Source organism: Neoarius graeffei, chromosome 1, assembly GCF_027579695.1.
Source record: "Neoarius graeffei isolate fNeoGra1 chromosome 1, fNeoGra1.pri, whole genome shotgun sequence".
NCBI lineage: Eukaryota > Metazoa > Chordata > Actinopteri > Siluriformes > Ariidae > Neoarius > Neoarius graeffei.
Genome location: NC_083569.1, coordinates 51,690,590 through 51,762,678, shown reverse-complemented (window position 1 = coordinate 51,762,678; position 72,089 = coordinate 51,690,590). Strand labels below are relative to the sequence as shown.

Sequence of the window (72,089 nt, the reverse complement as noted above, 5' to 3'; positions counted from 1 at the left end):
ACCTCTCACCCATAGTCAGCTGGGATAGGCTCCAGCTTGCCTGTGACCCTGTAGAACAGGATAAGCAGCTATAGATAATGGATGGATGGATGGATGGATAGATAAAGGGCTGAAATGAGGTTTGTTTATAAAGGAATAATGGTCAATATGAGGAAAGGAGGGGGACTGGCTGTGTTTCTCAGTGGTAGATGGTGTAACCCAGGACATCACTATTAAAGAGAAAATCTGAAGTAAGGATATTGAACAGTTAGCCGTTAGCATGAGGCCGTATTATTTACCAAGGGAATTCTCTCATGTTATCGTGATAACTGCTTACATTCCCCCCTCTGCTGACGCGAATGCGGCATGTGACGTCATCCACTCAGTCACAAGCGGACTGCAGACACAGCATCCACAGGCTCTCCTCCTGATCTCTGGGGATTTTAACCATGCTTCCCTGTCCTCCACGATCGCCAACTTCAAACAGTACGTAACATGCAGCACAAGAGACAATAAGACACTGGATCTGTTTTATGCCAACACCAAGGAAGCATATTGTACATCACCCCCCACCCCCGGGCAAATCTGATCACAACTTGGTGCATCTCCTGCCAGTCTATAGACCTATTGTTCACAGACATCCAGTCAATACACAGCAGGTGAAAAGCTGGACTGATGAGGCTTAGGAGGCTTTGAAGGACTGTTTAGGCACTACAGACTGGGATGTTCTTCGTGAGCCCCATAAGGACGTAGACAGCCTCACAAGCTACATAAACTTCTGTGTGGAGAACACTGTGCCCACTAAAACAGTACAGTGCTTCTCAAACAACAAACCCTGGGTCACTCCTGAGCTGAAGGCTCTCCTGAATGAGAAGAGGAGGGTATTCAGATCAGGAAACAGAGAGGAATTGAGGAGGGTACAGAAGGAGCTGAGAAGAAAGATCAGGGAAGGCAAAGACCGCTACAGGAGGAGGATGGAAGACCAGCTGCAGCAGAGCAACGTGAGTGGAGTCTGGAAGGGCCTTAAAACCATCTCAGGGCTTAAGGAGTCCAATAGGCAGCTTGGAGGTGAGTTGCAATGGGCAAACAACCTGAACAATTTCTTTAACAGATTTGATCAGGCACCGGCCCTCCCCCAGATCAGCCCACTGTTACTGCTACTGTCTCTTCCTGGTCATCATCACCCAGCCCACAGACCTCCTTCTCATCCTCTCAGCACCCCTCAACCATCATACTTCCAGCTCAGTGCTTCACACCTCCATGCGTAACACCGAGCACTCAGCTGTGCTCTTCTTTGTCCTTCGACAGAGGACAAGTCAAGAGGGTACTGAGTAAGATGAAGGTGAGAAAGGCTGCAGGTCCTGATGGCATCAACCCTGGGGTCTTGAGGCATTGTCCTGACCAGCTGTGTGGGACATTTTCAACTTGAGCCTGGAACAGGAAAGAGTGCCGGTCCTTTGGAAGACGTCATGTGTAGTTCCAATACCAAAAACTGCACACCCCACTGAGTTAAACGGATATAGATCAGTGGCACTGACCTCTCACCTGATGAAGGCTCTGGAAAGACTTGTTCTGGCACATCTCCACACACTGGTGGGGCCAGCTATGGATCCCCTGCAGTTTGCCTACCAGCCAGGCATCGGGGTGGAAGATGCAGTCATCTACCTGCTTCATAGATCTCTCGCTCTCATCTTGAAAAGGCAAGAAGCACTGTTAGAATCATGTTCTTTGATCTATCCAGTGCCTTCAATACCATCCAGCCGACTCTTCTGAGGAGTAAGATGGATAGCGCAGGGGTGGGCCATCATCTTACCTCGTGGACTATGGACTATCTCACAAACAGACCACAGTATGTGAGACTAAAGGACTGTGTGTCAGACACCATTCTTTGCAGCACAGGGGCTCCACAGGGGACAGTCCTGGCCCCATTTCTGTTCACACTTTACACTGTGGACTTTAGATACAATACAACTACCTGTCATCTACAGAAGTTCTCTGATGACTCTGCTATTGTGGGCTATATCCTAGATGGCGATGATGGCGAGTACAGAGAACTGACAAGGAACTTTGTGGACTGGTGCCAACGGAATTCCCTCCAGATCAATACAAGTAAAACCAAGGAACTTGTGGTGGATTTCCACAGGACGAGGTTCTCTTCACCTACCCCAGTGGACATTCAGGGAAAGGACATTGAGATCATTAGGAGCTACAAGTACCTGGGTGTTCATCTGAACAATAAACTGGACTGGACTGATCACACACGCCCTGTACAAGAAAGGCCAGAGCAGACTCCACCTGCTGAGGAGGCTCAGGGCCTTTGGAGTTCAGGGTCCACTTCTGAACTCTTTTTATGACTCTGTGGTGGCATCAGCCATATTCTATGGAGTTGTCTGTTGGGAAAGCAGTATCACAACAGCAGAGAGGAAAAAACTGAACAAACTGATTAGGAAGGCAGGATCTGTCCTGGGCTGTGCACTGGACTCAGTGGATGTAGTGGGGGAGAGGAGGATGTTGGCCAAGTTGTCATCCTTAATGGTGAACACCTCCCATCCACTGCAGGAGACAGTAGCAGCACTGGGCAGCTCCTTCAGTGACCGGCTCCTCCATCTGCAGTGTGTTAAGGAGAGATACAGCAGCTCCTTCCTCCCTACTGGTGTGAGACTGTACAACCGGCATCTCACCAAGCACAGCACCAGTCACTCCTCACAATAATGAGTAATACTGTCCAGATCACTTCTACATCCATAGAAACCCCTCTGAACGTATACTGTGTGCACTATCAGCATCAGTACTTTACAGCGAACTGCTAGCTACACATGGTTAAAATGGCTCTTGTGCAATATACCGACTTACTTGTGCAATACTATCTGGGTAATACTGGTAATTATACCTGTGCAATACTTACACATGCAATCCCACCTTTGTAATACACTTATGTTAACTATATATCTGCAAACCATTTAATTTATGCAAATTTGTTAATTTTTTTATCTCTAAATTTGTAGTTTATTTCTTTTATATATATCCTTTTTTATACTTAGTACTTTTGCACTACACCTTCACTGCCTTATCTTTTTCTCTTTATATATTTTGCTGCTGTAACAATGTTACAGCTGGAAATCTGCCTACAGCTGGAAATCACTACAGAGAGTAGTGGAGGGGGCACAGCACATCACTGGCATTGCCATTCAGGACATTTACAGCTAATGGTGCCTGCGGAAGGCACACGGTATCATTAAGGACCACAGTCACCCAACACAGCAGCTGTTTTCCCTGTTACTGTCTGGAAAGTGATACAGAAGCATGGTTGCATTGACTACCAGACTCAAGAACAGTTTTTATTATCAGGCCATCAGAATTCTTAACTAACACCTAATCATTCTACACGGCACTGTATATTCCACGGCACTTGATCGCCTACACTTTTCATTTTTACTGTTCACCATATCACATCACGTTTATCAACATATCACAAGACTCTGTTTACATCACCAACACACTTACATATTTACTGTTTTCACATTTACCAACATATTTTAATCACAAGACTGTTTACATATCACCAACATATCTCAAGACTCTGTTTACACATCACCAACACATTTACCAACACATCATAAAACTCTGTTTACATGATCAGTGCTTGTCTTCAACAATGTGCAATTATTAGTACTTGCACGCATCACTTTTCCTGTGTGCAATACTAGTGTTTGTGCTATACCCACTCCCCACAATACCCCCTGAGAGACAATGCATGCACATCTCTTAATTATTTCTATTTTCACTTTAATTTTACTTCCATGTTATATTTAGGACTTTGAATCTTTTTTTTTTTAAATTGCTATTCTGTTAAACTCCTGTAGGACTCCAAAGCTGAGAGACTTGTTTTTGGTTCTTATCTCGTCCAACGCATCCATCCATTATCTGTAGCTGCTTATCCTGTTCTACAGGGTCTCAGGCAAGCTGGAGCCTATCCCAGCTGACTATGGGCAAGAGGCGGGGTACACCCTGGACAAGTTGCCAGGTCATCGCAGGGCTGACACACTCACATTCACACCTACGGTCAATTTAGAGCCACCAATTAACCTAACCTGCATGTCTTTGGGAAACTGGAGCACCCGGAGGAACATGCAAACTCCACACAGAAAGGCCCTCGCCAGCCACTGGGCTCGAACCCAGGACCTTCTTGCTGTGAGGCGACAGTGCTAACCACTACACCACCATGCCGCCCTCGTCCAACACATTTCATTGTAATTTGACCCTGTGTTAACATACATATGACCAATAAAACTGAACTGAATTGAACTAACATGAGGCAGCAGTACATACAAGTTAGGAAGCATGTGTTGGAAGAAATTCTATTCAATTGTATTAGGCAGAGTTTTAGGGTTAATACATGAGAAGGAACATCATTGATCTTTGTTTGAAAATTGTGACGATCCAATAAACCTTCCTTCTCTAAAGTTGTGTGTGTGCTCGTCCCTCAATTTTCATCAGAACCTGGAATTGAAGGCAGAACAATCCAACACCATCTCATTTCATCTCATTATCTATAGCCGCTTTATCCTGTTCTACAGGGTCACAGGCAAGCTGGAGCCTATCCCAGCTGACTACGGGCGAAAGGCGGGGTACACCCTGGACAAGTCGCCAGGTCATCACAGGGCTGACACATAGACACAGACAACCATTCACACCTACGGTCAATTTAGAGTCACCAGTTAACCTAACCTGCATGTCTTTGGACTGTGGGGGAAACCGGAGCACCCGGAGGAAACCCACGCGGACACGGGGAGAACATGCAAACTCCGCACAGAAAGGCCCTCGCCAGCCGCTGGGCTTGAACCCAGGACCTTCTTGCTATGAGGCGACAGCGCTAACCACTACACCACCGTGCCACCCCAATCCAACACCAATGGAAGAAAATTCAAAGAATGTAATCCTTTCTGTATCAAGGATTATGCATTAAGTAACTTCAAAATGATTAATCAAATGTGCAACTTGACCATGAATTGTTGCAAACATCATGTAGTTATTACTCTAACTACAGACTAATGGATGTCTAGGGCAACAGGGAGCTACCTGACTTTGACAGCACACCACCCAATAAAACGAGAACCAAAAAGCATATGTAACACCAGAGAAAGTTTGGACAGAAACCCAAGAGACTGTGGTGGTATGGAAGGTAGATTGACCCAATGTGACTATATTTGTGTCCGCTGACGATGCCATAAACAGTGTGAATGCTGGAGAATGTGCTGGTTGGGAACCAGGAGGATGATGCTTTGTATATGTATATATAAAACTATTTTGTGTTGGAGACAAAACTGGAGAAGCTGCAACTCCCAGTTCACATCTCATATTTTCACACTTCACATTTCAGTTCATATTTAAAAATCCTACAGTTACATTTTTTCATACTAAGTATTTCTACAACACATTACACTAATTTCCATATGAAATTATATGAGATCATGGTGTAGGAATTTGTGTGATAGAGCGCTTCATATCGCCATCTGCAGGCATGAGCTCATCAGATCTGAACCTTTTTAAGGTGGAAACAAAAAAGGTGGAGTGAGAGGGGTACTTTTCAGCAGTATGGATGGGGAGATTTGTCAGAATTGAGGGAAGGATGATAGCAGTTAAATACAGGCTGGGCCTTGAAGAAAACCTACTCCAGAGTGCACACAAACTCAGGATGTGGCAAACTTTAACATTTCAGTACCACGATGACCCAAAGAAAGCAAGACAGTATTCGAGTGGTGTGTAAAGCTTGTAGAGACTTGCCCAAGAAGACTCAAAGTTGTAGTTGCTGCCAAAGATGCTTCGACAAAAGTATTGAATAAAGTGTCTGAATACTTATCTAAATGAGAGATGAGGGTTTTTTTTTTTTTTTACTTTTAATACATTTGCAAAAATGTCTCAAAACTTTTTCACTTTGTCATTGTGCATTATTGAGTATAAACACAATAAAAAAGGGTCTGAATACTTTCCAAACCCACTGTATTTTCATGTCCCCTGTCAATCATACTTAATCTAAATTTGAAATGAGTAATTTAAACCTCCTACATTTGTAAAATTGTATTCTGTGTCCACGATAATTTCTGTTATTTATTTCCGATATATTTTTACTTTTACGTGAAATTGCTAATCATGATTCACAGAAATGGCTATAATAATTCTAACAAATAAGGTTTTGAGGAATCACTAGCTACAAATAATACAGGGTGTTTAAAATTTTTTAATATAATTTCACAATTTAATAACTTTGCCAATTCTCGTTCAGTTGACCTCAGATTTTAACAGCATGTGTGGAAATAGGTAAAAATTTTAGGTTTAATGTTTTTATCTTTTTAGGTATAGAAAAAAAAAGTAATAGGTATAGAAAATCCAGCCACTGGGGTGCATAAGCGTACTCTTGGTGCCAGTCCCAAGCCCGGATAAATTGGAGAGGGTTGCGTCGGGAAGGGCATCCGGCGTAAAACTGTGCCAAATCTAACATGTGGATTGAAAAGAGAAATACCATACCGGATCGGTCAGGGCCTGAGTTAACAACGACCGCCTCCGGTACTGTTGGTCAACAGGGTGCCGGTGGAAAGTATGCTACTGTTGCGTCAAAACGGAGAAGGAGAAAGGGGGGGGGGAGGTGTGTTAGGAGAGAGCGTGAAAGATGGAAGGGAAGGAGCTTAGAATTGAGGGTAGGAACACTGAATGTGGGAACATTGGCAGAGTGAGAGAGTTAGCAGGTATGAAAGCAGGAAAGAAGGAAGTTGGACATTTTGTGTGTGCAGGAGACGAGGTGGAAAGGAAGCAAGGCCAAGAACATTGGAGGTGGATGGAAGTTGTTTTATTATGGAGTGGATGGAAAGAGAAATGGTGTTGGTATTGTTTTGAGGGGAGAGTTGGTCAACAGTGTGATTGATGTGAAGAGGGTGTAAGATAGAGTGATAGGCATGAAGTTGGAGATTCAAAGAGTGGTAATCAATGTTGTGTGTGCGTACACCCCACAGGTTGGATGTGAGAATGAAGAGAAAGTCTTTCTGGGAAAAGTTGGATGAAGTGGTAGAAAGTATACCGAGGGAGGAGCTTTGTGCTGATAGGAGCAGATTTCAACGGACATGTTGGCGAGGGAAACAAAGGAGATGAGGGCGTGATGGGCAGATATGGTGTAAGAGAGAGAAATGTGGAAGGGCAAATGGTGGTTGATTTTCCAAAGAGGATGAATTTGGCAATCATCAATACATACTTTGAGAAGAAAGAGCAGCATAGGGTGATGTTTAAGAGTGGAGGAAGATCTACACAAGTGGACTACATACTCTGCAAAAGGAGTAACCTGAAGGAGATTGGAGACTGTAAAGTGATGGCAGGGGAGAGTGTAGCTAGACAACATCAAGTGGTTGTTAGGGTGCATCAGTTGCCCCCTAAAAATGAAAAGTTCCTCCGATCATGATGCATTTTTGTTTTTATGTTCCTTTTGGTAAGAAAACACACTGGGTGAAATATTTTGACAAAATTCAAAAGTTTAATGGTGGCACCAGGAGCTCAAAGTTTTGGAAAAAGCTACTATTTTATGACTTTTATGACAAAATTTTGATCACTTTTCATGAAACATTATGGCACCTTATAGAGTATCCCAAATATCTTAGATACACATTTTTAGTACATATTCTAAATATATTATCAAGCACAGTTTGAGTTTTAGCTGTTCATTGAATCATTGTTCAACTACTTTTAAACAATACAAATGTATTATGAATCACATTAACGCTTCTCAATCCCTTGCAAAGGTTCTTAACATGATCTCTGGGTCACAAGAAATCAATAAATGGAGTCCAACATTGTGATTCAAACTTTACGCAAAAACATAAAATAAGCGTTTTTTTTGGCAAAAAATGAACCTCATGGTGCCACCATTAGACTTTTGAATATGGTCAAAAAATTTTACAGGATGTCTTTATTGGTGAAAAGGAACACCCAAACAAAAATGCATCAGATTTTATGAAAGTGAGGGCAACTGATGCACCCTAGTGGTCGTGTGCAGGATGAGCTTGAAAGTGAAAAAGAGGAAGCGTGAAATAGTGGAGCCAAAGATTAAGTGGTGGAAACTAAAAGAGGTTGAACATTAGAAGGAGTTTAGGGAAGAAATGAGACAAGTATTGAGTGGTAATAGAAGTCTGCCAGAAGATTGGGATACTACTGCTATATTAGTCGGAGAGGCAACAAGGAAAGTGCTAGGGTGATCATTGGGAAGGAGGAAGAAAGACAAGGAGACATGGTGGTGGAACAAAGAAGTGCAGGAAATTATAAAAGAGAAGAGGCTAGCAAAGAAGAATTGGGACGATCAGAGAGATGAGGAAAGTAGGCGGTTATACTGAGAGATGAGACAGAAGGCAAAAAGAGCGGTAGCGAAGGCGAAAGCAGATGCATACCAGGAGTTGTATGAAAGACTGGAGACCAAAGAAGGAGAGAAAGACCTGTACAGACTGGCTAGGCAGAGAAACAGGGAAGCGAGGGATGTACAGCAGGTAAGAGTGATGAAAGATGTAAATGGAAATGTGCTGACAAACAAAGAGTGTATTAAGAAGGTGGAAAGAGTACTTTGAGGATTTATTAAATGAGGAGAATCCAAGAGAGAAAAGGTCAGATTTGTTGGAGACAGCAAATCAGGAAGCAGAGTTGATTAGTAAGGATGAGGTGAGGGCAGCCACGAAAAGAATGAAGACTGGGAAAGCAGTCGGACCAGATGGTATCCCAATTGATGCTTGGAGATGTTTGGGTGAGACGGCTGTGGAGTTCCTAACAAGATTGTTTAATAAGATCCTAGAGAATGAGAAAATGCCGAATGAATGAAGAAAGAGTGTGCTAGTCCCAATATACAAAAATAAGGGAGATGTACAGAGCTGCAGTAATTACAGAGGGATAAAATTGATGAGCCACACCATGAAGCTATGGGAAAGGGTATTGGAGGCGAGATTGAAAAGAGAGGTAGCAATCTGTGAACAGCAGTACGGGTTTATGCCAAGGAAGAGCACGTCGGATGCAATTTTTGCTTTAAGAATGTTAATGGAGAAGTACAAGGAAGGCCAGAGAAAGCTACATTGCGTGTTTGTAGACCTGGAGAAGGCATACGATAGAGTGCCGAGAGATGACTTATGGTATTGTATGAGAAAGTGTGGAGTGAATGAGAAGTATATCAGAGTGGTGCAAGACATGTATAAAAACAGTGAAACAGCAGTGAGGTGTGCAGTTGGAACAACTGAATGGTTCAAGGTGAAGGTGGGACTTCATCAAGGATCTGCTTTGAGTCCTTTCTTGTTTGCCATAGTGATGGATAGCTTGATGGATGAAGTGAGGCAAGGGTCACCATGGAACATGATGTTTGCGGATGATATTGTGATATGTGGTGAAAGTAGAAAGGAGGTTGAGTTGGGTTTGGAGAGATGGAGGTATGCATTGGAACGAAGAGGAATGAAGGTGAGCAGTAGCAAAACAGAATACATGTGCATCAGTGAGAATGGGGATGAGAGTGTAGTGAAGATGCAAGGAGTAGATGTAAAGAAAGTTGGTGAATTCAAGTACCTGGGGTCAACTGTGCAGGAAAATGGGGGCTGCGATAGTGAGGTGAGAAAGAGAGTGCAGGCAGGGTGGAGCAGTTGGAAAAGGATTTCGGGAGTCATTTGTGATAGGAAAGTCCCAGCAAAAGTGAAAGGTAAGATGTATAAGACAGTAGTGAGACCAGCTGTGATGTACGGATTGGAGACCGTACCCTTAACGAAGAGACAGGAGGCAAAGTTGGAGGTGGCGGAGTTGAGGATGTTAAGGTTTGTGATGAGAGTGACAAGGTTGGACAGGATAAGGAGCGAGCACATCAGAGGGACAGCACATGTGGAGAGCTTGGGAATTAAGCTAAGAGAGATGAGACTGAGATGGTATGGGCACATCCTGAGAAGAGATGCAGAGCATGCTGGAAGGAGAATGTTGAGGATGGAGCTGCCAGGCACACGAAAACGCCAAAGAAGAGATACATGGATGTGGTAAGAGAGGACATGAAAGTGGCAAGTGTGGTAGAGAAGGATGCGGAAGACAGGGAGCAATGGAGACGAAAGATCCGCTGTGGCGACCCCTAATTGGGAGCAGCCAAAAGATGATGATGATCTTTTTAGGTATAGGAATGCCATTCACTGGAAAAGAAAAGGTGTTTTGTGTGTTAGAGTACGCTCGAACACAGTCAAACAAGACTGTGCAGCGTGCATTTATGAGAGAATTCTCTAAAAATGCACCAACTGCAATGCAGATTTGGACATGGCACAAAAAGTTCAAAGAGGAAGGCTGTCTGTGCAGAGCAAAAGGATCTGGATGACCACCAGCATCGGAAGAGAATATTGAAAATTTATGAAATCGTTCATGGAATCCACACACCTTTGAATTTCTCATTCAAATTTTGAGGAATAAAATCTTATATTGCTCAACATTAAGCCTGTTCAGTTTAATTTGCCTAGACTATGTAGTTTCTGGGATATTTACATCTCAAATAATATCAAATTTTTTGAAACACCCTGTATATTCAGACAGAATGTAATAACCTGTGCCCCTTTGCTAATGTAATGTCAGAAGGTGTCCTGTGTCAGCATCATTAGCTATTATTTTTTATTGTATTTTCATTTGCAAAAATGCCATTTGAATGCATTATGTCAGTCCAAAAAAACAAAACAAAAAAAGAAAGAAAAATGTTTGTTACACTTGCTCTGCAAAGTCACACTCCAAATATGAGTGGTCATTAAGGTCCAATGATTATAGAAAACCGATGAAGGTTATATATAATTAATGACTTTTATTTTAGTTTTAATAAAGACAATTATTGGCTTAGGTGCATTATCAGGTGAGGTGCCTAGTCTAGATCCTAGATCATGATTTGTAACACTTGCTCATATTTAGAGGTTTTAATCATCAATTACTCACCACCAATAATTTCTATCATATTTACTTTTCTCTTCTGTAACTGCCTGAAAATGCCTCCTGGGCTCATTTGGATCTCTGGAAGATTAAGCCTTGCCAAACATACAGTGATGGGGGAAAAACAAAGTATAATTTACTTTAATTCTATGTTTTTTATTTATTTGGGCCTAAATAACAATTGTATGGATCTCACCAACTTCTATAAGCAAAGAAATAACCTCAGGTGACAACAACAACAAAATAAAAGCTCAACATATTTCAATATGCAATATTGTTTTTCCATAAAATTAAACATTCAGAAATCAGGTGGGGGGAAATAAGTACACCCTTCCTACTTCCACAATCGTTAGTAACACCTTGCTGTTCTCATAATGAAATGCACAAGATTAGTTAATCATCAAGAAGTGTGACTACCTCTACAAAAGCAGAACTCTTGGGAGTTTGATGTTTTGGAGCACTTCATGCCAAGAAGAAAGGACATCAACCATGACCTTAGAGAAGGAACTGTTCCTGCTCATCAATCTGGGAAGGATTAGAAGACCATCGCCAAACAATTTGAAATTCACCATTCTACACTGAAAAGGATTGTTTAAAAAAGGAGAGGTATCAAGACAGTTGCCAATCTTCCCAGGAGTGGGCATCATAGCAAATTCAGTCCAAGGTCAGACCAGTTAGGAAGGATGTATGCAAAGAGACAAATTCTGTTTGATTCTGCTAGGCAGAGTTACTGGGTTAACACATGAGAAGAAACATCTTTGATCTCTGCCTAAAAACTGTCGAGATCCTATATAGTTTCCTTCTATTCCCTCAATTCTCATCAGCATCTGGGACTGAAGACAAAATAGTCTAACACTAGTGTAAGCATCATCATATGAGATTAGCTATTGCAGTTCACCCTACCCAGTGACAACATGTTCTGACATCTGTGATCATTATTTATGATTTAAATACTTTTTAAATGAGGTAAATGCATAAATGAACAAGGCATATTTTAACATTTTTGCCCGTGTACCAGTTTACAGTAGTTAAACATACTCACTTTCCCTATTATCAGATTAAAAGTACAGTTTCACTGAAAATATAAAAATCAATAGCTGTGAATCAATATATCGCTACTAGTTTCCCTTCAGTGTTAGTCACATTTGATTTTTAAGCAGATATTCCTTTAAAGGAAGCCACCCAACCTTAACCACATTAAATATATTTATATTTAAATATATATGATATACGTAGGGGTTATGCTGTTAATTTGTGGGTTGGTGCTATATTTTTGTTATTGCTGTGAGAAATTAGCAGGGATTGCGACATAATAGCAGAATGTTTTTAACAATCTTAAACATAAGTGCAAGCTCCTAAAAGCAAAAAAGCCAGACCTTTTCTAGCAAAGTTCAAGGTTCAAAGTCATATTAATAAGAATTCCAAAATTGGAATGGGGAGACTAAGGTGCAGGCTATCTGCTGGTACCTCGTATAGTGAAGGCTACATCAGGGGGCAGAGCCTTTTCTTACAAAGCCCCACAGTTATGGAACAGCCTTCCAAGTAGTGTTCGGGAATCAGACACATTCTCAGTATTTAAGTCTAGGCTGAAAACATATCTGTTTAGTCAAGCCTTGTGTTAATGGTGTTTATGAGGTAAAGGTGTAGATCTGGAGGGTCCTCAGACATAAAGTGTTTTGGTAAACTGGGATGTATGGATGCTGTCAGTCCCCACTCGCTTGCTCACTCGAGTTTGTTGATGGTGTAGTGGCTGCTGCTTTATGTCCCGGGGCTCCCTCATGCCTGTGTTACCTTCTGGCTCTCCCCTTTTAGTTATGCTGTCATAGTTAGTTGCCGGAGTCCCTGCTTGTACTCAGTGCAATATGTATACTGTTCCTACTTATTCAGGTGACATGGGGCATACCTAACAACCTGTGTTTTCTCCCCCCCCCCAAATCTGTCCCTCTGAGTTACATGTCGGTCCTGGGATCGAGATGCTGACCTCTTCTGCTCCTCAGACCTGCCTGATCCATCCTGGTGCCCTGTGTCTGGTTGGAGTCTCATCGTATTGCTCCTGTGGAGGGTGGCCCCATGTGGACAGTTGGGGGTCGCGCCAGGAGGATGCTCTGGACTCTTGCAGTGGTGCTTTTGTGGCTGGGGACTGCAGTTGACTTGCTGACTTGACTTGACTCTAGGACTGCAGTTGACTTGCTAACTTTGGGACTACAGTTGTCGTGAACGGTTTTGCGCTCGGGTTTCCGTTGGTGGGGGGTTCATAGCATCAACGAAGCTGACTTTATGTTAAAACTGTTAATGTTATAGTCATGTTGTCTGTTGTTGCCTGGATGGGGATGGGTTCCCCTGGTTCCTCTTGAGGTTTCTTCCTCATGTCGTCTGAGGGAGTTTTTCCTTGCCCCCGTCGCCACAGGCGTGCTCATTGGGGATAGATTAGGAATAAAATTAGCTCATATTTTAAGTCGTTCAAATTCTGTAAAGCTGCTTTGCGACAATGTTTATTGTTAAAAGTGCTATACAAATAAACTTGACTTGACTTGAGACAGCAAACATTGCACTCAAATTTCCAGAGTGCAACGCACCTATACAACACAGTTAAACTGAGCTTGGCTTGGCCAGACGAAATCCACAAGATGATAACCATTATGACATTGATGGCAGTATTAGTATTAAAGTTTTGGAACCTTATCTGTTTGAGCTGACTGTACAGATGAGTAGGTGAGAGAGTGTAAAGATGAAAAGACCAACAGATGAAAGTGCAGTTGCATCAGTTGCTTTAAGTATAGATTATGTGAGGATTAGATCCCACTGGTGCCACTATCAGCAGGTAGTCAAACAGCAGTTAAGAAACAGTTAACTCAATAAATATGCAAGTCTTTTAGCGTGTTTTTTTTTTCCATGAAGGTCTGCAGAGGTGTTATCCATCACACTAAATGCTGTCATATAAATCAATTATGAATCAGTCTGTTTGTATTCCAGTCAGATGTGACTTCACTGATGGTGCTTCATACATGTCTTCATAGTGTACCATCTTAAAATGAACCATTTCATAATAAAGTAAGGTGCAAGGACACAAATGGCAGAACGAATGGTCATAAAACAGTCCTCCATAGCTCTCTTTGGGGTTTTCAGTGCATTTATAAAATTTGCATTTGTCAGTGCTGACATGATTTGGTATTGTTATATTATCCTTGAAGAAACAAATGCAATCAGCAGGTGACAAACTGCTGTCTTCAGCAACACTCAGACCAACAGGCTTTTTCCTTTATGTAGACATCTAAAGTACAGAAGAGTTTTTCATGTGTATTGTCCATCTGTTACAGAGCATGAAGGTTTATACTTCAGACAGGTGAAAATAAGGCTTTACTCGACGGACTTTATATTACTCCAGAATGATATTGGTACATCTCTCCAGCTCTAGTTCCCTTGTCTCTCCTTGTTGTTTCTCTCCTTTCAGTAGCTGTTTTCATGACCAGTTAAAATATATAAATTGCTGGTTGATGAAGGGTTGTCAGTTGGGGTGCTTTGTAAGACAATATCTCTGCAAAATATTTTTCATATCAATTTAAGTTTAATGATATTAAGTTAAAATTAACTTAACTTGAATAAGTTTGAAAAACAGACGCAGAGAGAAAAAAGGTCTATTACCTGTTTGTGCCTAAAACCCGAAATACTCGAGTTTCATCTGTGATTTCTTGTGTTATCTGTAAAGCAGAAATATGACTTCAAGGTTAGGAGATATACAGCCAATCTAGGACTTACATAGTAAGAGGTTATGTATCTGTCACACACAGTGCTAATGACCAGAGTTCGTGGCAGCCTCCAAACATGGCCATCATGGACTACAACTCCCAAACACCACATTGCCCTCCCTCTCCAGAATTCTAATTACCACTGCACTTGCTCCTCATTTCTCTCAAGCAACAAACAGTATTTAAGAACTTTCCTTCCATGCACTCAGTGTGAAACTACCTGATCATACCAAGCCTTTGTTTACTGTTCTAACTTTCTGTGACTGACCTTTATGCTGTTTGTTCCTGACTTTGCTTATACATTCTAACTGTGACATTCTGGCAGTGCCTTGCTCGACCCCTTGCTTCCCTTTGACTATGATTAGGATTACGATTTGGATTTGTCTACCAGTTTGTGACACACCCACTCCCCCCTGCAACTGCTTCTGTAACTGCCTGCCTTTTCTGACAGGATACCATGCCGCCATCATGGATGCAGCAGAGGAGGACAGGAGTTACAGGAGCAACTCGGCACTGCTGTATCACAGGCGCTCCTAACGTGTTCCATGCTAAATACACTTGTGCCCAGACCAGAGAAATTTTCTAGAGAAGTGACTGAATGCAAGGGCTTCTTGCTACAGTGCTTGCTTTTCTTCACAGTGCAGACAGGCACCACTGATTAGCAGGAGATTGTGCAGTTTATCAATCTGCTCACTGGCAAAGTGCTTCATTGGGCTACTGCTGTGTAGGAAAGAGGTGGTGAGTCCACAACTTCATATGAATGCTTTGTTGACCTGTTTAAGCGAGTGTTTGATCATCAACATGAGGGTGTTGAGGTTGGTGAAAAATTACTAATGCTACAACAAGGAGAGAGGAGAGTAGCCAAATGTGCTAGAGTTCTGGACCCTCGATGCTGGAAGTGGTTGGAATGAGCTGGCTCTAAAAGCCACTTTTTGCCAAGGACTCAATCCTCTCATTCTAACCGAACTAGCTTGCCGTGATGAACAACAAATCCTGTATTCACCCATAGACCTCACTATCCAGTTAGACAACCTCCTCTACAACAGGGCATCACTCCATGGTTCCTCAGTAAGCGCACAGCTCACCACATCTCCCATGCCCATGGAGATTTCCAACGCTCGTATGCCACATTTTGAATGAGAATGAAGACACAGGGAGGGCTTGTGTTTCTACTGTGCAGAAGTCCGTTATCTCTTGGCTCACTGCCCAGTTGGACCTCAAGGCCCTAGGAGACGGGCCAACACTGAGAGAGCTATTAACACCACCACCTCTCCTGTGGAGAGTTCCACTGCCTCTCCACAACCTCAATTTCTCAAGTTAAAGGTATTGTTAAACCTCTGAGTCTTCCCATGTTCTCTCTGCTCTGATAGACTCCAGGGCCGCAGGAAATTTCATCAACTGTGAGATTGTCCAAAAGCTCCAATTATCCACATAGGAACTCCTGCAACCAGTAGGCCTCAAGGCCATTGACAACAGACCCACTGGGGAGGGGTTTGTCATCACTCGCACACTGCTCCTGGAGATTCAGGTCTGTGCCCTTCACAAGGAGACCATCTCCCTGTTCATCACCCACACCCAAAGCCAAGCCATCATCCTAGGGTTTCCCTGGCTGCAGCTCCATGATCCTCACATCTCTTGGCACAACAGGGAGATTCTTCAGTGGTCACCAGTCTGCCAACAGCATTGTCTCTATCTAACGCTGATCACACTAGCCTCCACCTCAGTGGAGAGCCCTGTGCCAGGTGGCACCGAGCATGTTCCCGCCTGTTACCATGCGTTCAAGGAAGTTTTCAGTAAAGGAAAGGCCAGTGAGCCTCCTCCTCAGAAACAACAATTGTGCCATTGACCTCCTCCCATGCACCACATGTCTATGCTGTCGCATCTACCCCTTTCAATTGTTGAACAAAATGCTATGGAGGAATACATGCAGGAGGATCTACAACAAGGCTACATCCACCCATCTAGAAACACCCATATGAGCAGGGTTCTTCTTTGTGGAGAAGAAGGGAGGAGGGCTCAGGCTGTGCATCGATTACAAGGGTCTCAATCAAATCACAGTAAACACCCCTTCCCACTACTACTGGTACCTTTGGCCCTGGAACAGTTACAATCAGCACACATCTTCACAAAACTGGACCTCAGGTGCACCTAATATCTAGTGTGTATCTGGGAGAGGGACAAATGGAAGACAGCTTTCAGCACCACCTCTGGCCACTTCGAGTACTGCATAATGCCATATGGGCTGTCTTGCGCGCCCAGCATCTTCCAATGTCTTATTAGTGACATGCTCAGGGACATACTAGGTTTACTATGTCATTGCCTACATTGATAACATCCTTATCTACTCCCCAGATGAGGAGACCCCTAAAGGACATGTAAAGGCAATGCTCAGCCAGCTCCTCAACAATCACCTGTATGTTAAAGCAGAGAAGTGCAAGCTTCATGTACCACAAATTGTGTTCTTGGGTTATGTAATCAGCGCAAAGGGCGTCAGCAAGGACCTAAACAAAATATCTGCAGTCATGACATGGCCAACCCCCACTACAGTAAAGGAACTCCAGCAATTCTTATGTTTCACAAATTTTTACCGGTAGTTCATCAAGGCTTCAGTACCTTCACTGCTCCCCTCATAGTCCTTCTCAAAAAAGGGTCCAAGCACCTCCAGTGGAACCAGGGGATGGAGGATGCATTTACCTAGCTCAAGTCTGCCTTCACAACTTCTCCCATTCTTAAGCATCTAGATCCCACAAAACCTTTCACCATGGAGGTGGATGCCTTTGAATCAGGGGTAGGTGGCATATTGTCCTAGCACTTTGGGGGGAAAACCAAAACTTCACCACATAACATTTTTCCCTGAAAGCTCACACCAGTAGAACAAAACTATGACATGGTGAACAGAGAACTCTTGGCCATCAAGCTGGCCTTAGAGGAATGGAGACACTGGCTTGAGGGGACTTTACACCCATTCATCATATGCACAGACCACAAAAACCTAGAATACCTCAAGTCGCTAAACAACTGAACCCCTGTCAGGTGCACTGGGCTCTTTTTCACCCAGTTCCAGTTTACCATTGCATACTGACCTGGTTTCAAGAACACTAAGGCAGACGCCCTATCCAGGATTCACTCCCCCACCACCGTTATCCAAGAAGCCACACTTATTCTATCCCCCCAGTGTTTTTATCAATGCCCTCACTTGGGATATAGACAAAGAATTGGCACAAGCTCAGCCCCACCACCTTCTGGAAGCCTGTGCCCCTGGTTTAAAGTTTGTTCCATCATGATTCTGAGGCCACCTCATCACTTAGGCACACTTGTCACCAGCTACAGGACACCCTAACAACCATCACATATATCAGCTACTCAGGACAAAGTACTGGTGGGAGAAAATGCTCACATACATTAATCAATTCATCTCCTCCTGCTCCGTGTGTGCACAAGCCAATGTATCCTGGGCCCCTCCGGCAGGCAAACTTATGCCACTTCCCACACCCCAACACCCTTGGTCCCACCTATTAGTAGAAGACCTCATCATGGATCTGCCCACATCACAAAACCACACAACCATCATGGTAATCACTGACTGGTTGTCCAAATCCATCAGACTCATCCCATTGCCCTGCTTACCCACAGCATTTGAAACTGCGAAACTGATCTTTTCTCAAGTGCTCCAGTATGTTGGAATTCCAGAAGATATAGTTAGTTATCCAGCCAGAGCAGGTCATGATATTTTTTAACCATATTAACATGCCATTGTTCTGTATTATGCCTGATGTCAAGACTCTCGTCTCTGCAAGCCTACCACACAGACTTAATATTTGTGTCATTTTTAGGGCATACCTAACAACCTGTGTTTTCTCTCTCTCTCTCCCCCCCCCCCCCAAATCTGTCCCTCTGAGTTACATGTCGGTCCTGGGATCGAGATGCTGACCTCTTCTGCTCCTCGGACCTGCTTGATCCATCCTGGTGCCCTGTGTCTGGTTGGAGTCTCATCACATTGCTCCTGTGGAGGATGGCCCCATGAGGACAGTTGAAAGTTACACCTGGAGGATGCTCTGGACTCTTACAGTAATGCTTTTATGGCTGAGGACTACAGTTGACTTGCTAACTTTAGGACTGCAGTTGTCATGAAAAGTTTTGCACTCAAGTTTCCATCAATGAAAAGTTACAACATCAATGAAACTGTCTTCATGTTAAAACTGTTAATATTATAGTCATGCTGTCTGTTGTTGCCCAAATGAGGATGGGTTCCCTTTTGAGTCTGGTTCCTCTCGAGGTTTCTTCCTCATGTCGTCTGAGGGAGTTTTTCCTTGCCACTGTCGCCACAGGCTTGCTCGTTGGGGATAGATTAAGGATAAAATTAGCTTATGTTTTAAGTCGTTCAAATTCTGTAAAGCTGCTTTGCGACAATGTTTATTGTTAAAAGCGCTATACAAATAAACTTGACTTGACTAGTTAGTGGTCAGGGCCCCCAGTTAACATCCAGGTTACGGTCCAAATTCATGGACAAACTGGGGGTATTAATAAGCCTGACCTCTGGCCACCACCTGCAATCCAACAGCCAGGTAGAGCAGGTGAACCAAGAAATGGGATGCTTTTTAAGGCTATTCTGTCTTGAGAACCTTAAGGCCTGGTCTCAGTTTCTCCCATGGGCTGACTATGCACAGAACTCGCTCATCCAGCTACACAACTCACACCATTCCAATGTGGTATTAGGATACTATCCTCCACTATTCCCTTGGGATAGCTCTCCCATGAACATTCCAACTGTCAATACCTGGTTCCAACGAAGCAATCAGGTATGACAGAATGTCCACCAACACCTAGAACAGGTAGCACAAAGATATAAAAACAGAGGGGAGACTTTGGTATATGTCCTGGGCGGTAGAGTCTAGGTCTCCACCAAGGACATACAAGACCCCAACACCTGCAGAAAGCTCAGTGACATGTACATTGGCCCCTTCAGGGTTCAACAAATGAACAAAGTATCAAACAAACTGGAGCTTCCTCAATACTGCCACCTGTCACCAACCTTTCATGCATCATGCCTAAAACCAGCCATCCCAGGTCCGTTAGTAACAAGCACCCCAATCTCAGAATGTCCAGCACCACTCAACTTGGAGGGACAACTGGTGTACCTGGTACACAACATCCTCAACTCCCGCTGCAAGCAGGATAATCTCAAGTACCTGGTAGGTTGGGAAGGTTAGGGACCTGAGGAATGCAGCTGGGTCCAAGCAAAGGATATCCTGTACCCCTTACTCACCCAGGAATTTCATGTTGGACAACCTGAGAAACCAGCACCATGGAACCAACTGTGTCACAGGAAAGGAAATGCTCCCAAAATGAGCACCTCAGGGGAGGTTCTGTCACACAGTTCTAATGACCAGAGTTCATGGCAGCCTCCAAATACGGCCACCATGGACTACAACTCCCAACACCACACCGCCCTCCCTTTCCAGAATTCCGATTACCACTGCGCCTGCTCCTCATTTTGCTCAAGCAACAAACAGTATTTAAGAATTTTCCTTCCATGCACTCAGTGCGAAGGATCACTCAGTATGTGACTACCTGACCATACCAAGCCTTTGTTTCCTATTCTGACTTCCCATGACTCTGACCTTTACTCCGTTTGTTTTGGACTTTGATTACATGCCCTAACTGTGACATTCTGACTGCGCCTCGCTTGACCCCTTGCTTCCCTTTGACTGGGATTACGATTTTGATTTGTCTACCAGTTTGTGATGCACCCACTCCCACCTGTGACTGCTTCCGTAAGTACCTGCCTTTTCTGACAGTATCCAAGTATATAAAATTATATTGTAGATCATTATAAACTTTTACAACTCCTGCAGTAATTGAGAAAATTCTAGTAAAACAAATCCTTCACGTTTATACATAGACATTATAGATAAAGACTGATGAAGCAAATTGGGGTTCAGTCACAAATTCCCCCTCTCAGCGCAAAGTGTGGTTCTGAATGCGAAGAGCCCTGCGTTTATGTTCTGTTTTGAGATCCCATCATGTGTTATGTTGACCCATGCCTTCGTTTTTTATTCTAATCCTGTCTCCACTCTTGTCTTGGTGTATTTCCCAAATCTGTCCACCTGTTCTCTGTTTAAACAGACAATCGAATCAAGATCTAAAACACTGCTGCTTCTGCCTTTCCTTGAGGAGCCTTATTGTGCACGTGTATCGTTAAATCCAGGCCTTTTTTTCTAGTTCCCATGTTTTCTGTTTTTTTTTTTTTACCCTTGCACATTTTTGTGTGGTGTGGTTTTTTGCTTTTTAAAATCATGGATATTCATTGTTCGATGCTGCCTGCCTGTTCTCTGACTTTCTCTATGGACAGTGACTATGGATTAGCCCTAATAAATAACATGCTGAGTTTGCAATTTGTGTCCTGCCTCTAACACGCTGGTTAAAAAAAAATCTCTTGAATGGTATTTTCACTCAGAGTGCAGAAAATAGGAAAAGCCAGATACTACAAAGCTATTTCGTTTCCACTACTTTTAGGAGTTAGCCATAAAACTTAGCCATAAGAAATAGATTGATTGCTAAACTGAAATACCTCACAATTGTGCAGGCTGCGTCCTTTAAGTCCATGTTTCCAGAAAGCCAAAACACTATCTTGTAGACAAACTGTAATAAATAAATAATAAAATTTACAAATTTGCTTCCTTAAATAAATAGTCAGTTAACCTTTTTTTTGTTGGAATTAAAGTTTATGAATTGAAGTAATGTTAATTACAGTACCATGCAAAAGCCTTAGGCACTTTTTTAAGTACAAATTTGCTATCAATTTTTATTTTAGAACTTCTACATTATTGAGTCAGTACAAAAATATTTTTCATTTCTGAACATTAGTTTTTCAGCACAAAATATGTTACAGAAAAATGTTTGTCAGTAAAGATAACAGCACATTACACAAGAGACCACTTTTCAAGAAGAAGGGGAAAAAAACAATTATGGCTACTGGGTTTTGCTGCATAAATAAGTGAGTGTGACAGTCAAAGTCTCCAGTAGAACTGTAGCTGGTTCTGCAATATGTTCAGTAAAACTTGGTTAATTTCTTATAAAACTGCACACATTGTACCTGAGACTTTTTTTTTTCAAAGCAAAGGTTCATCATACCAAATTTTGACTTTTTATTATCATTTACTTCTCTTTAGTATTTTTTTTTTAATGTAGAAACAAGTTCATTATTTTTTTTGAAGGCATCTTTGCTCTACAGCATTTCTTCGCATGTGCCTAGGGCTTTTCCTACGGCAGAACAATAGGGCCAGGGTTTTATATTTTATTTGGAAACTTCTGAGAAAAAAACTCAGAATTTTTGAGATTAAAGTCAAAATTTTTGAGAAAAAAATTCGAAATTTTCGAGAAAAAAAGTCAGAAATCTGTAGAAGGCGGGCTTCCATACGGAAGTGACACTCACTCGCGGCCGGTAGACATGAATGGCTGAGACCAGAGCCATGGAATTCAGAGTTGTGACAACCGGGGTACAGGAAGTCGGTTGGTGATGTGATTCACGTAGATTCAAATACTTCTAGGCAGCGGCTTTCTGTTTGCTAGAGACTAACACAGAACCACTACATAACAAGCAAAACCCAATCCCGAAATAACATTTGATTAAGTCGTCCATTTCAGCAGCACTAAACACAGTAGTAGCAGACTGTGGCAGCGGGGGCGTGGTCAAGCGCCGGTCTGTGACAGGAGGGCGGAGTCAGGGAAGGCAAGTGGCAGAATCACTATACCTGATGTCAATTAACCTGTGTTTGTGTGTGTCTTCCCAGTGGCAATAAAAGCCGTGTTTGCGAACCTGATCTCTGTCCTGCCGTCCTCTGTGCTCCACCCTTCGTTAGAACTGTAGTTCTAACGAAGGGTGGAGTACAGAGGACGGCAGGACAGAGATCAGGTTCGCAAACACGGCTTTTATTGCCACACTGTTACAGTTCTAATGAAGGGTGGAGCACAGAGGACGGCAGGACACATATCAGGTTCGCAAACACGGCTTTTATTGCCACACTTTTCAGTGAAACATCCAGTGACTAACACAGACACACAACCAGCGTCTGGTTCGGGGATGAGCTCCTCTGCTCTCCCTCTTTAAGTAGGGCGCGGTCACTGGGAAGACACACACAAACACAGGTTAATTGACATCAGGTGTAGTGATTCTGCCACTTACCTTCCCTGACTCCACCCTCCTGTCACAGACCGGCGCTTGACCACGCCCCCGCTACCATACAGACTAAGTCTCCGTCGGCTCTGAATAACCTGGTACTTCCTGGCAGCCTAAATTTGTGACTTTTTTTCTCGAAAATTTCTAGTTTATTTTCTCAAAACTTTTGACTTTTTTCTCGAAATTTTTGACTTTAATCTCGAAAATTCTGAGTTTCTTTCTCAGAAATTTAAAAAAATATATGTATTTCTTAGTGGCACTATCGCTCTTCCGTACTTTTCCACAGTACTGTACATGTAGTTGTTTTGCAAGATACACAATAAACACCAGAGACAATAATACATGGTTAAAAAAAAGTGATGGTTAAATAAAAATTCATAAGTTAAAAGACTAAGTGAAAAATAAAATAATGATAATACCAGAATAGATAATTTAACGAGCAGCCATGGCCTAAAGTTTAGAGAAGCAGCCTTGGGCCAAAAGGGCTGCTGGTTTGATTACCTGGACCGGCGGGAAAAATGTGGGGGGAGTGCATTAGGTGAAAATGTGAATTTAATTGCATTTAATCTAAACCTTAAAGGAACCTTAAAGTTATTAGTGTATTTATGTTACCTTTAAGACCAGCCCTTAAATTTAGTAGTACACTTAAGTACCTTTACTGAATTTTTCAAATCCATTAAATATACTAGTAACTTTAAGACCCTTTAGTGGTATTCTGAAAAATAGTAGTAGTGACTTTAAAAGTTAAATTTAGAAACTTTAAGTGACCTCTTACATGCTCTTTTTAACAGCATTTTATCTTTTAAGAAGTCACTTAAAGTTATACTATAAGAATTCTTAGTTATTAGTAAACACACTGAAATTTAGCATTTCGGAAACTTTTAGGATACTTTAAGAATATCTTAAAGCTGTTAATTCATCTAGTGGTGCATGAACAGCACTTTCCCCTCCATGGCTGAAGTGCCCTTGAAGGGCCCCAACTATTCCCTGGGTACTGCAGCATAGCTGCCCATTGCTCTGTGTGTGTGTGCGCGTGCCATGGAAGCTGGCCCATAGGGGGCACTCAGGCGCCGCCCTCCCAGATGTGGAGGGGGAAATTTTTTTTTTTTTTACAAATTTTATCATCAGTGTCAGTTTTACTTAATAGTGTGTGCCTACATGCAATCTGAATTATTTAAACAACATTTCCACCAACTGACTCTCATTCAACAGTGAATTTCCACCAACAGACTCGTATCATTTCTCTTTTTGGGCGCTCGTCAAAGTGCCCCAGAAGTGCAGTGAAATAGCCAAACATGTATAGTTGCTAGGGGAAAATAATAAATATTTGGCCAATCAGCATCGCTGAATTAAATAGTTTTGGGGCGCTGGAAATTTCGTCCCTGCTACAAAAAAATGTATCTCTCTCTCTTTGGTTAGAGGTAATGTTCAAAAGTAGACTTTTGGTTTATACTGGACAATAATCACACATCTTTCTTGTCATAGTTTGTATTCACAACAAGAGTGTCAACACTGTGTTTCACAGAAATACACCTAGCTCAGAACACACACACACACACACACACACACACACACACACACACACACACACACACACACACACCTCATTTCACAGTCACTCTCTCACACAGAAATCTTACACTCACCTTAGACTCAGACACACACCACCTCTCTCTCATACAGTATATATATTACACACACAGTGGGGCAAAAAAGTATTTAGTCAGCCACCAATTGTGTAAGTTCTCCCACTTAAAAAGATGAGAGAGGCCTGTAATTTTCATCATAGGTACACTTCAACTATGAGAGACAGAATGGGGGGAAAGAATCCAGAAAATCACATTGTAGGATTTTTAATGAATTAATTGGTAAATTCCTCGGTAAAATAAGTATTTGGTCACCTACAAACAAGCAAGATTTCTGGCTCTCACAGACCTGTAACAACTTCTTTAAGAGGATCCTCTGTCCTCCACTCGTTACCTGTATTAATGGCACCTGTTTGAACTCGTTATCAGTATAAAAGACACCTGTCCACAACCTCAAACAGTCACACGCCAAACTCCACTATGGCCAAGACCAAAGAGCTGTCAAAGGACACCAGAAACAAAATTGTAGACCTGCACCAGGCTGGGAAGACTGAATCTGCAATAGGTAAGCAGCTTGGTGTGAAGAAATCAACTGTGGGAGCAATTATTAGAAAATGGAAGACATACAAGAGCACTGATAATCTCCCTCAATCTGGGGCTCCACGCAAGCTCTCACCCCGTGGGGTCAAAATGATCACAAGAACGGTGAGCAAAAATCCCAGAACCACACGGGGGGACCTAGTGAATGACCTGCAGAGAGCTGGGACCAAAGTAACAAAGGCTACCATCAGTAACACACTACGCCGCCAGGGACTCAAATCCTGCAGTGCCAGACGTGTCCCCCTGCTTAAGCCAGTACATGTCCAGGCCCGTCTGAAGTTTGCTAGAGAGCATTTGGATGATCCAGAAGAGGATTGGGAGAATGTCATATGGTCAGATGAAGCCAAAATAGAACTTTTTGGTAAAAACTCAACTTGTCGTGTTTGGAGGAGAAAGAATGCTGAGTTGCATCCAAAGAACACCATACCTACTGTGAAGCATGGGGGTGGAAACATCATGCTTTGGGGCTGTTTTTCTGCAAAGGGACCAGGACGACTGATCAGTGTAAAGGAAAGAATGAATGGGGCCATGTATCGTGAGATTTTGAGTGAACCTCCTTCCATCAGCAAGGGCATTGAAGATGAAACGTGGCTGGGTCTTTCAGCATGACAATGATCCCAAACACACCGCCCGGGCAATGAAGGAGTGGCTTCGTAAGAAGCATTTCAAGGTCCTGGAGTGGCCTAGCCAGTCTCCAGATCTCAACCCCATAGAAAATCTTTGGAGGGAGTTGAAAGTCCGTGTTGCCCAGCGACAGCCCCAAAACATCACTGCTCTAGAGGAGATCTGCATGGAGGAATGGGCCAAAATATCAGCAACAGTGTGTGAAAACCTTGTGAAGACTTACAGAAAACGTTTGACCTCTGTCATTGCCAACAAAGGGTATATAACAAAGTATTGAGATGAACTTTTGTTATTGGCCAAATACTTATTTTCCACCATAATTTGCAAATAAATTATTTAAAAATCAGACAATGTGATTTTCTGGATTTTTTTTTCTCATTTTGTCTCTCATAGTTGAGGTATACCTATGATGAAAATTACAGGCCTCTCTCATCTTGTTAAGTGGGAGAACTTGCACAATTGGTGACTGACTAAATACTTTTTTGCCCCACTGTATATCCATTTCTTTTCATACAGTCACTCAGTCCCACACTCACCTTAGAAACCTTCTCTCTCTCTCTCACACACACACACACTCACTCTCTCTCTCTCTCTCTCTCACACACACACACACACACACACACTGCTGATTTGTATAGATTCAGCTGAAATCATACCCTTGCTGTAAACTTCTCTCAAGAACTTGAGTATTGTATTTGATACCGTTCCTTTCCAAAGCATAATCGGAGCCTAATATAGCTGTAAATTGTTAATTTACTTTATCTGTGAAACTGCTGATTTCGAGAAGGAAATTAAATTATTATTGTGGAATTGTTGTCATTTTCTGACTGTTCATTTGAATGCTTATACTGGACTAGGCAGGGAAATCTATTGGCACACACCGGCACCACCAAGAATTTTTTTCACCAGCCGCCACTGGTGCGTGCGCATTGCTTACTTGTGTGTATTCACTGCTTCAGATGGGTTAAATACAGAGGAGGAATTTTGCTGTGCTCTAATGTACATGTGACAAATAAAGGCTTCTTCTTCTTAAGGGCAAACCCAAGATATAATTGAACAATGAATAAATGCCAGTGTATAGAAATGTGTTAAAAAAAATTTAAGTGTTGTGCTAAGTATTATCTGAAAATTTAGATGTTTAAGTTCCTCCATAAAAAGAGTTCAATCAAAGTACAAACAAATGACTGATGAGTAGTTATCAAGTATGCTTTCTCACCTAAAGTCTCAATAGGGAAACCAAACTCCATTTCTGAGGCTAAATCCATGCTTGGGACACCCTGCAGATTGACAATCTTCACTGTTTCTACAATAAGAGACACAACACTAACAGTGAGATACAATACAGGCACTGGAATTATTTGCTTTGCAGATCAAGTATAGTGTACTCACTTTCTAATGCAATCAGGACTGTATCTCTGTCCATCTGTGTTACTTGCCCTGCTCTCACACATTCACTAGCTATACACACAAAGAGCAATCATTAAAGTAAAGAAACAGTGTAATATAATAACATCTCATCTCATCTCATTATCTCTAGCCGCTTTATCCTTCTACAGGGTCGCAGGCAAGCTGGAGCCTATCCCAGCTGACTACGGGCGAAAGGTGGGGTACACCCTGGACAAGTCGCCAGGTCATCACAGGGCTGACACATAGACACAGACAACCATTCACACTCACATTCACACCTACGCTCAATTTAGAGTCACCAGTTAACCTAACCTGCATGTCTTTGGACTGTGGGGGAAACCGGAGCACCCGGAGGAAACCCACGCGGACACGGGGAGAACATGCAAACTCCACACAGAAAGGCCCTCGCCGGACCCGGGGTTCGAACCCAGGACCTTCTTGCTGTGAGGCGACAGCGCTAACCACTACACCACCGTGCCGCCATATATAATAACATGTCAGACCTAATTCTAAAGATGCTGCAAACCTCATCAACACTCACCTGAATTAGAATTTGGCGTGCCATTCAGTTCAATTATGTCAAATTTTAGTTGTTGCTTTGTCTGAGGTTCATCACTTCTTGGCTGGCATTCCCTCACACCTACACAGAGCTGAGGAAGCTCATCTGTGACTAAAACCAGCAGTTCAAAAATGACCAGAGGCTCAGGCAGACTTACAGCTATGTGCTATGAGAGATTGGAGAGAATGAAAGTGATGTGAAAGCTTAGTGATCTTTGCCTAATACAACACAAGATGAGCAAAAAATACGCTATGAGATCAATGCACTCACTTTTAGATGCATGAATTTCTGCAGGGGCTCGTACCACAGGAGCAGAACGAGTCCAGAGGGCACAGCCGCACAAAGAAATGTGCTGTCAGTATACGGGTTACGAGCTTGTGGAAGGAACATGAAGATTGACAAGAAAACAGCTGTAAGCATATAATTGGTCTGGATTCTACTTGCAAATTATGAGGTCTAAGGAATATAAACACAGTAGCCACTTGTTACACAGACAGCTGCACCAAAACATCCTTACCAACACTGCACTTTTGACAGCCTTTAGTATCTGGGATTTTCAGTGACACTGCAAATTTCCTGTAAAATAAAAAGAGGTGGCAGTTCTCTCATTCTTATTATCTCTAGCCGCTTTATCCTGTTCTACAGGGTCGCAGGCAAGCTGGAGCCTATCCCAGCTGACTACGGGCGAAAGGCGGGGTACACCCTGGACAAGTTGCCAGGTCATCACAGGGCCGACACATAGACACAGACAACCATTCACACTCACATTCACACCTACGGTCAATTTAGAGTCACCAGTTAACCTAACCTGCATGTCTTTGGACTGTGGGGGAAACCGGAGCACCCGGAGGAAACCCACGCGGACACGTGAAGAACATGCAAACTCCACACAGAAAGGCCCTCGCCGGCCATGGGGCTCGAACCCAGACCTTCTTGCTGTGAGGCGACAGCGCTAACCACTACGCCACCGTGCCGCCGGGGTGGCAGTTGTGCACTAATAATATGATTGTTACCAGAATTTAGCAGTTAACAAATTATTTAATATTAAATCACATTGTTATATTATGATCAAATATTAATGTTATATCAGATTAAAGCTCTTATGTGGAATGTTGACAAATTACGTGCAATATCAGGAAATGTAAAGGAACTACTTTACTTCTGACTGTTATAAAGCTGACTCTGGATGCTAAATAAACCATCTCCTTACAAAAAGCTTCATCATATCAACAATTACACACACTTTTAGCCATTTATATGGAGAATCCACTATACAAGAATTTGCTAATATAGTTATTAACATTATCTTTCTGTTTTTGTGGCTCATCATACAGAGATGAGCCTCAAAAGTTCTGGAACCAAGATTAACCTCTCCCGAAGTGATAGAAAGGCCAAAGTGTGAAGAAAAAAAGGATCTGCTCATGATCCAAAATATACAAGCACAATGGTCAAGCACAGTGTACGCAACCAAATATTTAACAGGTTATTCCATGAAATCGAGTCGTACATGAGCTCATAGCCGACGTGGAGTGTAGTGCTCACTTAAATACACTAATAAATGTAATGTTCCTTTAAGGTTTCAATTAAATTGAGTGGAATAACTTTTATTCTAGCCACATTCACTGGATTTCGAGAAACATCCATCCATTTCCATTATCTGTAGCCGCTTATCCTGTGCAGGGTGGCAGGCAAGCTGGAGCCTATCCCAGCTGACTATGGGCGAAAGGCGGGGTACACCCTGGACAAGCCACCAGGTCATCGTAGGGCTGACAGACACAGACAACCATTCACACTCACATTCACACCTACGGTCAATTTTGAGCCACCGATTAACCTAACCTGCATGTCTTTGGACTGTGGAGGAAACCGGAGCACCCGGAGGAAACCCACACAGACACAGGGAGAACATGCAAACTCCACACAGAAAGGCCCCCATCAGCCACTGGGCTCGAACCCAGAACCTTCTTGTTGTGAGACGATAGTGCTAGCTACTACACCACCGTGCTGCCATTTTGAGAAACCGAGTCTTTTTTTTTTTGCAAATTCAATAAATAAAAACCAAAAAACCCCTATGGAGAAAAAATCCAGGACCGTGACGTCGCCCGGTAGGATGCAGCCGGGGCCCCACCCTGGAGCCAGGCCCGGGGTTGGGGCTCGTATGCGAGCGCTTGGTGGCCGGGCCTTTGCCCATGGGGCCCGGCCGGGCTCAGCCCGAAGAGGTGACGTGGGCCCGACCTCCTGTGGGTTCACCACCCACAGAGGTAGCAGTAGGGGTTTGGTGCAGTGTGGATTGGGTGGCAGTCGAAGGCAGGGGCCTCGACGACCTGATCCCCGGACACAGCGGCTGGCTGTTGGGACATGGAATGTCACTTCACTGGGGGGGAAGGAGCCTGAGCTTGTGCGGGAGGTTGAGAGGTACCGGCTAGAGATAGTCGGGCTCACCTCCATGCACAGCTTGGGCTCTGGAACCCAGCTCCTCGAGAGGGGCTGGACTTTCCACTTCTCTGGAGTCGCCCGTGGTGAGCGGCGGCGGGCTGGTGTGGGCTTCCTTATAGCTCCCCAGCTCAGCCGCCATGTGTTGGAGTTTACCCCAGTGAACGAGAGGGTCGCCTCTCTGCGCCTTCGGATTGGGGAGAGGGCTCTTGCTGTTGTTTGTGCCTACGGGCCAAATAGCAGTATAGAGTATCCAGCCTTCTTGGAGTCCCTGGGAGAGGTACTGAGGGGTGCTCAGACTGGGGACTCCATTGTGCTACTGGGGGACTTCAATGCTCACGTGGGCGATGACAGTGACACCTGGAGGGGCGTGGTTGGGAGGAACGGCCTCCCCGATCTGAACCCAAGTGGTGTTTTGTTATTGGACTTCTGTGCTAGTCACAGTTTGTCCATAACGAACACCATGTTCAAGCATAGGGGTGTCCATAAGTGCACGTGGCACCAGGACACCTTAGGTCGGAGGTCGATGATCGACTTTGTAGTCGTGTCATCTGATCTCCGACCCTATGTCTTGGACACTCGGGTGAAGAGAGGGGCTGAGTTGTCAACTGATCACCACCTGGTGGTGAGTTGGATCCGCTGGCGGAGGAGGAAGCTGGACAGACCTGGCAGGCCCAAACGTATGGTGAGGGTCTGCTGGGAACGTCTGGCCGAGCACTCTGTTGGGGAGGTCTTTAACTCCCACCTCCGGGAGAGCTTTTCTCAGCTTCCGAGGGAGGCGGGGGACATTGAGTCTGAGTGGACCATGTTCTCTACCTCCATTGTGGATGCAGCTGTTCGGAGCTGTGGCCGCAAGGTCTCCGGTGCCTGTCGTGGCAGCAATCCCCGAACCCGGTGGTGGACACCGGAAGTAAGGGATGCCGTCAAGCTGAAGAAGGAGTCCTATCGGGCCATGTTGACCTCCGGGACTCCTGAGGCAGCCGACGGGTATCGGCAGGCCAGGCGTGCTGCAGCTCGGGCAGTTGCGGAGGCAAAAACTCGGAACTGGGAGGAGTTCGGGGAGGCCATGGAGAAGGACTATCGGTCGGCCTCGAAGAAATTCTGGCAAACCGTCCGGCGCCTCAGGAGGGGGAAGCAGTACTCTGCCAACACTGTTTACAGTGCGGGTGGGGAGCTGTTGACCTCGACTGGGGACATTGTCGGGCGGTGGAAGGAATACTTTGAGGATCTCCTCAATCCCACCGTCATGTCTCCCACTGAGGAGACTGAGGCTGATGACTCAGAGGTGGACTCGTCCATTACCCAAGCCGAAGTCACTGAGGTGGTTTGCAAGCTCCTCGGTGGCAAGGCACCGGGGGTGGATGAGATCCGCCCTGAGTATCTCAAGTCTCTGGATGTTGTGGGGCTGTCTTGGTTGACACGCCTCTGCAACATCGTGTGGCGGTCGGGGACAGTGCCTCTGGAGTGGCAGACTGGGGTGGTGGTCCATCTTTTTAAGAAAGGGGACCGGAGAGTGTGCTCCAATTATAGGGGAATCACACTTCTCAGCCTCCCAGGGAAAGTTTACTCCAGGGTACTGGAGAGGAGAATTCGACCAATAGTCGAACCTCGGATCCAGGAGGAACAATGCGGTTTTCGTCCTGGTCGCGGAACACTGGACCAGCTCTATACCCTTCATAGGGTGCTCGAGGGTTCATGGGAGTTTGCCCAACCAGTCCACATGTGCTTTGTGGATCTGGAGAAGGCATTCGACCGTGTCCCCCGTGGTATTCTGTGGGGGGTGCTTCGGGAGTATGGGGTTCGGGGCTCTTTGCTAAGGGCTGTCCGGTCCCTGTACGAACGGAGCAGGAGTCTGGTTCGCATTGCCGGCAGTAAGTCAGACCTGTTCCCAGTGCATGTTGGACTCCGTCAGGGCTGCCCTTTGTCACCGGTTCTGTTCATAATTTTTATGGACAGAATTTCTAGGCGCAGCCAGGGGCCAGAAGGAATCCTGTTTGGGAACCACAGGATTTCATCTCTGCTTTTTGCGGATGATGTTGTCCTGTTGGCTTCTTCAAACCAGGACCTTCAGCATGCACTGGGGCGGTTTGCAGTCGAGTGTGAAGCGGCTGGGATGAGAATCAGCACCTCCAAGTCCGAGGCCATGGTTCTCGACCGGAAAAGGGTGGCTTGCCCTCTCCAGGTTGGTGGAGAAGTCCTGCCTCAAGTGGAGGAGTTTAAGTATCTCGGGATCTTGTTCACGAGTGAGGGAAGGATGGAGCGTGAGATCGACAGGCGGATCGGTGCAGCCTCCGCAGTGATGCGGTCGCTTTACCGGTCCGTCGTGGTGAAGAAGGAGCTGAGCCAAAAGGCGAAGCTCTCAATTTACCGGTCGATCTACGTTCCGACTCTCACCTATGGTCATGAGCTTTGGGTAATGACAGAAAGAACAAGATCGCGGATACAAGCGGCTGAAATGAGTTTCCTTCGCAGGGTGGCTGGGCGCTCCCTTAGAGATAGGGTGAGAAGCACAGTCACTCGGGAGGAGCTCGGAGTAGAGCCGCTGCTCCTCCACATCGAGAGGAACCAGCTGAGGTGGCTCGGGCATCTTTTTCGGATGCCTCCTGGACGCCTCCCTGGGGAGGTGTTCCAGGCATGTCCCCCCGGGAGGAGGCCCCGGGGAAGACCCAGGACACGCTGGAGGGACTATGTCTCTCGGCTGGCCTGGGAACGCCTCGGTGTTCTTCCCGAGGAGCTGGCCGAGGTGTCTGGGGAAAGGGAAGTTTGGGCTTCCATGCTTAGACTGCTGCCTCCGCGACCCGGTCCTGGATAAGCGGAAGAAGACGAGACGAGACGAGACAATAAATAAAAACTTTATATAAAATGTACGGCAAAATCATTTTTGCTTAGAATGTAAACAAATTGGTGAAATGACAGGAGCAATTTGTGAAAAATGTGATGATAATTCTTGGGGGGAAAAAAAATATGTTCTTACCATCAAATACTTTCATTCCATATTTTGCAGCTTTTTTGTATTTAGTTTTTTTTTCCCCCCGAGTAGAGTTTATTTTGTCCTCGGCTGGTTCAGCTACACGCTCCGCCATTTTGGTTTTCTCTACTCACGGTATACAAGCTGATAGCTTAGTAGTAGAGTAGCCAATCAGAGTGCACGATTGCTCATATCCAGTGAATGTGGATAGAATAATAAGTGTTTATTTAATTTACGACTATCTGTTCCAATACTTTTGTTCACCAAAGAATTCCGTCATCAGGAAATGAAAGCTGAAATTCATATTCATCTTTTGATCTCAAACACAAATGTCTTCAGTGTATAGCAAAAACTAAAGAATTGGCCTTGCTGTTCCAATACTTTCAGAGGGAACTGTATATATGGTGGTAATCTGCTCCAACTGTCCCTATGGAAGGCTTCCTAGAGGTGTGTTTATTTACTGGTGGGTTAATTTTTTTTTTCCCCACAAAAACATCTGCATAGGTGCATATGACATTTAGGTCCAGTTTTTTCACATTAATATACGACTTAAAATACTTGAAATTACCCATATATTATAAACAAAATTATGACTTTTTACATTTCTTGGATTGTTTTCTACTCAGTGACTTAAATAACTGGCATGGATAAGGGATTGTGTGTTTACCTGTGGATGATTCGGTCAGTGAAGCGGTTGGTGCTGAGGGATAAGTGACTCGGTTTCCTCTGGATGTGTCCACGTTGCTCGAACAGAGCTATCAGACGATGAGAGTAAAGCTGACATGACTTTCCTATATTTAAAAAAGGGTGGCATACAGAGAAACAAGTGCTTTAGCTTGTGAAGAGGACAGCCTGTATTGCTACTATGTTAAAGTCACTGAGGAAAAAAGAAAGCATTGAAAAAGCCTCTAACACACCAGAGACAGACATGAGGACATTGTTCATGACATATAGCCATGTACATCTCTGTGGAAGTAACTGTAAAGAAGAATGAGACTCATCATGAATATCACAAGGTTAGTTCTAATGTCAGTATAAATGTATTTATATACTAGAAAGACATATACTTATCTTTCTGTATGCCAAAACAACTGATTGTAATACAAAGACTATATTAAACAATATATAGCCTATTAAAAAGGCAATACAGCAGTAAATTGTGGACCTTTTCCAACGTGTCCTCATGAAGCTCATTTAAGTTGAGTGTGTAGACCCCCTCTTCTGCCCCCAGTATCAGGTATTGATCTAGAATCAGTTGTAAAAATAGTCACAGATGAATCAGTATGAAATTGTACATCTCCAGATATGGAGATGATACAGACCCTATGGACATTATTAAAATAAACATTACATAAGTAAGTGATAGAACACAAAAATATTGCTCTTTTACCACTGCAATTTACGAACAAATACAATTTTTTTTTAATTCATTAAAAGTCATACTTTTTATCCATTTATAACACGGGCGATTGCTCTAAGACAACGAGGGAGGCTCAGCCTCCTCTAAAAATGACGAACATCGTGTAGGATGAATTGCGCTAGGCTTATGTTATAGCCGACCTTATAACATTGCTATTTCAGATCCAGAATCATAGAAATATATGTGCTCAACCCAACTACAGTGCAAAATCATTCCGTTATAACTTTCCCCAGTTCGCCTAATGCGTGCGTGAGTTTTTCCCCCTCGTGACAGCGCAATGCAGCCCAGCCTCAGTGGACTTCAATGGCATTTGGGAGCTATGCACTTTTCAATATCAAAATGCAAGACGATTATTGGACAAATACTGCGAAAACGCCCGCCCACGGACTCCCAGCCTCACAGTGGGAGGGACATGGCAGTTTCCGCGAGGAGACTGGTGATTGGTGAAAGCAGCCAGATATTTTCTTTGATTGACAGCTCGTTTCAACTATAGACAGGCAGTGGTGAATTTCAGTTCAGTCCCATGCGGATTCGCAAGTGCTGTGGTGTATTGTAAGAGATCAGCTTACATTTCGATTTCACATACGGTTTCTACCAGCTTTTTTAGTTTGTATATATTTTCAGTGTAAATATAGTGTTGTCAAGTTTGCTATCTTAGTTCCAGAAATTTCGTTTATTTGAGTGACTGAACTTGAACTTGAGGGGGCTAGTCACCTAGCAAGAAAGCTACACACGGATGCCAAGCATTGCTGATTTAATTTTGACGAAGCCATTTGCCAGTCTTCCTTTCGAGGAAAAAATTAAAATTAAAGAGCAGGGTAGACCAACGCCTCAGATTGAGTTGGTGAAAAAGGTAGGGAATAATACTCGTTCCTTTCAGCTCTCCTGGTACGAGAAAGTGAATTGGCTAACAGCAAGTGACCCACATCAACAACAGTAAATAGGCTACTTTAGTAATATGTCATGGATGGACGAAAAATATGGAATCTATTTAAAATGTTTATGCTGAGTATATTATATTGGAATATATATTTCTCTGGATATGAATTAAACACAGCTACAATTTGGAAAACATTTTTAAACAAAAACACAGCCGAGAACATTTCACACTACAGACCTGGATTAAAAGTGAAGGGTTATCAAAATTGTCAATAAAACATTTCTCAGTCAAAATAAGTAAAATATAGGGAAAGTGTCATTGAATGAAATGTGTGGCACCCAGCTCTATGTTTGGCTCCCCAAGGTCAGTGCTTGTGCCTATTCCAGAACACTCTGCTGTTACTGCTGAGGTTCCTGACAAAGAGCTGCTTTCAATAATGATCAATTTTTAAACAACATGCCACAATTTTAAAATATAAAATATTAAAATATACCCCCCCCAACACCACCATCATGTATATTGGACAGTAGGCTAATGGGCCAAAAGAACCTGTTATTTCACAGTTTGTGACCCTGCCAACAATCAGCCAGATCAGAGGCAAGAGTATGGGCAAAATTGATGTGTTTTTTCTTTTTTCTTTTAAAATCTGGAAATATCGTAACCGACCAGCCTCCCCTGTTTGAAAGACTACCAGCCGCCACTGATTTATAGTTACATTTACTGTTGTAGAACATCTGCGAAATAACTTCGTTCCTGTTATCGTTTACATTATAAACACCTCAATAACTTTAAACAGTTGTTCCCTCATCAGCCTCTCTTTTCTCTCTTAATGTTTATAAGATTTTTGTTAAATTGCAGCTTGTCATGTTACTGGCAAACCAAAAGTACACAGCTTTCCATCTTGAAGAATCAGCTTGACTTCTGACTGTTACAGTAGGAAATGTTTCCAAAAATGATAAAGAAATGTCTCCTCACAGAAAACTTCATCATATTAACAATGACACGTTTTTAATCTGTTTATGTGGAACGTCTGCTGTATAAGTCCTGCGTACATCATCAGCCACTTTAATAGCAAAACCTGTACACCTGATTATTCATGCAATTTTCTAATCAGCCAATCATGTAGCAGCAGTGCAATGCAAAAAGCTGCGATTGGGCTTCTGACCAGTCAGAAGTGAAAATTCAACAGCATTGTGCGATAAATAATGAACATTATTCAGCAAATTCCTACCTCTAGTTTTTGGTAAAACCCATGTCACAGCACAGTGGATTCTTAATGGGCAACCGTTGAACACTTTAGAGAAACAGGCTCCCATCTGTGCAAGAAAACAAAAGACTGAGGTTATTTTTGAGGAATATTTATGTGAAAATATTTAAGCAATATTGGCTGCCGTTGAGTGGTATATCAGATATATTCCATTCAGCAAGCATGATACTGAACGGGTTGAAGATGAGTTCACTTTCATGCTAGCTGAATGGAATACAACTGATATACCATGGGAAAAAGCCATTATTATTATTATTATTATTATACAGTTAGGTCCATATATATTTGGACACTGACACAAATTTTGGGTTTTTTTTTTACCTGTTTACTGAAACATATTCAAGTTATAGTTATATAATGGACATGGACATAAAGTCCAGACTTTCAGCTTTCATTTGAGGGTATCCACATTAAAATTGGATGAAGGGTTTAGGAGTTTCAGCTCCTTAACATGTGCCACCCTGTTTTTAAAGGGACCAAAAGTAATTGGACAATTGACTCAAAGGCTATTTCATGGGCTGGTGTGGGAAATTCCTTCGTTATGTCATTCTCAATTAAGCAGATAAAAGGCCTGGAGTTGATTTGAGGTGTGGTGCTTGCATTTGGAAGATTTTGCTGTGAAGAAAACATGCGGTCAAAGGAGCTCTCCATGCAGGTGAAACAAGCCATCCTTAAGCTGCAAAAACAGAAAAAACCCATCCGAGAAATTGCTACAGTACTAGGAGTGGCAAAATCTACAGTTTGGTACATCCTGAGAGAGAGAGAGAGAGAGAGAGAGAGAGAGAGAGAGAGAGAGAGAGAGAGAGAGAAAGAAAGAAAGAAAGAAAGAAAGAAAGAAAGAAAGAAAGAAAGAAAGAAAGAACTGGTGAACTCATCAATGCAAAAAGACCTGGACACTCACAGAAGACATTAGTGGTGGATGATCGCAGAATAATTTCCATGGTGAAGAGAAACCCCTTCACAACAGCCAACCAAGTGAACAACACTCTCCAGGAGGTAGGCCTATCAATATCCAAATCTACCATAAAGAGAAGACTGCATGAAAGTAAATACAGAGGGTTCACTGCACGGTGCAAGCCACTCATAAGCCTCAAGAATAAAAAGGCTAGATTGGACTTTGCTAATAAACATCTAAAAAAGCCAGCACAGTTCTGGAAGAACATTCTTTGGACAGATGAAACCAAGATCAACCTCTACCAGAATGATGGAAAGAAAAAAGTATGGCGAAGGCGTGGTACAGCTCATGATCCAAAGCATACCACATCATCTGTAAAACACGGCGGAGGCAGTGTGATGGCTTGGGCATGCATGGCTGCCAGTGGCACTGGGTCACTAGTGTTTATTGATAATGTGACACAGGACAGAAGCAGCCGGATGAATTCTGAGGTATTCAGAGACATACTGTGTGCTCAAATCCAGCCAAATGCAGCCAAACTGATTGGTCGGCGTTTCATAATACAGATGGACAATGACCCAAACAAAGCCAAAGCAACCCAGAAGTTTATTAAAGCAAAGAAGTGGAATGTTCTTGAATGGCCAAGTCAGTCACCTGATCTCAACCCAATTGAGCATGCATTTCACTTGTTAAAGACTAAACTTCAGACAGAAAGGCCCACAAACAAACAGCAACTGAAAACCGCTGCAGTAAAGGCCTGGCAGAGCATTAAAAAGGAGGAAACACAGCGTCTGGTGATGTCCATGAGTTCAAGACTTCAGGCAGTCATTGCCAACAAAGGGTTTTCAACCAAGTATTAGAAATGAACATTTTATTTACAATTATTTAATTTGTCCAATTACTTTTGAGCCCCTGAAATGAAGGGAGTGTGTTTAAAAAATGCTTTAGTTCCTCACATTTTTATGCAATCATTTTGTTCAACCCACTGAATTAAAGCTGAAAGTCTGAACTTCAACTGCATCTGAATTGTTTTGTTCAACATTCATTGTGGTAATGTACAGAACCAAAATTAGAAAAATGTTGTCTCTGTCCAAATATTTATGGACCTAACTGTACATACACATTCGATGGAACAATTATAGATTTTATAAAAAGTTAAGAATTCTCTCAATCTTTTGTATTTAATGAAGCAAACCTGGCAGCCATGTTTGTTTACAAATTGTCACAGTCGCTCGCTAGCACAGAAGCTTTACATGTAATACGTATCTTACGGCATTTTCAATTCACTGTGACAGTTTACTGAAGGCGCCACCGGTGAACAAAGAAATGCTTCTGCACATGCGCAGCAGAAAACTCTCATTGAATATTCGCATCAGCTATGATGTGACATCATGTTGTCTTGACAACCATGCGATATTGTAAACCATATTCAACGCTCAGTCTCCATTGGGTAGAGTGACTTGATATACGTAGGATAAGTGATATGCTAACAATATCGCATGCCATCAAACCAAATGAATGAAACCTACTAGAAGGGAACAGAACACGTTTTTATTCCATCGAAAAAGCGTCCTGTATGTATAATAATACAGTATAATCCTTTTTATTAAGTTATACAGTTAAGCACAAATATTTGTGTATTTAAAACAGACATGCTGGGTGTATCCTGGTCTAGCCAATATAACACAGCAAAGACCCAAAATATAATGCAATATGTCATTGCCATGTGAATTCATGTTTTAACATGTGTCACACTGTATTATACTCCTAAAAGTTTATTTGAAGTATAGTAAGTATTAGGAAAATAAGTAGGAAAACCCTTTAGTTACTACGTGTGATGTAAAACAGACAGTGGAAGAGATCACCAGAGCACATGTGAGTAAATGGGGCAACACTTACATGGACTTGGGGGGTAGGAGGGAGTCCATGAGAATCAGCTCTCTACAGGTTAAAAGGTTAAAACACAACAAAACAAGAAGAAAAGAAAATGTGTGGTTTGTGTTAGTGACACTGGTCAGTGGTACTTTTAGTAATTGAAACTTTTAAGCACATTTTGAACACTTAAAGCATTTTAGAGGTTTAATATTAATTTCATCGTCACTCTTGTAATGTAGCGCCAAAACAACAACAACAAAGTCCGATTAAATGAAACTATCTGAATATGAACTGCATTGCAAAAGTAAAGAATGTGAACTTGCCCTCTAATATTACTCAGTGTGACATAATGACAATTTATAAACAAACAGAAGTGGGTAATAATGTATTACGTTTACTCCGTTACACGTACTTAAGTAACCTTTTCCAGTAGGCCTAAATTGTACTTATAGGAGTAGTTTTACTGCATAATACTTTTCACTCTTACTCGAGTACATTTCCAATTTAAAAAATGTATTTATTCTCCGTTACATTAGATGACACACTTCTTACTACGGCGGCACGGTGGTGTAGTGGTTTGCGTTGTTGCAGCACAGCAAGAAGGTTCTGGGTTTGAGCCTAGTGGCCTTTCTATGTGGAGTTTGCATGTTCTCCCCGTGTCCACGTGGGTTTCCTCCGGGTGCTCCGGTTTCCCCCACAGTCCGAAGACATGCAGGTTAGGTTAACTGGTGACTCTAAATTGACCGTAGGTGTGAATGTGAGTGTGAATGGTTGTCTGTGTCTATGTGTCAGCCCTGTGATGACCGGGCGACTTGTCCAGGGTGTACCCCGCCTTTCACCGGTAGTCAGCTGGGATAGGCTCCAGCTTGCCTGCAGCTCTGCACAGGATAAGTGGCTACAGATAATCGATGGATGGATCAACGGACGGACTTCTTACTACTTTTAATAAACTTATGAATAAAAAATTTCATATGTGCAGCTTTTGATAACCAGGACTGTGTTAAGTTTTAAGAGATCAAAGTCTTGTGACTTCAAAAGATTTATGTTAAGAAAAGATAGAAGGTGCACTTTTTCATTCACATCCCTCTCACACACAGCGCTCGCTCTTTCTCTCTCTCTCTCTCTCTCTCTCTCAGCTTTTTATCCAGAAAGATTTATGTCTAACCTAATTAACCTGTGGCAAAATTGCCTTAATTTATGCTATTCGGTAATTTATTTTTTTTAATTAGCAATAGTACTTGAATGAGCAGAGTTTATGTTGCGTTTACTAGACAAGCATATTAAGTTTTTATTTTTGGCATAACTGATATTCTGATACATTTGAATGTTATCCATTATAGATGTAATATGAAGTTACTCCTTAAGTAGTCATTTTATGAGATTTTTTTTTTAACTCAGTCAAGTTTTTATTTTGATGAGTACTTTTACTTCTGCTTGAGTTATTATTATTATTATTATTATTATTATTATTATTATTATGTAACCTCTGCAAACAAGTTAGGAGCCCAAAGACACATTAAAAAATATTGTGTATCTGACCAAATCTTCTGCTTTCTTTCTCATTGTGCTCCACTCAGGAGAGAGAGCTGTGTCCTTGCTGGCAGTAAGGCTTTGCTGCTCGTCTTGATGATCATCTTTCTCAGGAACGCAAGGATCACTGCACCACTGCCGCACATCATGACTGGCCGAGCATCTTATCAAAACTGTGGAGTGATTGAAGCAAAGGCAGTAGTAAGACACAAAATACTGGATTTATTTAAGCAAGACCAAGCCTGAATTTTTGCTTTTGCTAGACTGCAGTTAGCTTTAGAAAGCATCTGAGACATGTAGGAGTCAAAATAACACGCAGATCAGTGAGAGAAAAGGTCTCTTTTGGGCGCAAATGTCCCTACACGGATAGAAGTGTCTGACAGTTTTGGCTGGTTTCTTCAAAACCATAAACCAAAACCTTCAACTTCTATTTAAAACACTAAAAGAGCCAGAAGGTTTTCTTTTTGTTGCTGTGGTTCAGATTAGGGTTAGATTTAATTTTAGGCATAGCAAACAAACTGCATTAATAATTATGTCAGTGAAATGTCCTTATAAGGGTAATAAGACAAACGTGTGTGCGTTTGAGCATCTCTGTAATACCTGATTTGGGCCGAAGTGTTGGATCAGACTTCAGGGTAACACTGGGCCTCAGGGTTTGATCTGTGCCCTGCTGAGCTGCACTGAAATTGCTTCTGGGAGGAAGTGATGCAGTGGCTGATACTGCTGGAGGACTGAATAAGCCACTTTTCCTCTTCCCCCACTATGCAACATTAAAAACCACTCACACCAGTACAGTATTTGCAAGGCTGAGTCAAATCAAAAACCTAATTTAGTTCCATTTGCTTTGTTTATTACAAATAGCTGTCACAAAACTGTATCAGGTTCAAGGTGACAGTAGAAGGGGCTATTGAGGAAACAAAAGGACCAGGAGTACACTTTTGCAACTATAAATTTAATGCACTCTAATTGACTTAAATTAATGAATTGTTTTAATGGTATTTGTATTTCAATTCATACCTCAAAAGATGACTGTTTTTTTACTGTGAGGTTCCTGAAATGGGTGAGAACATAAACATAGTAATGACAAATACAGTAATTATAAAATATGCGCACACACACACATACATACATACACATATACATTTTATATATATATATATATATATATATATATATATATACACACACACACACACACACACACACACACACACACACACACATATATATACACAGACACACACACACATACATATACACACACACATACATTATATATATATATATATATATATATATATATATATATATATATATATATATATATATATATATGGGTGCGGATGATTTTGCTCAACCTGTCATCCACAGTGGTGGCTAAATAAAAGTAGCCTATACAAAGAAATAATGCAATTGTAACAGAGGTATTTGTGACATTCCACAACACAGATTGAATCACGAGTCTGTGTGTTCCACTCGGACACTTTAGCAAGGAAACAGTCTCCTCATTAACATGTCCGAGTGAAACAAGAAGACACAGATCACTGAGCTCTATATAAAATCTGGAGAGCTCATAGCCTATTCCCCACTATAGAGACAAGTGAAGCCATCTGGCCGCCATCTTACCACTCCTATATTGCGTATTTGGCTTGTGTGTTAAATCATCGTATCTGATCAAATTTGCCCCAAGAAAAGTATCTCCTGACCCCCCCCTCCCACCTTTTATTACTTCCTTTTATTTTCTGCAATTTACCCACATTCCTTATACATCTTTACAGTGCCCCTTCACTGTTATTGTTTTTTTCCCTTTTCCAGTTCAGTCTCGGATCATTTTTTTGAACCGCTCTTTTACTACTATAATTATGTAAATGGAGGTTATTTCAGTTTTTATCTTATGCAGTGCATCTTTCTCTTTCATATATTTCTTTTTCCTTTCAATCAATCAATCAATTATTCTTACACCGACATAAAGGCTGTACAGTACTTCCTTTCTATTTCGGACAGTTATTGAAACAGGATTATTTTCTCATGTTATTTGCCATTTTCACTTCATTCTCACAGTCATGTCTTAACAGTATTTATTGGTCATATTGGTCACAAGCTGCATGAATATTGTGACAGTGAATTATGCGACTAATAAATACTGTTAAGACATGACTGTGAGAATGAAGTGAAAATGGCAAATAACATGAGAAAATAATCCTGTTCCAATAACTGTCTGAAATAGAAAGGAAGTACTGTACAGCCTGTGTGTTGGAATAATAGATAGATAGATAGATAGATAGATAGATAGATAGATAGATAGATAGATAGAAAGGAAGAAGAACTTTACAAAAGAGAAAGATAGACTGTATAAGAGAAAAACTGAAATAATCTCCGTTGAAATAATTATAGCGGTAAAAGAGCTGTTCAAAAAATTATCAGAGACTGAACTGGAAAAGGGAAAAACAATAACAGTGAAGGGGAGCATGATAAAGATATGTAAGGAGTGTGGGTAAAGTTGAGAAAATAAGAGGAGGTAATGAAAGGGGGGAAAGTCAGGAGATACTTTTCTTGGGGCAAGTTTAATCGGGGGCGGCACGGTGGTGTAGTGGTTAGCGCTGTCGCCTCACAGCAAGAAGGTCCGGGTTCGAGGGCCTTTCTGTGCGGAGTTTGTATGTTCTCCCCGTGTCCGCGTGGGTTTCTTCCGGGTGCTCCGGTTTCCTCCACATTCCAAAGACATGCAGGTTAGGTTAACTGGTGACTCTAAATTGACCGTAGGTGTGAATGTGAGTGTGAATGGTTGTCTGTGTCTATGTGTCAGCCCTGTGATGACCTGGTGACTTGTCCAGGGTGTACCCCGCCTTTTGCCCGTAGTCAGCTGGGATAGGCTCCAGCTTGCCTGCAACCCTGTAGAACAGGATAAAGCGGCTAGAGAGATGAAGTTTGATCAGATATGACGGTTTAATACATAAGCCATGCGATGCGAGTGGTAAGATGGCAGCCAGATGGCGTCACTCTAACGAGCCTATGAGCTCTCCAAATTTTATACAGAGCTCAGTGACTCAGATTCACTGTGGCACTTGAGCATAGGAGGCTAACTATGGTTTTACCTTAGGTCATGCAGGCAAGGCTAGTGTTGCAGCAATAATCATTCTTGAATATTGTAGCTCTTACTGTTATTTCTCACATGCATTTACACACTAAGTTAAAACAAGAAAGTGGCTGGTTAAAAAAAAAAGTGGCTGGTAGATTTTGGAGTGGGAGGTGGAGTTTAAAAAAAAAAAGTTAATTTCCAACCGTGACACATACATGTAAGTGGTGACCAAATTAGAAAGAACTTAATTTTTATGGCTGCACTAAATTTCAGATGCATAAGATGGCAACCTTGAGCTACTTCCTACCTCTGCTGCAGCTCCTCTTCCACACATTCCAAGAGACTCCTGCAAAACCACCAAGTATTATGTTTATATTTAGGATTTTGGAATGAAATATTTAAAGTTTAATGCTCTGCTTAGGTCGTAGCTAACAATCAGAACAATTTGGTGATGGTTCATATGTAACAGAATGTGCCCAGCTGTCATCCGAGACCATCTTTCTTTGTCTTGATAATTGTTGAAGGTTATGGATACCGGTAAACAGGGCCTCACACTTTCAAAGGTGTAACAATTCGCTCAACTCTTTTTGAATGAAAACATTACAGACGTTATAGTAACCTAGCTTTCATTTGTACAAGTCAAACAAAATCTAACCACATTTCCACTGTCCATTCACTTTCATATACGTTAATGTGATCAGGTTTGTGCATGTGTTCCTGTCACATATGAACCATGAAATCAGTTTGTGTTATTCCTTTAATTTAAAATGTTCTTACGGAGACTCCGTTTCATCACCCGAAATGCTCCAGTCATCACATGAATCCTGAGAGAAATATATTCCAATTATCTTGAAATCATTACTATATCTTCATCATTAAGCCAAATGAAAATTATATGAAGAAACTATCATCATCACCACCACCACCCAACCTATAAACACACACATTCATTGTTTCACACTGGAATTGCAAGTTTAAATTAAAAAAAAAAAAAAAATCCCATAAAGGTCAAACTCACCAGATCTGGATAAGGATCTGTCTCTTTCCTCCTCAGAGGTGCAAATTTGATCTGATCAACTAGGATTAAAAGGAATGGCAGAAAAGATATGTTTGAGTTAGTTATATTATTAGCTGTATTTAAAGGTCGTCTATCTGGTGTCTTGCATAAGTATTCACCTCCTTGAACCTTTCTGTATTTGTGTTACAATCTGTAATTGAAGCCTGTAACACGATCAGACCAAAGTCGAATCTTTTGACCTTGGTACAGTGTGCTGTTTGGTGGAAACCAAATACTGCTAAATCACCCTGAGAACATTATCCCCTAAGTGAAGCAAGGTGTTGGTAGCATCATGCTGAAAGGCCTCATGGTTGCTTCCCTGACTAATGCCTGGTGACTTTTAATGGCTAGTTCGCTTAGCAAGGTCTCACTTGTACCATATTTTTTAAACTAATGGATTCAATGGTGCTCTGTGTGATATACATCTACAATTTTCCAGAACTTTATCCTGTGCTTATTTTGATATGCTGCTTGGTCTTCGTGATGCTATTTCTTTAGGCACGTTCTCTTTGGGATCTTTCAGGAACTTCCAGGAGATCATGTGACACGAACTGCACACAGACGGGGTTTCATTTCATCAGCTAAATGAAATTGTGGTTTTGTTTTGTTTTTTGTAAACTATATTGATTGATTATGGTGTAAGGGCAGGACGGTGGTGCAGTTGTTAGCACCGTCACCTCACAGCAAAAAGGCATGTTCTCCTCGTGCCTGCATGGGTTTCCTGGTGCTCTGGTTTCCTCTTACAGTCCAAAGAGATGTAGATTAGGGTCAACTGGCTATTCTAAATTGTCCATAGGTATGAATGCGATTGCGAATGGTTGTTCATCTCTGTGTTAGACCAGTGATAGATTGGCAACCTGGCCAGGGTGTACCCCACCTCTTGCCCAAAGTCAGCTGGGATTGGCTCCCGCTCACCCATAAGCCTGACAGAGAAGTGGTATAGACAATGCATGGATGGAGGATTACGGTATATTTTGTGTAGATTTATGACATATAATCTTAAAGTCCATTTCACTTCCGGGTTGTAACACGACAAAATTTAAGAGGATGAATACTTATGAAAGCAGGGGCGGACTTACCATTAGGCAAACCAAGGCGGTTGCCTAGGGCCCCCAAAATTTGGGGGCCCCTAACAGTCAGCCCCGTCACGGTAAACACCAAACAATATATATGTAATCTTAATTTGTCTCTGATATTAAGTAGTCAACGATATAAATGGAAAAACACACCAAAATAGCATCAGAATATCGAATTCATGTGTATATAGTATTTGTCCCAGCACACACACACACACCCTGGTTGTTTTACATTGGACTAGTCCATGATCTGACGATGCAGACAGGTGCGCGACAGAAATTCAAACCAAAGCAGAGGGAACTGTAAACAAGATGAAGCGCAGTTATGAGAGTGGTTGGACTAAACGAAAAAAAAGGGCACAAAGCAAAAAGAATGCAGCTGCACTGCCAAGTAGGGATGACCATTATTCTGTATGTGTGTTTCAAGACTGACTTTTGAGGGCCCCATGTCTGTATTTCGCCTAGGGCCCCAAAATGGCTAGAACCGCCCCTGTATGAAAGGCATTATATTTTGCCATTTCATAACAAAATCTTTTCTCTGTCTTGTTGTGTGTGCTTCCAACCATTACCATCTATACTACAGAACAGTTTCACTGTGTGTTTAGTTAGCCTGCCAGCCCATTTGAATGTTGTAATCTTACTGATCGGACATGTGACAATAGTACCTCAGTGCCCATGTAGCCAAAACGTCATCACACCCCCACACTTTTTGACTGGGTCCTATTTCACATGGCTCTACTCAAACGTAGGTGTGTGTATGTGTGGGTACGTCATCAGCAGAGGACATGCCATAGGCGTGTCTAAAACAGTGCCAGCTCTATGGGTTCTCTGCCCACTGACCTCACCATTGCCTGCTTGCATTAATGGCCCCTTTGTATCACAGCCATACATTAGAACTACAGTGTGTGTGTGTGTGTGTGTGTGTGTGTGTGTGTGTGTGTGTGTGTGTGTGTGTGCAAATGTGTTGAGTGAAGCAAGTCATACTAATATAGTTACTGATCTCAGAACTGTGTCTGGACTTGGGTTTCTCCAATCTAATCTATCACATCTGTCGCCAGTGCATGACTACCACAAAGAATTCCAAAACATTTCTCTATACTGAGAAAACCTGTTACTTTATTAATAATAATAATAATAATAATAATAATAATAATAACAGAAGTCCAAAATCAGTCAATAAATAACTCCATCAATAAACAAAAGCGATTACAAAATATGAATTCAAACCTACAATTTTAATTATACTACATTCTAATAAAACTTTTTAAAAAGCTATGACATCAGGAAAAACTTGTGCAGTTTCCACACTGGAGATTTTTTTTTTTAAAGCTACTGTGATTATTTATGCAACAATTAATGTACTTTTTAATTTACACAAACAAATACTTCCCTGTGAATAATCAAGCCCATGTTTGAAAAGACAAGACAGAATTATACAATTTTATAAAATAGATCACAAATACATTTTAACCAAGAATTCTTGGTTCCGCAAAAAATATGCTACACCTGAACATTACTGATTGATCCAATGACATCCAATGTAACTGGAATAAACATCTTTTCTGTTCTTTTCTCAGGACACGAAACGTGTCAACATTACAGTCTGTGTTATTCACACACATGCTACAGTATTTCTTAATCATTCCTCTACATATGCACTATATAAATTTACTATCCCTTTTTATAGCTTTATGGCTATTATGTGCTCCAGTTCTTTATCTGAAGGTTGTGTCACCTGCACCAACTACATCTTAAAGACTTTCTGAAATCAAACTGACCCTTTCCACCTTTCAGTTCATGTCCCTGGACATTAAGTGCATGATTTATTATCTCTCATCTCATCTCATTATCTGTAGCCGCTTTATCCTGTTCTACAGGGTCGCAGGCAAGCTGGAGCCTATCCCAGCTGACTACGGGCAAAAGGCGGGGTACACCCTGGACAAGTCGCCAGGTCATCACAGGGCCGACACATAGACACAGACAACCATTCACACTCACATTCACACCTACGGTCAATTTAGAGTCACCAGTTAACCTAACCTGCATGTCTTTGGACTGTGGGGGAAACCGGAGCACCCGGAGGAAACCCACGCGGACACGGGGAGAACATGCAAACTCCGCACAGAAAGGCCCTCGCCGGCCACGGGGCTCGAACCCGGACCTTCTTGCTGTGAGGCGACAGCGCTAACCACTACACCACCGTGCCACCTATGATTTATTATATTAAATTCAATTACAAAATTATTTGAAATGGCTTTTGTCTGCGGCTTTTTTTGCCAGTGTCTTCTGATTTTTGGTTACATCACCATGCATATGTCAGAGGGGAAAAATGTGAGGTGTATAATGGAAATAGCATTTTTATACTCACACTGTTCCTCAGAAAGACTTCTCTCCACTGGTGAACATTTTCCCTTGGACTGGATCTTATCTGGGGTAGCATCGTTAGCCTGTGATTGAATGTCCACCACATACACCCACATGTAATAAACACAATTATTACTGACATCTTTTCAAAGCAGAGCTTAAATCTGTGGTTTAAAAAGAAAAAAAATACGTTAAAAGGTACTGACTGCAAAGTCTGAATTATTATTATTTTTTTAAATTGTGCATGGCCTTTCCCTGTGTCCCGCAAGAACAATATCATGCGGACGAGATGTGATCATTTTGATGTGCTGAGGGTCACTTTAATGTTTTGGAACCGAATATCCTCCCTCTTGAGGTAAACAGCATGGCCCCATGGAAACAGGTGAACATGAGGAGCTTGAACTAATTAGCATAACCATAGAACTGCATCACGCCAGGATGGAGACATGTGGAAAACATCGTGACTCTGCATCGACCTCGGAAAGTTTTGAGTAGCAGATATGTAATTTGTGGTTGACATTCGCGAATAGATCCATGAAACAAAACATGAATATATATATTTTCTCTGTTCCTGCTTTTGTGTTATCTCTGTGAGATCAAAACATTAGGTGTATAACTCCATACTCGCTACTATAGAGTCAAGTTCACGCATTCTAAGGCTAAGGTAGCTAAGCAGTAGCTAGAATGATTTAGTTATCTGTCCAGAAAAATGACATGCCATCTAATGTTGCTCTATCTTGCAGTCGCACTCACTAGACAGGCTTTCCTTTACTTTTCCGCTGGCTTTGCGTTGGCGGGGAGCGGAGTCTGCCATGCTTGCCCATGCCGACTTGTTTTGGTTAAAAGTAGGTCAAATACGCCCCATGGTGGTCACATGATATTGTTGCTCACTTGTTTCGGTGATTTCCAGAAACATGAAATGCGGGACGCTTTTTATCTTGGCAAAACATTTACACATAGGATACACGGTGTGTACAGATATAGAAATAGAACATTTTTGCCCAGAATTCAACTTTGCAGTCAGAACCTTTAAAAAAAGGCCTAACTTACATCATGATCACTGTCCTCGATGCTGGGTGTCTGGTGGAGATCTGGGTTGTTGGCCATGTCCAGCAGCTCGATGACTAGGTTTCTGGTCAGTAGCTGTGTAACAAAGGAATGCTAAGAAGAGACAAATGTATTCATAAAAACATTAGTACACACATACATTATTACAGCACATATATGAAAATATGACAAACCATAATTCTTTTTAACCTGTAAAAGCGTTTCTGTTGTAGGCCTCTTACGAGGATTCTTTGTCAAACACATCTTCACAAAGCTATGAAACCCTGCAGACCTATCAAGTGAGAGTATATAAAAAGCACTCCATCAGAAATGAAATAAATTAAACTGTAATGCATATTAAACTGCTTAATATTACACTGTAGAGGCAAATGACGATCCTTATTATCTCTCAAAAGCTGGGATTTTAGACATGATTTTACCATTTTGCCTTGTCTTTCAGTTTAGGAGGCTGAAAGCTGCTCTTGGACATCAACATCAGAGCTCTGGGACAAACCATTGTTGCTGTTATCAACAATTACTCTTATAATCACAATGGGTTTTACATAAGTGCATATGAAAATGCTACACGAGTGCTGTATGTACCTAAATAATTCTTACTTCATGGGATGAAGATCAAACATGGGTGGCTGCAGCTCTGCCAGCTCAATGGCCGTGATGCCTACTGCCCAAATGTCGCACAAATGGTTATAGCCACCTTTCTTCTCCACAGCTGCAACCTCAGGGGCCATCCTTGTATAAGCAGATACATTTTACAATGAACAGAATTGTTAAGTTAATCAGTTAAGTGGTTAATTAAAGCAAAACCTAAAGTCCCACCATAAAACAAACAGAGATTTCTCATCTCATTATCTCTAGCCGCTTTATCCTTCTACAGGGTCGCAGGCAAGCTGGAGCCTATCCCAGCTGACTACGGGCGAAAGGCGGGGTACACCCTGGACAAGTCACCAGGTCATCGCAGGGCTGACACATAGACACAGACAACCATTCACACTCACATTCACACCTACGGTCAATTTAGAGTCACCAGTTAACCTAACCTGCATGTCTTTGGACTGTGGGGGAAACCGGAGCACCCGGAGGAAACCCACACGGACACGGGGAGAACATGCAAACTCCACACAGAAAGGCCCTCGCCGGCCCCGGGGCTCGAACCCAGGACCTTCTTGCTGTGAGGCGACAGCGCTAACCACTACACCACCGTGCCCAAACAGAGATTGAAAAAAAAATTTAATCTATCATGAAGTATTAGTCACCACTGGTGCTGCACAGGACCTACTGCAGTGAGATAAATTGGGAATGTGTTGAAGGGTACTGATGGTCCTGATCATTGTGCAGATGGCTCACCAGTAGGGAGTTCCAATAAAAGATTTCCTCTTGGCTGCAGTAGCATTGATTTCTGCAGCAACCCCAAAATCAGCTGCAAGGACAGAGATAGAGGGCAGAGCACAGAAAGACAGATGGAAACAGAAAGAGATCATTCAAAGAAGAAACCTATAGGAATGTCTTATCAAAGCAATGTAGAGGTTTATAAATGACAAGGTGTGTGTGGATGTGGCACGAAGGCACAACAAATTCCTACTGACCCAGTTTGACATCTCCTCGCTCAGTAAGAAGTATGTTGGCACCCTGCATAAAAACAGGCTTATCTGATTAATTATCTTTCGATATTCAAAGTTGTTCAGAGGACATTTATTCATTCAACAATATACCACGAGGATGTGTTATACTGTACACTGTTAAGCCTGTATTACTTTAAAAAACAAAGCAATATTGTGCTTTAATGCAACATTTTTGTTGATCAGCTTTGACTAGCGTCTGCAAGATTGTGCTTTACTCTATATTTATATATAGTTCTAAAAACCAAATAAGCTTATTAAAAGGTTATTATTGATATCTGGTGTACTCAACAGGGACTGCAAATAGCAATTGTGTAATGCAAGTTTGACAAATAAGCGAAAGTATTTGTTAACTGTGTATCTACAGTATAATAGGATTCTATAGCTGTAGCTACAGTGGTGCTTGAAAGTATATGAACCCTTTAGAATTTTCTATATTTCTGCATAAATATGACCTAAAACGGGCGGCACGGTGGTGTAGTGGTTAGCACTGTCACCTCACAGCAAGAACGTCCTGGGTTCGAACCCAGCGGCTGGCAAGGGTCTTTCTGTGTGGAGTTTGCATGTTCTCCCCGTGTCCGCGTGGGTTTCCTCCGGGTGCTCCGGTTTCCCCCACAGTCCAAAGACATGCAGGTTAGGTTAACTGGTGGCTCTAAATTGACCGTAGGTATGAATGCGAGAGTGAATGGTTGTCTGTGTTTATGTGTTAGCCCTGCGATGACCTGGAGATTTGTCCAGGGTGTAACCCGCCTCTCGCCCATAGTCAGCTGGGATAGGCTCCAGCCCCTGTAGAACAGGATAAAGCGGCTGCAGATAATGGATGGATGGATGGATATGACCTAAAATATCATCAGATTTTCACAAAAGTCCTAGAAGTAGATAAAGAGAACCCAGTTAAACAAATGAGACAAAAATATTATACTTAGTCATTTATTTATTGAGGAAAATGACCCAATATTACATATCTGTGAGTGGCAAAAGTATGTGAACCTTTGCTTTCAGTATCTGGTGTGACCCCCTTGTGCAGCAATAACTGCAACTAAACGTTTCCGGTAACTGTTGATCAGTCCTGCACACCGGCTTGGAGGAATGTTAGCCCATTCCTCCGTACAGAACAGCTCCAACTCTGGGATGTTGGTGGGTTTCCTCACATGAACTGCTCACTTCAGGTCCTTCCACAACATTTCGACTGGATTAAGGTCAGGACTTTGACTTGGCCATTCCAAAACATTAACTTTATTCTTCTTTAACCATCCTTTGGTAGAATAACTTGTGTGCTTAGGGTCGTTGTCTTGGTGCATGACCCACCTTCTCTTGAGATTCAGTTAATGGACAGATGTCCTGACATTTTCCTTTAGAATTCGCTGGTGTAATTCAGAATTCATTGTTCCATCAACGATGGCAAGCCGTTCTGGCCCAGATGCAGCAAAACAGGCCCAAACCATGATACTACCACCACCATGTTTCACAGATGGGATAAGGTTCTTATGCTGGAATGCAGTGTTTTCCTTTCTCCAAACATAACGCTTCTCATTTTAACCATAAAGTTCTATTTTGGTCTCATCCATCCACAAAACATTTTTCCAATAGCCTTCTGACTTGTCCACATGATCTTTAACAAACTGCAGACGAGCAGCAATGTTCTTTTTGGAGAGCAGTGGCTTTATCCTTGCAACTCTGCCATGCACACCACTGTTGTTCAGTGTTCTCCTGATGGTGGACTCATGAACATTAGCCAATGTGAGAGAGGCCTTCAGTTGCTTAGAAGTTACCCTGGGGTCCTTTGTGACCTCACCGACTATTACACACCTTGCTCTTGGAGTGATCTTTGTTGGTCGACCACTCCTGGGGAGGGTAACAATGGTCTTGAATTTCCTCCATTTGTACACAATCTGTCTGTCTGTGGATTGGTGGAGTCCAAACTCTTTAGAGATGGTTTTGTAACCTTGTCCAGCCTGATGAGCATCAACAACGCTTTTTCTGAGGTCCTCAGAAATCTTCTTTGTTCATGCCATGATACACTTCCACAAACATGTGTTGTGAAGATCAGACTTTGATAGATCCCTGTTCTTTAAATAAAACAGGGTGCCCACTCACACCTGATTGTCATCCAACTGATTGAAAACACTTGACTCTAATTTCACCTTCAAATTAACTGCTAATCCTAGAGGTTCACATACTTTTGCCACTCACAGATATGTAATACTGGATCATGTTACTCAATAAATAAATGACCAAGTAAAATATTTTTGTCTCATTTGTTTAACTGGGTTCTCTTGATCTACTTTTAGGACTTGTGTGAAAATCTGATGATGTTTTAGGTCACATTTATGGAGAAATGTAGAAAATTCTAAAGGGTTCACAAACTTTCAAGCACTACCGTATAACAAGTGTCTACCAAAACCATTCGAAGTATGAGACACCCAAACAGGTTTGCTGAAATTCTATTGAGATGCTCATCGAAAGCATTTTAATTTTATTCTCTATAACGTCCTCCGTCCATATCTCAGGGATGTCATGTTCATCTTAACTCAAGTATCTCAAAAGCTCCTCAAAAGCCTATAAACATATTATTAAAAAAAAGAAAGCCATTGAAATTGATCACCGGATAATTAAAACAAAAAATTCTGTACCTTAATATCACGATGAATTTTGCCAGTTTCGTGGAGATGATTTAAACCCTGCAAGTGACAACGAGAAGAAACTTACACTTAGTTACAACATTATACAAGCAGAGCGATGCCAGTAACTACAGGCAAGGGCAAAACCCTTATTAGACAAGCACTAAATGTAGAAATATTTCTCAACATCTGACAAGAACATACACAGACTAAAGTCATGTGTAGTCTAGAGCACCATAGTGATATGTTATCGGGGGAAAGGCGAGATGATTTTCCCATAACTGCAAGCAACATTTTCTCATAATTACCTGGGCAAGGTATACAATAAAGAAAACATCTCACCTGCAAAGTTTCTCTACAGATATACGCAATCTGTTTCTCCTTTAGGGGCCCAGTCACTGTGGAGAAGGAATACAACTAACTCTTAATAAAATGTGGTTGAGAATTTGAGAGGTTTATAACAACCAGAGCTTACCATGGTAGATGTCTTGCAATGACCCTCCTCCACAGTACTCCATACAGATCCACAGCTTTGTGTTTCTGAGGAACAAACAGACGTCTCATCTCATCTCATCATCTCTAGCCGCTTTATCCTTCTACAGGGCCGCAGGCAAGCTGGAGCCTATCCCAGCTGACTATGGGCGAAAGGCGGGGTACACCCTGGACAAGTCGCCAGGTCATCACAGGGCTGACACATAGACACAGACAACCATTCACACTCACATTCACACCTACGGTCAATTTAGAGTCACCAGTTAACCTAACCTGCATGTCTTTGGACTGTGGGGGAAACCGGAGCACCCGGAGGAAACCCACGCGGACACGGGGAGAACATGCAAACTCCACACAGAAAGGCCCTCGCCGGCCCCGGGGCTCGAACCCGGACCTTCTTGCTGTGAGGCGACAGCGCTAACCACTACACCACCGTGCCGCCCACAAACAGACGTATGTGACTATTTTTGCCTTAGAAGTAATCATTTATACAGTACCAGTCAGTCAAAAGTTTGGACACACCTACCCATTCATAGCTTTTTCTGTATTATGACCATTTTCTACATTGTAGAACAATACTGAAGACATCAAAACTATGAAATAACATATGGAGCATATATAGAGGATATTAGACAGGTGCATGAAGATATGAAATTTATCTTTGAGTAGTGAATATATTTCACGAGTGAGTGAAGCGAATGACTGAAAATATTTTCAACACAAGTAGATAAACTTCATATCTTTGCACCACAGTGTAATGTTCTTTATACTATATAGACACATCCACACACAAAAAAAAATATGCAAGGTAATTAAAAGAATTTTAATTTTGAGTCTGTTCACCATTTTGGCAACGCATTTCTAGTCAGTGGGAAAACACTGGGAGTGACGTCATTGGAGTGAAATATCGGGAAATATTTCACTCTGATCCACAATGTATTTCAGATGAAAAATATGAGTTTTTCAACACGAGAAGATAAACTTCATATCTTCAAGCCAATGTGTGATTTTCTCTTTATTATATAGACACCTTCACAAGCAAAAAGTACCAAAATTTATCAAACAATTCATCGATTTCCTCACGAGTGACATACAGAGATTTGTGTCACGGTTTTGGTTCTCCATGTCCCGGATATAGCACTTATGAAAAATATGAATGGCATATTTCCCAGTAAAACACTCGTTTCCATATAATACATGGAATTATGTGTTGAACAACAAAAAAAAGTGTTAAAAACAAAAGTTGTTCATATTTTAGATTTTTCAAAGTAGCCAGCGTTTACCTTGATGACTCTTTGCACACTATTAGCATTATCTTAACCAGCTTCATGATGTAGTCACCTAGAATGCTTTTCAATTAACAGTTGTGCCTCATCAAAAGTTAATTAGTGCAATTTCTTGCCTTCTTAATGCATTTGAGATCAAATAGTAAACAGTAAATAATAACAATACAGTAAATAGCCCTATTCCACAACTGTAGTAATCCATATTATGTCAAGAACCGCTCAACTAAGTAAAAAGAAACAACATCCATCACTACTTTAAGACATGAAGAGTCTTTTAATTAATAAAAATACATTTAAAAAACATTAAATTTGAAGTTGTATCCAAACTGATGACTTTTTGGTTCTGTAAATGCAATAATAAGATCACATATTTACAAGCAATTCTGCGACTGTTGTTTAACCTACACTATATAATGAAAAGTATGTGGACACCCGAGTATTGAATATCCCATTCCCAAACTATGGGTATTAATATTATAATAGCCTCTGTTCTTCTGAGAAGAATTTCCACTAGCTTTTGGACCATGGTTGTGGGGATGTACCCATTCAGCTACAGCAGCACAAGAGGTCAGGCACTGATGTTGGACAAAGAGGCCTGGCATGAAGTTGTTGTTCTGATTCATCCTAAAGGTGTTCATTTGGGTTGAGGTCAGGGCTCTGTGCAGGACATTTGATTTCTTCTACATCAACTTGGATAAACCATGTGTTTATGGAGCTCACTTTGTGCACACGGGTATTATCAGGCTGGAATGGGTTTGAGCCTCTTAGTTCCAGTGAAGGGAAATCTAATTTTATGGCAACAGTTTGAGAAAAAAACAAAAACACATACGGATATGATGGTCACGTGTCCAAATACTTTTAGCCATATTATGTGTGTGTGTTTTACCTATACAGCTATATATAGAGACATGCCTTTACATACATGCTGCTGTAACAAATTACAGTTTCTGTAGGGTTCCAGCAAAATATCCCCACAAGGGTAAACACGCACAGACACACAAAGAATGCAGGAGTGGTCATTAATATGAGGAGATCTCAATTGCAGCGCTGTTTAGACTTGTGCTGACAAAATGTTTAAGTGAGTTACTGCCTAGGTAGGGGAGAGCGGGAAGACTTGGGACAGTTTGTATTGCTATAAATTAATTTCAACCGATTAGGTTTTAGATTCCATCAGAAGTTAGATGTTGCCCCTTAGAGTAACCTACTTCCTTTGGAGCCACGAAGCTGGACACTGCAGTAAGGTTTGTTCAGTTCAATATTTTAGTCAATCAAAACTTATATTACCCACTTTGCAGTTCACCTCCATTCTATGGTGTAATGTCTGCTGGTGAATTCAGGATTTGTTAGGAATCCTGACAAATCCTGACCGTGGGTGGTGTAGTGGTTAGCACGGTTGCCTCACAGCAAGAAGGTTCCGGGTTCGAACCCAGCGGCCGGTGAGAGCCTTTCTGTGTGGAGTTTGCATGTTCTCCCCATGTCTGCATGGGTTTCCTCCAGGTGCTCCGGTTTCCCCCACAGTCCAAAGACATGCAGGTTAGGTTGATGTGGGGCGGCCTTGCGCTGAGGTGCCCTTGAGCAAGGTACCTGACCCCTGACTGCTCCCCGGGTGCTCTGGTGTGGCCACCCGCTGCTCTGGGTGCGTGCATGTGTGTGTTCACTGATTCAGATGGTTTAAATGCAGAGGATGAATTTCACTGTGCTTGAAAGTGTGCATGTGACAAATAAAGGTTTCTTCTTCTGAATTAAAGTATGTAGCCTAAATATAGTATTATTAATTAAAGGTCTCATTGCATCGTTTTTTCATTAATTGTGCGGTGGTCTCTAGTATGAATGAATGCCCTGTGAGCCGGTTTTGGTGAAAAAAATGCTGTGGTTCTCCTGTTTCAGGCTGTTCTAGTTTGGTGGAGGAGTGGGTGGCGGGAGAACAACAGGATTTCAGCTCTTATTCATTAATATTCATGACATGTAAACGTGTTACCTCTGATTGGCTAACAGCACTGTGACGCTACCTCCAGTGGGTCAGAACAAGCGGATGTGGGTGTCTTTGTAAAAACTGTTTTGATTGGCTATTATGGTCTCGACATCGATGTTTTGACCAGTAACAATGTAGATAACACGAATTTTACATCACATTCAATGAGATTTAAACGAGACTACAGATGGCGACTTACAAATAATGTGTAAACATCGTTGGAGTTAATAAAGTTTGAACAGCATGAAGGAACATACCCCAACCCCCCGAAATTAATAATAAAAAAATTCCCAACGGATTTGGCATAATATAAAAAGCTCGTTTTTTACTCAGAAAAAACGGAAATCCGCCGAAAAGCAGAAAACTCTCATCCCTGCCTAGCTTGTGACCATGTCATGCATGCTAACGTGGAGAATATGAACATGCTATTTTGTAACAAAAACCTTCGAACAAAAAGTTCATGTTTTACTTACAGCTTGTGAGCTGGTGGTTGATCATCTTGACGGTACAGATCCAAGTATTAAAAACAACCTCGAAGCAAAACCACTACTGAAGGCTAGGGCTGTGCGATATATCGAATATACTCGATATATCGCGGAAATTCTGTGCGCGATACATAAAATTATTATATCGTAACTATCGAGTATTTTATGGTCATCTTCCGACTTGCGTTTGTTTCGTGTTTGTTTAAAACCTTTCCCGCTGGTTTTCTCTCTGTCCCTCAGGCGGTAACGTGAGAGGCTGCCTAAGGGTAAAGAAAACAATAACCTCACGCACTCGCCAACCAATCCCGGGCGACATCTCGGTGCTGAAAGGAACTTCCGGGAAGATTTTCTAGTTTCGGTTGTGTTGCCAGATTGAGCGGTTTTAAGTGCATTTTGGCGGGTTTTGAACATATTTTGAGCTGGAAAACGTAAGCAGTATCTGGCAACACTGCCGGCGGGAAGATTTCCTGGTGCCGGTTTACAGCGCTGACTCAGTTCGTGCAATCGCTGGTGTTGCATAGGCTACCGTGTAAGCTCTGGCAATTTCAGCGACAAATTACTTCCTAAAAGAACTAGTAAGGGGTCAGTCAACTGGCATTTTTTGGATATCGCGAGGAGGACGTAGAACAGCAAATGCCAGTTTGTAAAGTGTGCAAAAAAACCCAACCCTGTCATCACGAAAGGCAGCAGCACTACAAATATGTTCCATCACCTGAAACTCACCCGGTACAGTATGCAGAGTCTCTTAAACTCCGAACTACTTGCCCACAAGCTAAAAACCCCCACAAGCTAAACAAACGACCATAGCGGCCTCGTTCTCCAAAGCCCCCCCATATGAGAAACCGAGTCAGAGATGGAGCGCTATAACGGATGCGATCACTAACGTCATTGCCGAAGACATGATCCCAGTTAGTATAGTGGAAAAACCAGGCTTCCAAAAATTACTAAACACACTCGATCCCAAACATGAGTTGCCTGGTCGCAGACATTTTACAGAGAAGGCGATACCGGAATTATACACATCTGAGAGGCAGAGCCAGAAAACATTCATTTCAAAAGTGTGCAAAGAGAAAAATGATGTTTTGCAGATCTCTCTCTTCTCTCCCTCAATCTCTCTCTCTACTGTGAATGTTCCAGTGGTTCTCAGTAGTCAGGTTAATAGCTTGGAGAGCTATTTTTTAAAATAATTTAATGAATGAGCACTTTTCTTATTTAGGCTAAATGTCTTTCTCAGTGTTGAGCTTGCACTTTATTGGTTTGAGCTCTGAGCAGCTCTGTATTGTGTTGCCCCTTTGTTGCAATTTTCAAGATTGTTTTTGCAGTTTGTGCCACATCTTTGTTGAATAAAAATAGTCTTATTTCAATTCAATTGTGATTAATCACCAACATGAAAATTTAAAATGTGTTGTTGAAAACCACTTGTAAAGTTAACCAAGAATGTTATTTAATCTGCAGGGATTGTAGTGAAAACAGTAAAGAGTAAAAGTTAGATTTCATGGGGTCCTTTAGAGGAGATTTAAATATATCGAGATATATATCGTATATTGTGAAATGGAGAAAATGTATCGGGATATTCATTTTTTCCCATATCGCACAGCCCTACTGAAGGCACCGAAGTTTGAAAAGTCACTGTGGTTGAAATGATCAGAACACAGTACTAACGTTGCATTATACTTCGCTGGTGGTGCTCTGGTGGTGCTCCAAAGATAAATTCCAACCATTTCTTCTTCACCTCTTCTATCTTGGGCAAGAAATGCAACGTTGATGTCTTACTGCCACAAATAACACAGGCACGAACTTGTTCAGCCATGTTTTCAACTTGCTGTTAGGTCCTCTTCGTTAGCTACTGACGAGATGGCCTCTGCTATCTCTCCTCGCGCTTAAATCCAAACTTTCTTCCCGTGGGCGGTCGCAAGCCAAGGTGGGCGAGGCCATGACTACTAATTTTCGAACTTACGCAAGTTCGTAGGGCTTTTTCTGATTCGCTCGTTTTTCCGACTATTTTCTTTCATAAGCTAATACAGGGAATGGGAGTAGAATTACATTTTCACATGCAGCATGCATATGCAACTCGGAGTGAACTATGGTATTTCAAAAAGAGCCAGTATTAAACGTTTTTGGTGGAATGGCACCTTTAAACTTAGGTGGTGTTTACATTAGACCGTATCAGCGGATCATCAGATTAACGTTTTTAAAACGATTCGCGTGCACACAGCAACGCCAATACACGGATACGCTCGGCTCCACAGGCATCCTGCGCTCCAAATCACTCCGCCCTGAACAGCGAGTGCCCTCTGGAGGGTGCGCACTCCGGCCCTGCGCAGCTCACAGAGCGCGCGAGTGAAGCGCACAAGCAGTGATTCGGGACAAATAGCAGGAAGTGAAAGTCCGCGCCGTTTTTCAGCAGTCGCGTCACATGACCAACGTGGCATGACCAACGCCAGCGAATCAGGAAGGTGGAGGTCACAGTGACGTTGTCCAATGACGACGTCAGCTAGAGCTCAGCACAGCGTATCCTCGTTCCTCAATGTTTACACAGCACCGGATCAGATACGTAATGGATTGAATACGTGAGCCCTGGCGGATTCAAGTTGTTCCGCCTGTGGAGTCGTTTCCCGGCGTTTTAATGTGAACGGACAGTGCATCCGCGACGAAAACGAGACGGATACGGTCTAATGTAAACACCACCTTAAATTCTGGGGGAAAACAGTTAAGGATTTGTTTTTCAAAAGGGCTGAGATGTGGAGAGTTGGGACAGTTCGTGTTAGGGTTTTTTTGTCTTGTGGTTTACAAATATAAAATTATTTAAAATGTTTGTTAAAAATGTGGGCGTGTACCTGCATGAGAATGAAGCGTATTTCATTCCTTCTTGAAAGTGGAACTGTTTTGTCGAGTCAGGTTTTGGATAAACTGACATTTTTCTGTTTGTGTGTTCATATGTTGCAAGTTCTGATAATAAATCAAAGTTAAACAAGTCGGCCTAGGCATTTTATTTTTGTTCCTCAGTGTCTCATGTTTCCCTGCAAAAAATAATGACACAGTAAGTGAAGCCTGAAGGCCAGTATACGTGACAAGCTGAGAAACTAACGTTGTGGTAAAAGGGTATAGTAAATACTCTCTAATGCAGTATGAATGTGACGCTACCTGCAAAAAATTTCACGCAATCTACAAAAGCTGAAAACTTGTCCCAAGTCTCCCCGCTCTCCCCTAACTACTTTACATGTGTGGATGTGATCAGAGAATACAATGTTGTCTGGTGAGTAATGTGTTTAGCCTACAGACATCTGCTGGGAAATACCAGAAGCATCAGGCCTGCATAACTCTACCTGTGGTAGCTGCCATAATAGGCCACAATATTCTTGTGCTTGCACTCCTTCATTGTGGTGATCTCCTGCTGAATAGATGTGATGTCATCTCCTGAAAGGGGCACAACATGTTATATTGTCGTTCTGTAATCTCACTCCTTGCCTAATAAAACTTATGAAAAGAGACATTGTAAGCTCTAAAACAATGTATCCTACAACGGTCTTGGCACCAGTGAATTGCTAGTGTATGTAGGTCAAACGAAAGCTAAACAAAGTAGCAGCATGGCCATCAATAACAAAGCAGAAATAACTGCATGGCTGAGGTTATGAAGTTAGAAAAAGTGCATATACATCTTTGCAAGTCAAAGAGTTGGTTGTTACGGTAATATTATTTACTTACCCGGGTCCAGCTTAATAATTTTAATAGCAGCCATTTTTGAGGTCTTGATGTTCCTTGCCTAGAAGAAAATAAAACTCAAAATTCATATACATTCTGTGCTCATCGTTGCAGCACATTGTGCTCACTTAAACACTGTAGCGCATGCGTTTACTTTGGTAATATTTTCGTCAGGCACAGAGTCAGCTCTCCTAGCAAATATCTCATGAATAATCTCCCAGTGTCACTGCATGGTGCCTGCGTTCAGTATCTAAATGAGGACTGAGTACACCATCTTACGTTATAAATTTCATAAACAATACTGGCACAATGACTAACAACTTGCAGTTGTGGCACAGTAGCCTTTAGAACACTGATTCAACTCGTATTAACTCACTGAACAAGGAAAGCAAGACGTTCCCAAATTATATATGAATCATTTTTAAAGCAGGATACATTTTTAAACCAGCTTCATACATGAAGAACAAGAAGCTAAAAGCTAAACTTGACAAGTGCTAGATCCTCTAACGTTAGCAAAGAATTTTAATGTCCATATCCTTTAATGTTAAAATGATTTCTTCCCACCCCGACACTGAGGAATTTGTTTGTGTGATATGAACATTTGTATGAATCTGGATTTGTCGTTGTTACTCTTCGGCTGATATCCTAAGTTTAAACAAATTCCATCTGCACTAAGCTAGCTAACTTGTTTACCTTAAATTTTGGTTTATAATATACGCTAAGGGGGGTGGCACGGTGGTGTAGTGGTTAGCGCTGTCGCCTCACAGCAAGAAGGTCCTGGGTTCGAGCCCCGGGGCCGGCGAGGGCCCTTCTGTGTGGAGTTTGCATGTTCTCCCCGTGTCCGCGTGGGTTTCCTCCGGGTGCTCCGGTTTCCCCCACAGTCCAAAGACATGCAGGTTAGGTTAACTGGTGACTCTAAATTGACCGTAGGTGTGAATGTGAGTGTGAATGGTTGTCTGTGTCTATGTGTCTGCCCTGTGATGACCTGGCGACTTGTCCAGGGTGTACCCCGCCTTTCGCCCGTAGTCAGCTGGGATAGGCTCCAGCTTGCCTGCGACCCTGTAGAAGGATAAAGCGGCTAGAGATAATGAGAGGAGATGAGATATACGCTAAGGGGTATTTTAAAGTATCCACATATGAGCCTTAGTCACTCGTCTCAGTGTTTTCCTCCTTGGTGTTTTAATTCATTACTTTACTTTGGTCCAAACCTGTATGACTGGATATGATTGTGCACAGATTAAATTTAACTCGCCTCCGAGGAGTTGTTTCTGTGGCTGGAGTAATTCAGACTCTCCACAGATCTTATTAAAATATTTAAGAGTTATTCCACGGAATCGAGTCATACATGAGCTGATAGCCAACAAGGAGCGTAGCATCGAGTTGGCTATATGCCATGTATGACGAGATTGAGTGGAATAACTATTTTATTCTATCCACATTCACTAGATTTTGAGAAACAGAGCATTTTTATTTTTTGCAAATTCAGTAAATACAAACTATACAAAATGTCCGACAAACTCATTTCTGCTTAGAATGTAAACAAACTGGCAAAATGACAGTAGCAATTTGTGAAAATGCTATCATAATAATTACTGAAAAATAAATATATGTTATTTACCGGCTGGGAGGTCCGTATCGTGAAATACCGTGACCGAGGTTTTGAAAGTACTGAGCGAGGCCCTCTGGGCCGAGGTCACGGTATTTCACCATACGGACCGACCTTAAGCTGGTAAATAATATATTTATTTTTTTCTTTACCAAATTCTAACAAAAACGAGAGTGCCTGAAAGGGAAAACCGAGCCGAGCCGCCATTTTGAATCCTCATTCACGGCTGTAATGCAAATGGCTTCCTCCTCGGTATACAAGTGCACTTCCATGGCAGGAAAAAAAAAACTACATTTTGCCACCTATGTAGTCCCCTATTTATACAAATAGGAGTCATTCAGGATTCAGCCATGTTTTTGCTCGGCGTTAGCAACAGTTAGAGGTTTTTAGCTTTCTCCTGAAATGTTTTCTTTTATTTCTTCTTCCTCAGGGTAGTAAAACTCGCTTTCGCTGTGAAGACTGTCGTTATCGCTATCCATGCTGTAAAATTAATACTATTCTCATGAGAAATGGTGGCAAAAATTTATAAGATTTTTGATAATCTTATAAATAAATCTTATAAAAAAGATAAATGTTGACAAAAAAATGCTACTATGTTTGTTGCTGTTGTGAACGAGCAAGTCGCCAGAGGTCCATAACTGGGGTCCGTATCGTAGGACACGGACCTGCTCGCCAGCCAATCGGAGCGCAGGATTTGATGGAAACCAGACCACGAAAAAAATAAGTATATATTATTTACCAGCTGGGAGGTCCATATCGTGAAATACCATGACCGAGGTCTTGAAAGTACTGAGCGAGGCCCTCTGGGCTGAGGTCAGTATTCAAGGCCGAGGTCACGGTATTTCACCATACGGACCGACCTTTTTTTTTCTTTACCAAATTCTAACAGAAAACAAGAGCGCCCGAAAGGGAAAAACCGAGCCGAGCCGCCATTTTGAATCCTCATTCACGGCTGTGATGCAAATGGCTTCCTCCTTGGCATACAAGTGCACTTCCATGGCAGGAAAAAAAAAAAACCTACATTTTGCCGCCTATGTAGTCCCCTATTTATACAAATAGGAGTCATTCAGGATTCAGCCATGTTTTTGCTCAGCGTTAGCAACAGTTAGAGGTTTTTAGCTTTCTCCTGAAATGTTTTCTTTTATTTCTTCTTCCTCAGGGTAGTAAAACTCGCTTTCGCTGTGAAGACTGTCGTTATCGCTATCCATGCTGTAAAATTAATGCTATTCTCCTGAGAAATGCTGGCAAAAATTTATAAGATTTTTGATAATCTTATAAATAAATCTTATAAAAAAGATAAATGTTGACAAAAAAATGCTACTATGTTTGTTGCTGTTGTGAACGAGCAAGTCGCCAGAGGTCCATAACTGGGGTCCGTAACTGGGACACGGACCTGCTCGCCAGCCAATCAGAGCGCAGGATTTGATGGAAACCGGACCACGAAAAAAATAAGTATATATATTATTTACCAGCTGGGAGGTCCATATCGTGAAATACCGTGACCAAGGTCTTGAAAATACTGACCAAGGCCTCTGGCCCGAGGTCAGTATTTTCAAGGCCAAGGTCACGGTATTTCACGATACGGACCGACCTTAAGCTGGTTATATATTTATTTTTTCTTTACCAAATTCTAACAGAAAATGAGAGCGCCCGAAAGGGAAACCATATTTAGAACAAACCTGCTACAAGCTCGTTTTTGGCTTTCTCCTGAAATGTTTTCTTTAATTTTGTCTTCATCAGGGTAGTAAAACTTGCTTTCGCTGTGAACACTGTCGTTATCGCTATCCATGCTGTAAATTTAATGCTACTATAATGAGAAATGCGAAAATAAATGTTGACAAAAAATTGCTACATTTGTTGTTGTGAATGAGCGAGTTGCCAAAGATCCGTAACTGGGGTCCGGATTGTAGGATTCCGGACCGCTCATGAGCCTATCAGAGCACACGATTTGATGGAAACCGGACCGTGAAAAAAAATTTAAAAGATATGTTCTTACCATCAAATACTTTTACTCCGTATTTTGTTGCTTTTTTATTTTTTTGTGGTTTGTTTTCTGGTAGAGTTATTTCATCCTTGACTGGTAAAGCAACACGTTCCACCATTTTATTTTTCTCTACTCACAGTATATGAGCTAATAGCCTAGTAATAAAGTAGCCAATCAGAGCATGTGATTGCTCATATCCAGTGAATGTGGCGAGAATAATACCAGATGTTCAGTTTCCGAGAAGTAGCTTTATTTACTATTAGTCTCTAACTTCCACTTGAATTTACAGGTGAAGCAGCCAGAAAAATAATTATAGCCAACAAATCTCTGCCTTAGCTCTTTAATATTTACTTTCACCTCCAACACACCTCACAATGAAGTGTGTATTAACAAAAATAGCCACCGTGTTCTCATTCCGTCACTGATGAACACAGCAAAACAAGCATCCCTGGACAAAACCTGGAACTAAGCTGAGCTGTCTTCCTGTTGTTTTTCCTGGTGGCCTGAAATGTGGCCTGAAATGATCCTACAGCAGAACATGAAATAGTTAGGACAATGGCTTGGCCAGGAAGTAGCCACATTGATCAGCAATCCAAAAGTATTCTGCTGCTTTCAAAAGTTGTCAAGTGTTCATAACCTTCAAGGATTTTCCTTTCATTTTGAAGAGCCATTTGTGTCAAAAGACTTCTTTGTCTATTGTGAGAAATACCAAAGGGTTCTTTGCTCGCCCACTCTATTATGGCAGAGGCTGTGCATAACCGTGACAGTTTGGGTTCCTTCAAAGACACGTGTTCTCTTTTTGTTCACTACAAAACAGTAAAAACAGGGCATGAAACCCCTCACGGAACGTCAAGGCCACACCTGCATACCTTACATTATGACCAACATAAGGCTGTCTTCTACACAGAATCATTTCCTCGTGTTTGAATGTTTGAGTGCGTGGTTAGTCGACTTCACCTGAAATGCTCAGAATGCATTGTTTAGTCGCAAACAGAAAAAGCTGACTAGTAATGAACCTGGGCGGCACGGTGGTGTAGTGGTTAGCGCTGTCGCCTCACAGCAAGAAGGTTCTAGGTTCAATCCCAGTGGCTGACGGGGGCCTCTCTATGTCTGTGTGGGTTTCCCCAAAGACATGCAGGTTAGGTTAAGTTAATTGGTGGCTCTAAATTGACCGTAGGTGTGAATGGTTGTGTGTGGTTCTACAGTATGTGTCAGGCCTGCGATGACCTGGCGACTTGTCCAGGGTGTACCCCGCCTTTCGCCCGTAGTCAGCTGGGATAGGCTCCAGCTTGCCTGCGACCCTGTAGAACAGGATAAAGCGGCTAGAGATAATGAGATGAGATGAATGAGTAATGAACCTGGTGAAATGGTGCAAAAGATGTACTAGTGTCCCACTGCAGTGACACTGAGTAGGGAAATGGGAAAATACACAACCTGAAATGAGACAAGGTGAGTTGAGATGGATGTGTCAGTACATATAAACAAGCATCTCCATGTCTTCTTGGAAAGGATGGAGAGAAAAAGATAAGAGTTTCATGTTGTGCTGTGCAGTTTCCATTCTAAAGTCGAGAAAGGTGTTTTGTCTTGTGCGCACAAGGTATAAACATCACCTTTCTGGGCTTTAGGGACCCCGTAGATTCCCATGTTTGGGCAGGTTAGAATATGCCTGATCCTGTGAGGTGTGTCTCTCACCTTAAACACATCCCCGTATGTGCCACTTCCGATCCTCTGAATGATCTCATAGTCCTCCAGCGGGTCTAGAAATGAAACTCCGATAGTATCCATGATAGCAGTGAAATAAACACTCTTCAGTAAATAAACATGACAGCCATTAAATCCCACAGATGCATCCAGGAAACTCTCTGGCTACAAGACAAGTCAAATAAAGAGCGTTAAGCGTAAAGAAACAGACATAGCGCGCGCGCTGCGGTTTGATCCAGAGGAAGCTGTCTGTCTGCGCGTCTCCGCAGCGCTCAGGAACACATGCGCGCGCGCGCAGAGGCGACGTTACTCAGGGAACAGTGCGAAAGTTCATGGCTCCTAGAAGGAAACGCAAGAACATCTCATGTCATTATCTCTAGCCGCTTTATCCTTCTACAGGGTCGCAGGCAAGCTGGAGCCTATCCCAGCTGACTACGGGCGAAAGGCGGGGTACACCCTGGACAAGTCGCCAGGTCATCACAGGGCTGACACATAGACACAGACAACCATTCACACTCACATTCACACCTACGGTCAATTTAGAGTCACCAGTTAACCTAACCTGCATGTCTTTGGACTGTGGGGGAAACCGGAGCACCCGGAGGAAACCCACGCGGACACGGGGAGAACATGCAAACTCCACACAGAAAGGCCCTCGCCGGCCCCGGGGCTCGAACCCAGGACCTTCTTGCTGTGAGGCGACAGCGCTAACCACTACACCACCGTGCCGCCCTTGACTAAATCAGATTATTTAATTCATTAGTTGGGTGGCACTGTCGCCTCACAGCAAGAAGGTTCTAGGTTCGATCCCAGTGGCTGACGAGGGCCTTTCTGTGTGGAGTTTGCATGCTCTCTCCGTTTCTGTGTGGGTTTCCCCCACAGTCCAAAGACATGCAGGTTAGGTTAAGTTAACTGGTGGCTCTAAATTGACTGTAGGTGTGAATGTAAATGGTTGTTTGTGTCTATGTGTCAGCCCTGCGATGATCTGGCGACTTGTTCAGGGTGTACCCCGCCTTTCGCCCGTAGTCAGCTGGGATAGGCTACAGCTTGCCTTTGACCCTGTAGAACAGGATAAGTGGTTATGGATAATGGATGGATGGAATTCATTAGTTGGGTGGCACAGTGGTGTAGTGGTTAGCGCTGTCACCTCACAGCAAGAAGGTTCTAGGTTCGGTCCCAGTGGCTGACAAGGTGATGATCTGGTGACTTGCCCAGGGTGTACCCCGCCTTTCGCCCGTAGTCAGCTGGGATAGGCTACAGCTTGCCTTTGACCCTGTAGAACAGGATAAGTGGTTACAGATAATGAATGGATGGAATTCATTAGTTGGGTGGCACGGTGGTGTAGTGGTTAGCACTGTCACCTCACAGCAAGAAGGTTCTAGGTTCGATCCCAGTGGCTGACAAAGGCCTTTCTGTGTGGAGTTTGCATGTTCTCTCCGTGTCTGTGTGGGTTTCCCCCACAGTCCAAAGACATGTAGGTTAAGTTAATTGGTGGTTCTAAATTGACCGTAGGTGTGAATGGTTGTTTTTTTCTCTGTGTCAGCCCTGTGATGATCTGGTGACTTCTCCAGGGTGTATCCCGCCTCTTGCCCATAGTCAGCTAGGATAGGCTCCAGCTTGCCTTTGACCCTGTAGAACAGGATAAGCAGTTACAGATAATGGTTGGATGGAATTCATTAGTTGGGGGACATGGTGGTGTCGTGGTTAGCACTGTCACCTCACAGCAAGAAGGTTCTAGGTTTGATCCCAGTGGCTGACAAGGGCCTTTCTGTGTGGAGTTTGCATGTTCTCCCCGTGTCTGTGTGGGTTTAGGTTAAGTTAATTGGTGGCTTTAAATTGACCGTAGGTGTGAATGTGAGTGTGAATGGTTGTTTGTTTCTATGTGTCAGCCCTGTGATGATCTGGTGACTTGTCCAGGGTGTACCCCGCCTCTCGCCCATAGTCAGCTGGGATAGGCTCCAGCTTGCCTGCGACCCTGTAGAACAGGATAAAGCGGCTAGAGATAATGAGATGAGATGAGATGGGTAGCATGGTGGTGTAGTGGTTCGCACTGTCGCCTCACAGCAAGAAGGTTCTGGGTTTGAGCCCAGTGGCCGATGGGGGCATTTCTGTGTGGAGTTTGCATGTTCTCCCCATGTCTGCGTGGGTTTCCCCCACAGTCCAAAGACATGCAGGTTAGGTTAAGTTAATTGGTGGCTTTAAATTGACCGTAGGTGTGAATGAGTGTGAATGGTTGTTTGTCTCTATGTGTCAGCCCTGTGATGATCTGGTGACTTGTCCAGGGTGTACCCTGCCTCTTGCCTATAGTCAGCTGGGATAGGCTCCAGCTTGCCTGTGACCCTGCACAGGAGAAGTGGTTATGGATAATGGATGGAATTAATTAACTGGGTGGCACAGTGGTGTAGTAGTTAGCACAGTTGCCTCACAGCAAGAAGGTTTTGGGATCGAGCCCAGTGGCTGATGGGGGCCTTTCTGTGTGGAGTTTGCATGTTCTCCCCATGTCTGTGTGGGTTTCCTCCAGGTGCTCCGGTTTCCCCCACAGTCCAAAGATATGCAGGTTAGGTTAACTGGCTACTCTAAATTGCCCATAGATGTGAATGTGGGTGTGAATGGTTGAGTGGAGAAAACCTCTATAATAATCCAGTAGAAGGCAATGGGAAACCACTACTGTAATTCTTCCCTAGAGACTTTAATGGCTGAAGCCATCAGAGTGGACCTGCCATCAGGTAGACCACAAGAAGAATTTACTAGGTCTCAACATGTCCTAGGTGTCCATGAAGCAACTGTTTTGTTTGTGTATTTCCAACAGGAGAAATTACAACCACTATGATCATAGATATTCTATGTATTATTTAGTTCTCATAGTAATTAGGCAATTTCTATCAAATATTATGGACATTTAAGTTTAATTGTTGGTTGGCACCAGGGCTCATCCCTAAGCCCTTTCTTGTTTGCAGTGGTAATGGACAGGTTGACAGACAACATCAAGCAAGAGGCCCCATGGACAATGACGTTTGCAGATGATATTGTGATCTGTAATGAGTATAGGGAGAAAGTGGAAGAAAACCTAGAGACATGGAGGTGTGCACTAGAGAGAAGGGGAATGAAAGTCAGTAGGAGCAAGACGGAGTACATGTGCGTGAGTGAAGGGGAGGACAGTGGAATAGTACTGCTACAAGGAATAGACGTGGTCAAAGCAGAGGAGTTCAAATATCTGGGGTCAAGTGTACAAAGTAATGGCAAGTGTGGAAGAGAAGTGAAGAAGAGAGTGCAAGCAGGTTGGAATGGATGGAGGAGAGTGTCAGGAGTGATTTGTGACAGAAAAATGCCAGCAAGAGTGAAAGGGAAAGTGCACAAGACAGTAGTAAGAGCAGCGATGGTGTATGGTTTGGAGACAGTGGCACTGACAGAAAGACAGGAGGCTGAACTGGAGGTAGCAGAGCTGAAGATGTTGAGATTCTCACTGGTAGTGACAAAGTTGGACAGGATTAGAAATGAGAATATTAGAGGGTCAGCACATGTAAACCGTAGGTGCTAAATAAGGCGACTGGACTTGCTTGAAATTTTTGAAGACATTTCACCCCTCATCTGAAAGGCTTCTTCAGTTCTGTCTGACTAGTGGTTCCAGGTATTTATCCTCTAGTGGACCCTAAGGAGAGTCATTGAGGTCACATTGATCCTCTCAGTCATCCTGTAGGTATTAGAGTTGCTGGAGGCTGGGTGTGAATGGTGTTAGCCGCCTAGAGGGTCGGTAGGATGATCTGTAGGTCATTGGCTCTTTCTGCCATCATGTGAGTCATTAAAGTCAGCTGAGTTTTGGTGTGGATGTGTATTCAGTTTTCTCGGAAGTGTGCCAAGGACTGCATTGTGGGTGGCTGATAAGTGGTGTCTTAGACCACCTCTTCTGTTCAGTGATGGTCGTTCCAGGTTGACGAAGATGGCGTCTTTTACTCCTCTTTCAAACCACCGGTCTTCTCTGGCTAAAATGAGTACATTGCAGTCCTGAAACAAGTGTCCTTTGTTATTAAGATGAAGATAGACTGCAGAGTTCTGGCCTGAGGAACTGTCTGTCCTGTGTTGAGCCATGTGCCTGTGAAGCGGTTGTTTTGTTTCGCCAATGTACAAGTCTGTGCATTATTCACTGCATTGAATTGCGTGCACTACGTTGTCCTGTTTGTGTCTGGGTATTTTGTCCTTTGGGTGGACAAATTTCTGCCTCAGACTGTTACTGGGTTTGAAGTGTGCAGGGATGTTGTGTTTGTAGAAGATCCGCCTGAGTTTCTCAGATAGTCCAGAAATGTAGGGAATGACAATGTTCTTGCGTTTGTTGCCGTTTTCTTCCCTGTCCATTATGTTTCGTTTCCTGGTCTTGATGGAAGCCCATTTGGGATATGTGCACTTCTGAAGTGCTTCCTTGATGTGTTTTTGCTCCTTCTCTTTTCCTTCTCTACATAGGACAGCTTGGAGACAAAGTGAGAGAGGCAAGATTGAGATGGTTTGGACATGTACAGAGGAGAGACCCAGGGCATATTAGGAAAAGAATGCTGGAGATGGAGTTGCCAGGTAGAAGGAAAAGAGGAAGACCGAAGATAAGATTTATGGATGTGGTGAAGGAGGACACAGGGACGGTTTAGAAGAAGCCTTTATTTGTCACATGTACACTCAATCACAGCAAAATTCTTCCTCTGCGTTTAACCTATCTGAAGCAGTGAACACATACATGCACACACAAGTGAACAATGAGTATACACACATACCCTGAGCAGTGGGCAGCTATGCTACAGCACCCAGGAAAAAGTTGGGGGGTTAGGTGCCTTGCTCAAGGGCACTTCAGCACTTCCCGGGAATTGAACCGGCATCCCTTTGGGTCCAAGGCTGCTTCTCCAACCTTCAGGCCATGGCTGCCCCCCAGCCATTTTCTGTAGCACCAACCTACAGAAAAGATACAAAGGACAGGAGGAGATGAAGGGACATTATCCGATGTGGTGGCCCCTAACGGGAACAGCCAAAAGAAGAATAAGATGATTATTATAGACATTTGCAGAAGAAAGAATAAGATGATTATTATAGACATATTATAAACTT

The 72,089-nt window shown here is 42.5% G+C and overlaps 1 protein-coding gene across 1 annotated transcript; it reads right to left on the bottom strand.

Moving 5' to 3' along the window:
* Positions 1-13,680: 13,680 nt before the first annotated feature.
* map4k2 (mitogen-activated protein kinase kinase kinase kinase 2) lies at positions 13,681-67,361 on the bottom strand. The gene is made up of 32 exons (XM_060934011.1): positions 66,996-67,361; positions 61,717-61,774; positions 61,338-61,428; positions 54,252-54,316; positions 54,119-54,174; positions 53,789-53,836; positions 51,123-51,165; positions 50,884-50,956; positions 50,137-50,268; positions 49,959-50,021; positions 49,729-49,810; positions 49,522-49,632; positions 48,476-48,554; positions 44,993-45,051; positions 44,752-44,798; positions 44,282-44,320; positions 41,916-41,949; positions 41,499-41,658; positions 40,908-41,071; positions 39,393-39,434; positions 36,563-36,647; positions 34,197-34,276; positions 33,949-34,009; positions 33,699-33,822; positions 28,148-28,206; positions 27,901-28,004; positions 27,613-27,796; positions 27,054-27,122; positions 26,881-26,967; positions 21,247-21,317; positions 14,572-14,627; positions 13,681-14,464 (listed from the first exon to the last, which is right to left on the bottom strand). The coding sequence occupies exons 1-32, from the start codon at positions 67,086-67,088 to the stop codon at positions 14,377-14,379; spliced, it is 2,607 nt and encodes an 868-aa protein (XP_060789994.1). The 5' UTR covers positions 67,089-67,361; the 3' UTR covers positions 13,681-14,376.
* Between the last annotated feature and the right edge of the window lie 4,728 nt (positions 67,362-72,089).

What these genes read in the sequence shown, in the direction of transcription:
- map4k2 (XM_060934011.1), bottom strand. Translation starts at nt 67,088, where the DNA reads ATGGATACTATCGGAGTTTCATTTCTAGACCCGCTGGAGGACTATGAG. An exon ending in TTTGATCTTCATCCCATGAA is followed by an intron (nt 50,022 to 50,136) that starts GTAAGAATTATT and finishes GGTTTGTCCCAG; the next exon opens with AGCTCTGATGTTGATGTCCA. An exon ending in CAACAGAAACGCTTTTACAG is followed by an intron (nt 49,633 to 49,728) that starts GTTAAAAAGAAT and finishes GTCTCTTCTTAG; the next exon opens with CATTCCTTTGTTACACAGCT.